General features: G+C 40.3%; 1 protein-coding gene and 1 long non-coding RNA gene across 7 annotated transcripts; one reads left to right on the top strand and one right to left on the bottom strand.

The window, feature by feature from the left end:
• Positions 1 to 8,416: 8,416 nt before the first annotated feature.
• Positions 8,417 to 18,271, bottom strand: DPPA4 (developmental pluripotency associated 4). Of its 6 annotated transcripts, none has more exons than XM_058555758.1 (8): positions 18,184 to 18,265; positions 17,610 to 17,761; positions 16,176 to 16,335; positions 15,002 to 15,162; positions 14,865 to 14,915; positions 14,331 to 14,640; positions 12,819 to 13,014; positions 8,417 to 9,929 (listed from the first exon to the last, which is right to left on the bottom strand). In XM_058555758.1, the coding sequence occupies exons 3-8, from the start codon at positions 16,300 to 16,302 to the stop codon at positions 9,899 to 9,901; spliced, it is 876 nt and encodes a 291-aa protein (XP_058411741.1). In that variant the 5' UTR covers positions 16,303 to 16,335; positions 17,610 to 17,761; positions 18,184 to 18,265; the 3' UTR covers positions 8,417 to 9,898. The 6 variants fall into 6 exon arrangements, with proteins under 6 accessions (XP_058411741.1, XP_058411740.1, XP_058411742.1 ...); XM_058555757.1 differs by having other exon boundaries at positions 17,565 to 17,761; XM_058555759.1 differs by lacking the exons at positions 17,610 to 17,761; positions 18,184 to 18,265 and adding exons at positions 16,413 to 16,475; positions 16,652 to 17,558 and having other exon boundaries at positions 14,547 to 14,640.
• A 7,477-nt stretch (positions 18,272 to 25,748) lies between these two features.
• On the top strand, positions 25,749 to 41,665 carry LOC131414698 (uncharacterized). Its single transcript, XR_009222222.1, has 3 exons — positions 25,749 to 25,973; positions 28,426 to 28,477; positions 38,979 to 41,665. It is a non-coding gene; the product is annotated as an uncharacterized LOC131414698 (long non-coding RNA).
• Positions 41,666 to 72,089: the final 30,424 nt, after the last annotated feature.

Here is a 72,089-nt window from a genome sequence, read left to right on the forward strand (position 1 = left end):
TTTTCTATTTCAAAAATATTTTGTATACTATAAGTTAAATATTTATAAATGCTTTGTATTTCTTACCTAGATAAGTGCTTTTCAAAAATCTTTTTTTTTTCTTTTAAATCAGAAGAATGTGCTCTCTAAGAGTAAATGTTGATGGGGCACTGAAATATAATACATAAAAGCGGAGCAACTCTGGTTGAGAAATAAAAACCCATAGGCATGCCACAGAACCCTAAAGTTCTGAGAAAGTCTGGAAACTATGATTCAGTATCACCACCAGGTGAAAGGGACAACTACTGAGTTTTTCAGTTTTCTGAGGAGAAAAATGAAAATTGCCCTGAAACATGTTCCCAACTTTGCCACAGCTGTCGTTTCAAGAAATTCCCACTTAAAAGGACTATTAAATTCATTTCTACTTTAGAGCAATAGTTACAGATCTTCACCCTCTGATAATAAATAGGCGTTTTTGCTTTTTTTTTTTTTCTTTTGAAAAATAATCTCTTCTGCATCATGGAGCAACAGCCACTATTAGGATCTTAAATTCAGAATTCAGATGAGTAAGGTCTATGCTCCTCTGATCTGTATAACTCAGAGGAGATGGTCAGGACAGAGCACAGCAGTGATGCGGAGAGGAAGTGGGGAGGGCAACTTTTGATGACTAGACAGGAAATTGATTTGGCTGTAGATTCTCCAATAATGGTTGCAAATTTAGGCGTAGCCCCACCGGCAAGTGTTCTTGGCTGGTCAAACCAAGTCCTTTCTCAGCCTCCTCTTTGCATATTGAATGCATATTGCATTTTCATAAGATCCATTGCCTATGAGACAAATAGAATATGTGTTAAACATGTTGGAGTTGGAAAGCTCAGTTCATGTTGTCCACTTGAAAGGGCTGACGATTGGTGTTAAGAACTTTTGGAGCCCTGAGCAATTGCCCTGCTTTCTGAGGATTGTGGATGAGGAACGATGGGGACTCAGGCCGAGTAATGAAAACCCAGGCTACTCTCTCCTACATCCCCATCGGTCACTTGTTCTTTCCTGAGTTTTCTACCTCTCCTTCTTTACAAGTTCTTCCCACCAGCACACAAATATTTCTAAGCCTGTCCCACTTAAAAACAAAACACACACACACACACACGTCTGCTTCAACACCATCATTCTATTTAACTACTATCCTCTCCTCTCTTTCACAGTTCAACTTTCTAAACATATCTTCTTACTCTACCAAGTTTCCTTCCCTTTCTGGTCTAATGGTTTTTCCATCTCTTTTCCCCACCTAACTCCTAAAACATTCATGTTTCGTAAGGTTTATTTCTCTGCTCTCGATCATGCCTCATGCTTTCCTAAAGCGGCCTCATTCCTTTTTCCAATTTCAACTGCCACCTACATGCTGACAACTCCCATACATATGTTTCTAGCATAATCTTTTTGCCTGCATTACTAACCCAAGTTTGGGCATATCCTATTACGCACTTCAAGCATATTAAAAAATGAACTCATTGTCTTCCTCACCAACTTTCAACCTCTTTCTGTATTTCGTCCCTTTTGAGACATATTATCATCCACCCAGTCATCTAAACAACTTGATTGCTTATTCCATCACTTCCTTTCCACTTGAAGCTAATTGAAATTGAGCTTGTTCCCTCTTCTGAACCAGCACTAACTGTTATCAGTCTTACCAGAGACTGTTTGAGTCCAGGACTCAGAAGTGGTAGTAAAGATAGCTGAGGCTACTGCTACAAGGTTCTCTAATCTTGATCTTTTTCTTGAATATGGTCTGAGTTATTTATGACAAATATTTTAGCCATGTCAAGTGTAGCGGCCACTTCAGTTTTCTTCCCTCTTTTAGGTCTGTGCTGAGGCATTACTGAGCTGGTCAATATCACACCTCATTTTGAATATGACAATTTCTGGACCACTTCTGTAGAGGTGAGCATATTCTGCAAACAAGTCTCATAATCAGTGGCCAAAAGTGAGGTATCATTATGATTTAAAAAAAATAAATGTTACTTATTTCAATAGTTCAAAACAGGTGGAAGTGGGACAGAGTGTGGAGAAAGTAACGTATGGGAGTAGAGATCAAGAATAGTGTCCCCCCTTATCTGTCCCTCTGCTTTCTCTGGCCTTGCTTTATACCAAAATTAGGCAAAATGATTCAGTATAAGAATTATGACTTTAGGGGCCGGCCCCGTGCCGTAGCGGTTAAATGCACGCGCTCCGCTGCTGGCAACCCGGGTTCGGATCCTGGGCGCGCACTGACTCACCGCTTGTCAAGCCATGCTGTGGCAGTGTCCCACATAAAGTGGAGAAAGATGGGCACGGATGTTAGCTCAGGGCCAGTCTTCCTCAGCAAAAAGAGGAGGTTTGGCATGGATGTTAGCTCAGGGCTGATTTTCCTCACAAATAAATAAATAAGTAAATTAAAAAAAAAAGAAAAAAAAGAATTATGACTTTATACCATTACTACCTTCCCAAAAAGTGACTTTTTTTTAATACGTGTCTTTACAGTCTCTCACAAATTACTTTTTTCTGCAGAGAATAAAAGAGAAATAAAAGTTGATAAAAGGACTCTCAAAATCCCAATTTACTAACCCCACTCTCGGTACTCAAATTCCATTGTTGGCACCAACTACATAAAGCGTCTTAAGACAGCCCATCCATAGGAGGCAGACTGGTTGGCCAGGGAAGTATTCTGTTTGGGGCAACTTAACATTGACGAACAGAAACTAAGAAAAGATGGCTGAGTCATACGTTAAGTGTATGTTCAGCTTACAAGAAACTGCCAAACTGTTTTCCAAAATGGCTGTGCCATATTGTATTCTCACCAGAAATGTTTGATATTCAGTTGCTTTATATCCTCATCAACACTTAGTATGATCAGTCTTTTCAATTTTAACCATTCTAACAGCTGTATGAGGTATTAATTTGCCCTCCGTATATCTTTTTGGTAGAGTAGCTGTTAAAGTATTTTGCCCATTTTTTATTGGATTATTTGTTTTCTGTTACTGAGTTTGGGGAGTTCTTTAATATATAAATTTAGAAGCAGCATGTCACCTTTCACAACAAAAATCCTACAGGGATTTTGATGGGTTTTCTGAGCCAATGAGTAATGGGAAGTATAACATACTGCAGGCCCAAGAGGATGATACAACTCTAGGAAAATGATATTTGGTACTGCGTTTTAATATGTTAGGGATATTTATTTTTCTTGCAAGAGGAATGCATTGAAGTATGTTCCTCTGTAAGAAAATACCTAGAATTAAGCAGAGTGCAGAGGTGAGTTAGGAGTTCTGCAAAGTGGAAGAATGCAATGACAGAATGCAGTTGGGTTGTGTGCGGTGCAGAAGGTATTGTGAAATGAAGATAATGGTCAACTGAGTATTGTATCAAGTTCTAAGCCTTCATTGCCATAGATGGTTACTATAACACAGCTACAATTTGGCGCAATAACCTGACCTGTGAGTGGGAGCTACAAAAACAAAAAAGGATGGCACTCATGTATCTTGGGTGAAGTGTTGATGACCTGCTGCATCTCCCTCTTTGTGTATTTACCCCAAATGAGTGAAACTTGAATGTTTACACAAAAAACTATATACAAAGGTTTATAGCAGCCTTATTTGTAATCACTGAAACCTAGAAATAACCAAATATCCTTCAACTGGTGAGTGGGTCAACAAACTTGGTACATCCACACAATGGAATACTGCTATTCATCACTAAAAAGGAACAAACCAATGATACATGCAAAAAAGAGTCAATCTCAAATGCATTATACTAAATTAAAGAACCTAGACTCATTGCATTTATAAGACACTATGGAAAAGACAAAACTAGAGGAACAGAAAATAAGTCATTGTTTTCCACAAGATGGGGGAGGGAGTAAGAGTTGACTACAAAGAGGCAAGAAGAATTTTCTGGAGTGATGGAAGTTCTACCTCTTGTGATGGTAGTGACTGTATTTGTCAAAATTCATAGGACTGCACATCAAAATGGGTGAATTTCACTGTATGTGAATTATACTTCAATAAACCTGACGAGGGCTAGAGAGATTAAATAAATTCCCAAAGCCACATAGCTACTGAAATTGTTAAGTGGCCGGTAATCCCTCATCACCTCAGTGCAGGAAACAAAAACAGAGACAAAACAATAGGAATTACATCGATTACTCTTGGCTGAGTACCTGTCACTTGCCTAACGCCATAATTCTTTTACATACATGATTTTTTTGAATCCAGTAGCCCTGCAAGGGTGGGTTTTTATCTTCATTTTAAAAATCAAGTAAGCTGAGCTTCAAGGATGGAAATATGAAGGATGAAATTCAAGGTGGAATATATCTAGCTGCCCCAAAAGCTTGGGCTCTTGTGATTCTTAACAGAAAGACATAAGTGGTGACTTTTAACCAATCTGGATAAAAAAAGTAGTTTCAAGAGTTGGAATGTACCAAAGAAGGTTATTAAAGAAGTAAGATTTAAGCAGGGCTTTGAATGAAGAGCAGAATATAGAATGTTCTGACCTTTGTTTTCTAGTGTTATAGCTGCATGAGTTCTGGAATACCGAGGAAATCTCGTCAGTTTCCGTGAACCTCTTTTATAACTCTCCTTGTTGTTATAAATCTCCCGGATGAATTGGGGTCCTCCTCTTCGTTATCTACCACGAGAATAAACAGGACTTCCTCAATCTCTATCTCTGAGGTCTCTGTACAGAAATCCTAGGAGTAGAGTCATGTGACAGATACCATTTCCTCTTTGATCTCCAAATTAAACTTTTTTCTTTAATTGAGGTAAAATTTACAATGAAATGCACAGATCTTAAGTGCACAGTTTGATAAGTTTTGAAAAATGATAGCCAACTCCCCAATCAAGACAGAAAATGTTTCCATCACTACAGAAAAATTCCTTTGTGTCCCTTCCAGTCAATTCCTACCACTTCCACACTTTGGGAAAGATGGATAAAGAGAAATGTCATCTTATTTACTTTGGATATGTGGATAATCCTCTAGTTTCTCATCTTGCTTCCCAGATGGTTTTTAATATACAAGATGATGGAGAAAAAGAATTAAAAAAAAATGAACAAAGGAATTGGTAATTTGTGGATGGACATCAGTTTTAGAATCACTTTTTCTTTACTTTATGCATTATCCTACCCCCAACATCCAGTCCATTCCTGAGTCCTGTCAAGCTCACCTCCATCTCTAGATGTCCAGAGTCCAAGCTGCAAACATTTCTTGCTAGAAATAAATACCTCTAACTGGTCTCCTCTAATGCACATCCTCTGCCTTCTGGTCCTTTCTCCACACTAGAGGCAAATAATCTTTGTGAAATGCAAATCTGTCATTTCAGCCCAGCCCCTTGAACTCCTGATGACTTGTTAGGAGTTTTTTTAAGATAAAGACAAAACAAGGGCCTTGTCTTGTCTGGGCCTCCATTCCTCTCTGGACTCATTCGATATCTATGTTCCTTGGCTCTGAACTCCCAATACACTGGCCCTTTGGTTTTTTTGTTACCTACCTCAGGATCCTCACAGGCCCTTTCCACTGGCTGGAATGTCCTCTCTTCTCCTTGTTTTTAATTTAATTCTTACTTGCTCTTCAATCTGATGTCAGCTCAAAACTCTTTCTCAGGGAAATCTTCCCTTAGGTGATGGACTCAGAAATGAAAAATAACACTTTTTGGAGTGATTTGCCTCCTCCAGGCCATTCCTGTCTAGGTATTCCATGGCCAGGAACAAAAGATAATGACCTAAGCTAATCCTTCCAATGCAAAATGTCTTCTGGGCCCATTTACTTCATTTTTGTAAGCCAATGTCATCTCCTACTTCCTGTCACCCTCAGTCCTGGAAATTCTTTCTCCTTCCTTATTCTTCAAAAAATATCATAATTTCAGCAGTTTTCTTATCCTTCAAGTAATGGTCCTTGAAATATCGAGTGATTACTGCTCTTATCATCTTTGGACTTCACATTCTAAAACAGAAAGGTGGGGCTTTGGGAAAAAACCCCACAATTCCTGCTAAGCAGTTTAAAAAGAATTTGCTAAAGACCTTCTAAAATAGTATTTTAGAAGGGATTAAAGTATGGCATTCAAGGAGGACTAGAAAACAGAATTCTAGGTACTATACACAACAGTGAACTTTTTTCTTTCCAAGAGGTGTCTCACAGCAAGAAATTATTTTCCTAGAGAATATTGAGTAAAATTAGACAGTGAGTACGTAGTAATACATAAGAGGACAGATACTGATTTTATATTGATTCCTAAGTAACTTGCAATCCATTTCCTCTTATAATTCACTCCAAACTTTTCCATTCATCATTCATTGAACAAGTATTTATTGAGCACCAACTATGTGCCAGGGTCTGTTCTAGGAGGTTGTGATAGCTAAGTGCACAAAACTGACAGATATCCTTTATACTATTAGGTGAAGATAAACAGATAATGAATGACGTATTATGTTAGAGGAGTTAAGTTATGGAAAAATAGAAAGCTAGAACAAGGTGAGAGAGGTAAATGGTGCTGGTTGGGGTGGAAAAACCGCTTTTGATTTTAAATAGGGGCCAGAGTATGCTTTTTTGACAAAGCGACATTTAAAGAAAGAACTTGAAAGTAAGGAAGTTTACCATATTGATCTCTGGGGAAAGAGCATTCCAGCCAGTGATGAGGCCCTAAGATGGGAGCATGTTAGCCGTGGTCAAGGAACAGCCAAGGCAGGGTGCTGGAGATGAGGTCAGAGGTGAGGGGTCACAGGGTAGGAGACTTTAGGTAAAGCCTTGGAGGTCATTACAAGGACTTTGGCTTTTCCTCTGAATGAAACGGGATCTGTGGAAGGGTTTTAAGCAGAGGAGTGTCATGATCTGACTTGTATTTCAAAAGGATCTTTTCATATATGCAATTGAGTATTTTATTTTAAAATAAAAGTTTTTATTTAAAAATTTTCAAACATAAAAGTTGGAACAACACTTGTATATTCTGTATGTCATTAACCAATCGTTAATGGTTAATGCAATATTCTTTCCGTATATTCTGTATGTGTGTATATATACACACACAGGCTTATAATAACAATCATAACAAAACGTTGGAGATTATAAACACATATATATAATCCTATATAACTACGATAGTTATCACAACCAAGACATTTAACATTGCTGTAGTATCATCTAATATCCACTCCATATTCAAATTTCCCCAATTATTCCAAAAACATCCATTTAACTAGAGAAACTATAATTTATCATTCAAACTAGGACTTTTAAAAAATGATATGTAACTTACATATGGTAAAATACACACATCTCAAATGCATAGCTCTGAGGACTTGGACGTATGGATACGCCTAAGCAACTGCCACGCAAAATAAGGTGAGCTCTCTTAATATACTGAGACAAAAGGTGTAAGCAGAACTGATTGCTTCCTTGTGAGTAGATTCACTGTAAATCTTTTTTGGCAACAATATCAGTGACATATTGGATCACATCAGAAAACATATTTCCGTTTGTACCATTCCTGGTGATAACTTTGAATACTTCATTAAGGTGGATGTAACCAAATTTCAATTTTTGCCTATAAGGCCCATCTTGCAAAATGTGGAAATTTACTTGAGGCAGTTTCAGGTAACTTAATTTCAATTTAGTGAATTAGTATTTAAAAAATGTCCCCATCTCCTTTCTCCTCCCCATCTCTGCTCCTTAGGGCTGGGGCCCGTAGATGGGGATGTGGCCACTTCCAGTGTTGCTTCCTGTCAGGGAGTTCACAGGCTTCCTCTGGGCAGATCAGTTCGCCTCAGCCAGCAGTGTCTTGGCAGGACCTCTCACTCGAGCTGTTACTGCAGCACCGACTCTTGGAGTTTTCCATGTCCCTTTGGAACCAATGGAAATTTGGAGGGCTGGCTCCATATTTCTCACATCACCATCCCTGTTGCACCTCACGCCTACACACACACGCACACACACCACATGTGCTTGTGGGCACAGACATATCTGCACGGCAAACATCAAGATCATCATACCACAGGGTCCCTTTGCCATGGAATTCATCTGAGGCACATGGAGTATATAGCTCCAACTTGTTTGTGCCTCTTCCTTGTAATAGTATTCTAGGAGCATGGGAGGGAGACAGTGAGGGGGGATAGATTAGGGTGGTTAAAATTTTGTAGAATTTGGGGGATGATTTATGAGGATTAGAATTGAGGAATAAATGTTAACTTTAGAGATTTCATTTTGCCAGGGGCAGGAAGGAGGGGTAAACAAACCATCTATAGAGAACTTTATTTAAGTGTGTTAGAACCAGGAGCTATCTACAAGCAGAATTAGAAAGCAAAGTAAAATTCTCAAATTAATGAAGAGAGGAAGGAAATAGAACAGAAGCTTGAGCAAGCCGATAACAATAGGGATAAAGTTAAAAAGGGAAACAAAATTAATAATACACATACAATAAGATATAAGGAATAAAATGTGTGTATTATTTATTACACTGAAAAATTCTGACTACTAATGAGTAATCGATGAGGAGTCATTGCAGGGCCATGAAAATATCTTGATCAACAAACTTTCCCCTCCATTTTTTAACATTTATTGAGGATTCATGCCTCTAAATCAGTCTATATCATGATGGCTACAGAGTTTCCAACTCCACTGCTCCTTCCAGTCCATTTTGTAGGGGGAAAAAAATCCCCATAATCCAAAAGTCTATAATAATAAAACAATGTTCGAAACTGCCAGGAAAACATAAAACAAGTGAAAAACATCAGGTCTTTTCTAAGACTTGCAGGACCATAAATTTAGGAAGTACACAAAAAGTTAAAAATGAATCAAACTCATCAAGTTGCATACATTAAATATGTACAGCTTTTTGTATGTCAATCATACCTCAATAAAATGGCTTAAAAAAATCATGCAAAAGAAAATCATACTTCTTGGCTTAATCCTACTGAGCTAAGAACATTAATAATTTACATGCAATTAATATGGTCTCCTAAATACAAGAGATGAATTATTTTATATACACATTTAAAATTCAATATATTATATATTTATGATTTGGAAGTAACTTTATTTATTTATTTATTTATTTTTTTGTGAGGAAGATCAGGCCTGAGCTAACATCTATTGCCAATCCTCCTGCTTTTTCTTTTTTTCCCCAAAGCCCCAGTAGATAGTTGTATGTCATAATTGCACATCCTTCTAGTTGCTGTATGTGGGACGCGGCCTCAGCATGGCCAGAAGCGGTGCGTCGGTGTGCGCCTGGGATCCGAACCTGGGCCGCCAGCAGCGGAGCGTGCGCACTTAACCGCTAAGCCACGGGGCCGGCCCTGGAAGTAACTTTAAACATTTATAAGTGGCAGCAATATAGAAAACAGTTATAAGTGAAAATAATACGGGCAAAGTGTCCTATGTTTTTATCCCAGACACACCAAAAGTTTCAGGTTATTAAGAAACCTTGGATAAAGCTTGTTTTGTATAGTAAGAATGTGTTTTTGGGAGTAGGGACAGAATAAAAGCTTTCCCTTTGGCTTACAATATGCAGCAGTTTGAAGTCATTAAACTTAGAATTAGGAGGCAGCAGCCCCTCAAGGAGTCAGAATTCTGAGGGGGGAGATCCAGCACGAAGCACACTGCTCTTTCTTCATTCAACCCCTTCACAATGCTCTGCTCAGGCTCCCACTGTAACTGGAATGAATGGTCATCTGTGAAATGCTTTTCCTTTTTAAAAGGTCAAGAGCCTCTGTATCCCAACCCATGAAGCCACAGGCATTGCTGGGGGTCTGAGGGTAACATCTGCAGCTCACTGGCCTGTGCACCTGAAAGCAGGAGGCGTGGAGGGTGTGGAGCAGCCCAGAGTTCAGCTGTCGGTGGCACCATGTTGATTGTAGTCGCCCTTCTAACATTAATGGCTGTACCCTTTGTCCTGGTATTGTAATCTCATTGGAGGCTTTTCATTAACACCTTATTCCTACAAAGCAAAGGAAATGTTTGTTTTAAAACGATGAGAATGGAGAAGAAATATCGAGTTACATCCTTGAAAATAGCCAAGAAACCCGCTGCTGGAATGCCAATAAAATTGCCCTTAAACTTTAGAGTTATGAGTGACAAGCATGTGGCCATGTCATCAAGGAATGACAATCAGCCAGGTTATCACATCTCTGTAATATGTTCTCGTCCTGTGTAGCCTATGGGCAGGAGAGGCCCCAGAGTGGATCGTTTTATTATTTGCCCAGTGGCCCATGTATGCCATTAAAGGGCTAGCCAAAGTGGCCTCAGTTCTACTCAGCTTGCTTGGTGTAGTGAGAATTGCGGCCGGAAGGACAGCCAAAAGGGAGGAAAGACAATGCACATTTGCATACTTCTTCCTACAGGAGATGGTGACTGTGCCAGGGCCCAAGGGGCTGCCACTCCCGGCTGGGGGAGGGGGAGTCTAGCCTGAGGGACCCATTCACTTCAGCTCTGCCAGCTGTCCTAGACCTCTAGTGTTTGGTAATCATGACACCAAAGGTGGGCCCCCAGCAGGCCATCAGGGAGCTCAGGATGGTTCCTGAACAATTGAAGGGTGGGGAGATGGACCCCTGGGAGCCAACTCTGGCTGCACCAAGTCTCCCTCTTCAGAGATCATCTTTTTTCTATCCTCCCTTTCCATAGGCCCCTCTCCCAAGCTAAGCCCAGAAACATACGTATGTTCACCCTTTGTGATACAAAACCAAGGAAAATTCCTTGTAAGCATCCTACTGCTTCACCTCTCCATTTTACTTTCAAAAAATACTTCCCATCGCAGTCTACTTCTCTCCTCCCCTTATTCAACCAGCGCCAAATTATCTGCATTCCTTACTGCTTTGAGTCTCTGATATTATTCAAACAAGTATATTATTCGTACCTTCTTCAGCGTCATTTGATCTTGCTAAGATAAATTCCCCACGCAAATTCTCCCCATTGACTTCATATTCCAGCTTTTCTTTTTTGTTTCTTTTCTTTCTCCGTAACATGACCCTGAAATATTGCTGTCTCTTGAAAACTTTTCTTCAGCCCCAATGCAACTCCTATTATCCTTATCAATGTTTAAATCACCACCAAATAATTATCTAGAGGCTAGATTTCTCTTCTAACACCTACAAAATGTGCTAGGCACTTTAAACATAGGAAAAACTGAATTTTCCCAGAAGAATTTTCTAATAGATCTTATACTTCAAATATATTTTATATCCTAATAGATCTTACACGGTAATAGACCTTATCCCTCCATGGTAGTGTAAGCCTCAATCCATTTACTTGCTTAAAGCCCTTCAATGGCCCATCACCCGGGGATGAGCTGCCTGACTTCTGACTCCTTGTCCCTTCTCCAAGTCCTGGAAATTGTTTGGGTTCTCTATAAAACTAAACACAATAGTGTTTTGGAATAAAAGTTCCTTTACAGGCATATAAACTTCTTGTGGACTTCTTAACTTTAATATACTGTAGGCGACCTTCACATACCTTCTGGTCCAATTGGCTCCTCATATTAGAGATGTACAACTGAGGCCCAGAAAAGTTAAGTGGCATGTGTAAAGTTATTGAAATGGTTGCCAGTAGAAATAGGACTGTGGTCCAGGACTGCTCTTTCTTGTGCCAAACAGTGCTGCTGCATCTGCTTCTTCAAAACAACACTTCTCCCCCCTCCCAGTTTGTCAATTTTGGTAGCTTATTTTAATAAAAATATTTTCCATCCTTATTTAGATCTAGAAATCTTAATTAGATAGCATAGTTTATGCAGAGAACAACAAACTTATCAAGGCCCTTCCCCCAGATCTATGCCTCATCAATCATTTTCTTTAAGATGTTGGTTTCAGTTTGGCTTGGAACTTAAATTATAGAGGAAAGCCTTTCATAGCCTTCCTTCTGTTCTCCTCATAACCGTGCTTCCAAAACTGGTTGTTTGGGGATTACAAAGATATTTCATTGATCACATCACATAACTAATAAAATCTTTCAAAAGAACACCATTGGCTGCTAGGTAAACTCTAAACTTCCAACATTCAAAGCTTACTATAATTTGACCCCAAACTAATAATATTACTTAACATTTATAATGCTCAATTTGAGCCAAAATTTTCTTGCATACATTGTTTATATTTCCATCTTCACGACTTTGCTCAAACTAATCCCACTTGATGAAATAATTAATACCCACTATTTTTTTTGAGTGCTTGCTATGTGGCAGACACACTGCTAAGAACTTTACATACATTAACTCATTTAATTTTCACAATATCTTCAGATAGGCACTATTATACCCATTTTATGTCAGAAAACAGGCTTATTTTCCACTAAATACTGTCACCAAACCACATGCAATTTCTACCTTGTCTTATGTTCTTACACAGTCTTGGCAATGGTCCCTATCCTGAAAAAGGACCTTACTCCTCTCTTTCCATCTAGTTAATTCTTTCCTTAAGAAACCTCTCTGGTACCAGCCATCACATGGTATTACAGCTGTTTACATACCAGTCATCCCCATTGACTGTAGGCTACTTAAAGGAAGGGGTTTCTTGCTAGTCATTATTTCTGTGTAGTGCAGGAATATAGTACATGTATATGTACTATACATATATTATATGTATACCTGGAATATAGTAATTATACAATGTTTATTTCTCTAGAATTATGGGTCTCCAAGTAGAAGTATTAAGCCCTGACATACAAGTGCTCTTTCTTCCTAGGAAGACACTTACCTGAGTAATAATTTTTTTGAAACTCTTGACTCATAACTTGTGCTTGAAATACAGGGCTGACTAGATTAATCCGTATCTCCTCCCTCCCCCAACTGAAAACCAGGTGCCCACTTTTAGTTTGTAGAAAAGCCCCAGGTAATTACCTATGAACACATTTGGGGCACAACATATTGTCCTCCAGGTACGGGGGTGGAAAACTGCTGTCAGGTAGCAGGAAGAGGGCACACACTCTCCCCGGCTTTTCAGGAACCCAGGCTTGTCCAGCATGAAACTGCAGGCGCACCCAACCCTCCGCGTCTGCAGGGAGACTCTTCCCGTGGACCACGCACCACTTGACACCTGCGGAAGGAGACAGAGGTCAAGCGTGAGCTCAGCGTGACCAAACTCTCATGTTCGACACTGCATCACGGCCTTTGATTCTGCTCTTTCTCAAGTGCCAGCTCTAGGATATGAACCCTGGAATCCTAACTTAACCTACTCTGTCTTGTTCCCCTTTAGAAAATAATGCAAAATAGTTCCTGTTAAAACTTAAAAAAGAAACAAAAAATAGAGTTGGAAGTGGTGTAAGCTGCACATGCGGAGGATAGTGCAGGGGAGGCAGAACTTGACCTCTACCCGGCTTAGGTTTTCAGCTGGGACTCTTTAACAAGATTAACAGGAGAAAAACAGTTTATGAACACGTGCAGGGCACACTGCAGCCAACAAAAACTAAGTCAAAATGGTGGCTTAGAATTCCAGCTTATATGACATCTTCGACAAAGAGCAATAAATTCGTAGAGAAATGACAGGGCAGAGGAGAGCAGCTTTAGGCTCCCAAAGGTGGCAAACGTGGGAAGGTCAATACGTGAGAGCGAACTAATGGAGTAAGGTTTGTTTGTAGGTTCCTTTGGTGCCATCTCTCCATTGATAAAGAGTCTGTCTCCAGCAAAAGCAGAATTTATAAGCTGCCTTTAGGCAGAAAAGGGGGAGCTTTTTTTTTCTGGGTTTGCTGCTTTTTAATTGCCCTCAGTTCAAAATAATTTTTATGTCAGAGACCTATTTTGGGGTGATGTGTTCTGGTTTCCTTCACTGGAAAGGCTAAACTGAGTGATCTGGGAAGGCCTTCATGAAATGGTTCAGGGGTCTCAATTCTTAGCAGGCATTGTATTATGTTAAACAGTTTATGGTCTTCCTTAATTGTATCTCCCGCAATTCTTACAACAACATTATCAGGTAGGTAGATATTATTATCAGTCTATTTTACAATGAGGAAACAGAGAGCTAAACAACTTGTTAATGTCCCTCACTTAGATGCTAGAAGATCCATGGCTTAAGCTCAGGCAGTTGATTTTAGAGCCTGCCTTTACTTTTTAATTTCTTAAAGGGGAAAGAAATGATGCCAAACATATTGCTATCCCCTCCTGATGACATCAGTAGCTTAGAGCAGTGGTTCTCAAAGTGTGGTCCCTGGGCTGCCTCATGGGCGGTGCCTGGGAAATTGGTAGAAATGCAAATTCCCAGGTCCTACCTCAGACCTGAATCAGAAACTTTGTGGGTGGGGCCCAGGAATTACCAGCCCTTCAGGTGATTTTGAATATACTGGAAAATTGATCAGAAGTGAGTAGTAATTAAACTTCCTCATCTGAACCAGAACCAACTCTTAATCCTGGGCTTACCATAGGCCTCTTGTCTCGATTCCACTGCGTCCATCTTCCCTGCCCCGGCTGCAATTCTGCTCCAGGACGCAAACACAGCATCCGGGGAGGAAGTTGTCACCACAACAGTCTCAGCTCCCTCAAAGAGAGCAGTAGACCCTTGGAGGGTGTGTGCCCCCTCCTCATGGGGAGCAGCCCCTTCAGGAAGACCAGTCCCAGCAGAAGAAATCTTTTTACCACAACTTTCCAGAAACGATTCTCCCTTGTCCATCATCAATTTTCTCTGTGCTCCTGGCAGGATCTTGGCCTCCTTTGCTGTGACAGGAATGTTCTACAAACAGGATTTGAAAGATGAAGGCGCTATCAGAAGGACAGCCTTATTTGTATTACTCTTTGCTCAGAGTTGGTGAAAAGTGACGACAGGGGGATGTGGTTCCTCCTTAGAAGAAGTAGAGGGGCTGACACAATTCCTCTACTTACTGTTTGATGCTAAAATAGGTAATTAGGATGAGAACTAAATCTTCCACTCTGCCAAATTTTCTACAAATTACTCACCTGTTGATTGGGATAAGCATATTCACAGAGTCGCTTATATGCATCTAATTTCTGAGAAAAGAGAAAAAAGAATTAACAATGAAAGTAAGGTCCCTACCCTTTCTCCCAGCAGCATCGTCTCCCAACCCGGCCCTCACCTGGCCTTTGGTGCTCAGTTTCAGTTGTTGGCACCAGGCTCTCAAGGTGTCTCGGTGAAGCATGTTGGCTGGTGGCAGTTTAGAGGGTAATGGAGGAATTGGTGTCCTCTTCCGAAGTCTTACATCCTCTTTGTCTTGTTCCATCTTTTGAGGACAGCAAGCTGAAGGAGAATGGGATGAAACCAGTGCAGTCACTTTTAGCTCTCATAGTCCAATCCCTGTTGTACAGTTCAATGACTTGCCAAGACCACAAAACCGCCAAAGGTCAGAACCTCAAACCTAGGACTTAATATTTCTGAATTGCACACTTTTTGCTTCCTAAAACTCCCCACCACTGATACGCACTTGCTCCTTTGTGAGCTCTGTAACCCACAGGCTCCAAGGAGGGTGCACTAGAGATTGCACTTCCAATCCAGGGAAATGGTAGAAGTTGTAGACCTGAGATCATAAATATTCAGTGGTGCCTTGTCCTCTCACCATAAAACAAAATAAACCACCCAGCAATGCCACACACACCCCACTATTACCCATAATTCTGCCAGCCTACCTGAGTCAGGGCAGCACTCCAGTCTCATTGCACACAGGTCTCCTGCTGTGCCTCACGCACACTCAGCATTCAAGGAAGAATTACAGAACACACCTCCAGAGAGGACACAACTATGACGACTACACGGTAGTCGCTAGGGTTTACTGAGCCCACATTACTAGTCAGGTATAGTGAAGGTGTTTTATCTAATTATTCTATGTAAATTATAACCCACCTTCCACCGGACCTCTGACTCAACATGGTAGGTATTATCCTCACTTTTTAGAACAAGAAGTGAAGTTTCAAGGATGGGATTTCAAACTTACATTGGTCTGTCCCCAAATCACTGCACTTTGAGATCCTTAACTCCATGCAGTGAGTGAGGGCAAAATGATGATCAGAACCAAAAATGTTGTGGGATTTGGAGACAGGAAGAAATCAGTGTTAACAGGGGTGACCAAAAGAAGGCTTCAGGGAGGTGAGATTTAAGCTAGGCCTCGAAGAAATTTCTTTTATTTGAAGAAAATTCTGTAGGATTTGCACAAGAGAGGACGACGTTCCTTTCCTACTTTTCCTACTCCTTCAGAAAAATTCCTCAGGCCTCTTAGACCTGAGGAAATGAGATCTGAGGACTTGTAGACCTCTTACCTTTGTCATCCTTCACAGATCTTTTTCGTTTGGTCCCCCTCATGGAGGCTTGTTGTGCATTTGGTTCACCAGAAGCCTGCTGTTCCTCTTCGGGTTCTACCGACTGAGGTTTCGACTTGCCAGTCATATGTTCTTCCCCTGATTTCTTTTTGGAATTCCACTGGGGATTAGAGGCACCAGTCAGTCATTCCTCTGGTCCCACCCACCACACACACTACCTGCCTCAAGATAACTCACATCCAAGGCACCAAGACAGTCAGCGAACTCCGCTGGCGGTGTGGATTCCTCTCTGGGTGTCGTCTTAATGCCCAGGTTCATTTATAAGATAGGGAAGCAATGATGGGGAAATGGGAGAAGACCAATTTAAAAGTACAAAAAAAGACAGAAAATATGGATACAAACAAAAGAAGTAGAAGAAAATAAGGTCTGCTTTGGGGGAAGTCGTTACATCACCCATGATATCCATCCTCTCTCACCTGGAAGATTTTCCCCCATTCCTTCACTCTTGACCTCTTCCACATAAGTTTCCTATACTATTGCTGGAGGGATGCTATCAGACCTTCACATCCATTCGAAGATTTATTGTTCTTAGCGTAAAGATATGAAGATAAGCAAATGTCTTTCATATAACCCACCAGCCTCTTCTCACAATACTCTCCTCTGCCCCAAGCTCCAGTCAAAGAATTTCTGTCCTTCCCAACCTAGTTACTTTGGCCTGAAGTGGTATCACTCAGCTCCACCCCACCCCACCCTACTTCTATTTACATTCTTAAATGTTACTCCTCCTCCAGAATTCACTTCGAGCGTTCATCTCTAAACCCTTTCCCGTTTTTACAGACCAAGTCAAATCTACTACCTTTTGCCTCATTCCCACCACTGATCAGTTGCAATTTCACATTTGCTTGTGTCATTTGGTCAATGCCTATTATTCCATTTGATTGTAAGCTTCACAAGGGCAGAATTTCTTTCCCTTTCATCATAGGCACTCAATAAATGTTGGTTAATTGCATCAAAAGAAACAAGAGAACAGTGGGGATAAAGTTGTTTGTACAGAGAATCTGACAGTTGTTGAGCCTCTCTCTTCTATTAGGTATTGTTTGACACATTCCTTATTTTCTTTCCTTTAATCTGCACAGCAATCTGGTGACAGTTTATTTGTTTTTCAGATGCAGAAGCTGATGCCTTACATAACTAAGGGTGCGCAGATAGGCACGTTAGATAGGAATTAAATCCCAGATCAACTTGCTCCCAAACCTAATTCCTTTCCATCATCCCCAAGGTGGGAGTACTGGACAAATTAACATTTGTATGGCATTTTTACATTTCTATTGCAGTTTTACATTCGTATTCAAATTTTACATCTACATAGCCCTTACACAAACTACTCACTTTTGGGTCTCACAAAAGTCTTAAAATTGAGAGTGCAAAAATGACCTGGTTCTAGGAAAGAGACCCTGAGAGTGTTCAGGTTTCCCAGGCACGGGAGTTCAGTTCTTCTGGAACAAGCCTCAAAGCCTCTCCACCTCTTGTTTCTGTCTGCAGTGCTTGTCAAGATGTCTGGCTTATATTTCTTGGCCCTAACGACCCTGGGAAAAGAAGATGAGTTCAGACTCAACACATTTGCTTTAGGATCTGTGTCTGTTGAAGGGAAATTAAAGGATCTCGTTCTTTCCCCGACTCAGCTCATATCTCTTCCTGAAGTCTTTCCCTCACCTCCTCCTTGCCCCTGTTACCATTTCCTTACACCCCTGATACTGGATTCTTCTTTCTGATGGGATAAAGCATCTCTTCAAAACCAAAACAGGAAACCCCATTTCTTATTATTTCCTAGCTCCAATATAACAGGTTGCAGTCATATCCAGGACTTTACTTTTTTTTTTTTTAAAGAGGAGGAAATTGAAGGCACATTCTTTTCTCCTCAAAAGAAGGATCAAGTGTGCTCAGGGGAAGAGAGGAATATGAGGAGACTCACAAGGACAGAAAACAAACCCACTAAGATTGTACTTACCTGCTTGCCTTTTGCATTCTCCATACTCAGAAAAGAAGTCAAGGTTGATAAAAAGAAAGTTCTGCTTACTTCTAAAATGGCCCCTGGCCCAAGATTGCTCTTTTAAAAGTCTCCTCCCACTTCCTGCCACCCAGAAGGAACTCTTCTTTTTCTCCTCCCCTCTGTTCCCTCCCCCACAATTTGTGAATGCTAAATTTGTGTACTGTCTTATTCACAAGGCGACTATTGTATGAATGAATTAATACCATTCCTGGCCCTTTTCTATGAGCTTTTAAACATAATCACGTACAGTGTGGTTCAGGTGACATTGGAAAGTTTAAAACTCCTTCAGAGAAATTCCAAGAAGAAAAATAAAAATTTCCAGAGACTTGTGAATAGGATGGGTGAAAGGATTTAATGATAGAACTTGTGGAAACAATAGGATTCCGGACCAGACTGATGGCTTTAAGAAAGCAAAGCTGTTTTCATGTACCATATACATTCCATTTCTTAAGCAAGTTACTCTACCAATTAAAACTCCAGCGTTCCATCTGTGCTAATAGTAACTAGCACCTTCCCATCTGCCAACAAAGAATTATAGTAGTTTTTAAAGTCTATTGAGTATTTATGTACCAAATTCTAGGCTTAAAAGCTCACAGCCATTATTTTATTGTTCTCCATTTTATAGATGACCAAAGTATGTATAACATCGTATTGATCACTTGCTCAATAGCACAGTGAGAGAACCAGAAATCAAGTGTAGGTGGACGCGATTCTATCCCTTGAGCCCTAACCTACTGACTCCCAAACAAGGTCCAGATTCTCTCAAAAATAGTTTCAAAAATCCCTCCTTCTCAGATCATCCTCCCTGTCAAACTGTCAGGATTAGAGATGGGAGGGGAAGGAATTTCCTGGGTTAAGAACCAGTGATTGTGAGATTCAAACCTTTGTCAGATTACAAAGTCTGTGTTGTTTTTCCTACATCTCATTGCTTGCCCTAAAATGATGAAGAAGAAATGATCCTTACCCAGAATGGAGGGGATAATCTGCTCGCAGGATAGAAATACATGGACATAGGGAGTAAGTAAATGGGACCTAGGAGTAGAGAAGGAAGTGTACCTGTGGACTGGGCATCCCGCAGAGCACCAAGGACGAAAGTGAGTATTTAGAATGTAGATCATCTGGGAGGTCGCACCGGGGCTTTGACTGATCAGTTCTTTACTCTGGCTCAGAGACAACAACTGGTAACCAGTTGTCATCTTCCTTTTCCCAGTGTAACTGGAAGTAACGTTGCTGAGACTGAGACATCTAATCCCAGGCAAGGTACAATCTCTAAAGCGTGTATAAACAGAGCCAGTGTGTGCTGGAATTTGATTTAAGAATTCTTAGTCTCATCACCATTTGGGGGAACACAGTTCTAACAAGTTGCACCAACCATTCAAAAAACATGGGTTAGTTGATGTCCTATGTATAAAGAGGATTAGTACAATTTAAAATATTTGAGCATAATTGGAAACGGTACTACTGGGCTCTTGAATGAAGCAAAAAGAAGCCAAATATCTTTCTAACAGGCTTGTGGGAGTTGTGATAATTTATAAGCAATCTTGGGCAAAGTACGATACCTTTCTGCTTTGGTTTCTCAAATGTAAAATAGGGATAACTGTAAATTTATTGTGTCTTTTAGAGAAATAACTAACACAAATTTATGTGTAGTTTCTTATTAATGTTTAGTAGTCAAAAGAAAAACTTTTTATTGCTTTTTAAAAATGTTATGTCAATGCCTAAAGTTCTATCTACCCTGAGTTCAAAAAATATTCATAACTGAATCTCTTATTCATTTATTGAACAACAGTGTGTTGGGTGTCTGCTGTGTGCTCTGCCTGGGAGACACAGAGGTGGACAATGGCAGACAGGGACCCGGCCCACATGGGCTCACAGCTGGGGGAGAGGACAGATGTTAAGCAAATCATATCAGTAACTAATAATATAAGGAAATGCTCTTTTACTTGATTTTTAAATGCATTATATTCATTTATATGTATTATCAAAACCAATGTAAACTATTCAATTATGACACTTGAAAAATAGGAAAGCTCTGCATGTATGACAGCCTGCAGTAGGGGTTTTGACCTCATCAAGGAAGTCAGGAGAGCAGCGGGTCTAAGGACCAGGTGAACTGAACTAACTGAACAGAGGAAGGATCCGCCCAGAGAGACTGCACTCCTGAGGCAGCCCACCTCGGTTCAGGAACTGAAAGGGGCTGCGTGGGGCTAGGAGAGGGAGGAAGAAAATGTAAGCTGAGTCTGGATAGGTTGGCCTTTTGATCTTTAGGCTAAGAACAATGGAAAAATTCAGGGTGGGGTGGGGATGAAGGTGGGAGTGGGGGTGGGCAGATTCTGAAGAGCATTTTGTAAAGATCTTTCAACGGCAAGGAGGAGAAAGATGAGGTGACGGATCAGAGTAAACATGGGAAGGTAGGTTAGGAGGCTACCGAGGCAATGTTAGGTCTGAGATACTGGCAGCTGGAGCGGAAATGGAGAGTTGTGGCTAACAGCACGGACTGTCTTTAAACCTCAGCCTCCCCGTTACCAGCGTGTGACCTCAGGCAAGTTGTCTCACACCTGCAGGTCTCCCTTTCCTCATCTGTAAGACGGGAGTGGTGAAAACACTAACCCTCACTCAGAGGGTTGTGGGGGAGCGAAGAGGGCTCTCCCATGTCCTGAATAAACAGTGTCTAGGGCAGCACGTGTTGGGTCAATGTTAGATGTTTCTATTATTACAGCATTGGAGAGTGTTAAAAAACAAAATTCAACTGAGTAAATGTTAAAGATCTTATTGGCTTTATTCCATGATTCATGAATCAGGCAGCATCCAATCTAGCAGATAGAAAGGAGCTCTGAGGAGCTGTACAAAATGAAAGATTTTTATAGGCAGAGGGGGACAGCAGGAAGGAAGTTGTACTAGACAAAAAAAGCTGGTTGGTTATGCAAGGTGACTTTCCTTTAGGGAGTGGCAGGGGTCTATCAGGCAGATGACCTGACTAGTGCTGATCAGGCGATTCCTGATGGCTGGTGTAAGATTCCATTTCTGGGAGAGCCAAAAGTGTAAGTTAAGTCTCTGTTTGGTGACATGGGGCTTAGCATAAGTGACTCCATTTTGGCCTGTCTTGTTTTTAGCAAGAAGAATACATATTTGAGAGATGGGGAGTACTCCTCCTACGGTTTCTTTTTTCTTCATTTTTTTGTGTATTTTCTTTTCCAAAAAAAATTTTAATTGAATAAAATGAGCTGAGTTAATGAGGCTTTCAGTTGCTTACCTGGAGGCAATGAATCTTCCAAAGTCATTAATCTGCATTTACAGAAGACAAAACAGGATAGTGTCATACATAACCACCATTTCATATTTGATGGAAGGGAGAGATTTGGCGGGAAGTGGAACTGTGGAGGCTGGTTGGAGGACCTGTCTGGATCTCTCCGCGCTGTGTATTCTGAGAAGTCCTGGCTCAAAAGCTGGGCTTTTAAAAAAACTTATATATAGTTCAATTCATATCCAGAATGATTTTACAAGTTTATAACAGTGCATGCGAACACCTCTTTCTCCATATCCGAGAGACTGGTATTTTAAAAAATACACTAGAACTGGACACACCTAATGTATAACAATTTACCTTTTACGTCTCTCCTATAGTGAGAAATCATTGCTTTTTATGGGGTTATTTTATTTTAGAAACAGGTGAGTCATTTAGAAGTAAATCTAGAGAGTAAGGTAGGCCATCAGGTTAGTTAACAACTGGTTAAAAAAGGGAAAAGTTGGAGGTAGATGGTAAAGCTGGTATCTATCATGAAGTTAAACAAACCTAACCTGTTCCTTTGTTTATAAACTCTCTCTTCCAACTCCCCCCCCCATTCCTTCCTTCCTTCCATCGTGTGTTAGGCACTAGTCATAAAAATGTGGGTCTGGTCCTTAATTATCTCACAGTAGGAGGAGTTCCAAACATGTGAGCAAACGTAGTGTTATTGGATTACATACCGAGTTTCCTTAAGCGTCTACCTGACAGAACAGAACATGCTAATCAGGGGCAGGTTCACCTTGAATCTACTGAGGCTTAAGCGTCAGGCACTTTGTTTGCACTGGCCCAAGCCAAGCTCCTGTGAGGACTCTAGAAATTTTGCATGCATAATTTTATATCTTTTTCAAAGTTGCATAAGCTTCAGGCCCCACAGATCTGCCCCAATGATGATTCATAAATACTGAAATGTTTGTGTAACAAAACAACGTTCCTTGAAAATCTCACCTAATATGCTCTGCTTTTGCTTCCCCCTACCAGCTCCCCCTCCCGCCTCCCAGTTAACTGTGCTCCAGGAGAATCGTTCCTTGGTTATTAGGTTTCCAGCTCCTGATCCTCCTGTATGTGCTAAGTGCCAATGCAATTGTACGTCCTCGGCCATCACCAGCACATATATAATTTAGTATACATTCAAAAAAGAACACTTTGGGGCTGACAAATTACAAAAAGCATCCACACAAGTGGACCAATTAGAAAAAAGTTGTCACTTCCTCCAGGCTGATGCCACTCTGAGTGAGGCCACAGGGCTTGGCAGGTGGCCTCTGAGCTTTATTTCAGCCTCAATTCATGTTCCTTCCCTGAAGCATCTACGTGGAGACCACAGTCTATACAATTATCATGGCAGCTCTGGGTCCCTAGTTTGTTTCAAATATGTTACTGAGGACATATACAAATGCTTTTTGAAGCCAAGATAAATTATATCTATCAATACTCCAGAAGATTCATCATTGCTGTAGAGCATATTGATTTAAGTTTCCCAAAGTTCTCCAAGCCCACTGACAGTGCCTGTAGATTGATTAGTGTTGAGTTCCCAAGTCGTTTGGTGATATTTTGCTGGGGAAGAGGCAGCTGTGAGCCTGCAGGCCTTAATGAACCACTTTCATTTAACAACGTGGAAATAGCTGGCTCTGTACTAGTCTTTGTGACCATAAGAACTTGCCTATGTATGATGACCTACTTTGTAATTTTATTTTTATTTATTTTTCCCCCAAAGCCCCAGTAGATAGTTGTATGTCACAGTTGCACATCCTTCTAGTTGCTGTATGTGGGACGTGGCCTCAGCATGGCCAGAGAAGCGGTGTGTCGGTGCGCGCCCGGGATGCGAACCCGGGCCGCCAGCAGTGGAGCGCGCGCACTTAACCGCTAAGCCACGGGGCCGGCCCCTGATGACCTACTTTGAAGTGAAGGAAGGAGAAAACAAAGATTTAGACAAAATGTGGTGACTGAGAGCATCCCTTCAGTTCCCCGTGTAAGGGCAGAATCCTTACTTCCTCCTCCTCATTACCTACCAAGTCCTGTTGAGGCTAGTCCCAAAGGTTTCACAGCACTAATTCCTCATCTTCATCCTCACAGCTACTGTCTGCGTTCAGGATTTTATTTCTTCTCACCTGCACCACTGTAATATCCCCCTTCTTGATATTTTTGTCTTCATTCAGTGTCCCCCACATGAGGCCTGCTATGTAAGGCTGTGCTGTCCACGGCCAGGGACACAGGTGTGACTGAATGGCACCCCCTGGAGTCCTTTCAGCTCTAGCATCCCAATGACACGGGCCATAGAAAACAGGAGAACATGAGGCTTTTTTACATAGATAACCATCCCAAGGTATTTAGGAGCGAGAGTTTATAAAAGCAGGCTTAATTTAATTCTGCAGCATGCATGCATTTTTGCACAGAAACCTTAACTCTTGTTAAATATAATTCACTTTCTTGTGGCTTTAAATTTTACCCTGCTCTGAAATAGAGTGGCTTTTATGATAAGAATTGCCTTCCTCCTGAGCTAGAAGCATAACCATGCATAGAACAGTATGAGTAACTGAAATGACAATGATTACTAAATAAATGCAGCCTCAAAGAGAAGATAGGTAATACTTTGCATTCATACAAGCCTACCTTTCATCTGAGTATCTCAAAAGAAGGCAAAATGTAGCTGATGCTGTGTTATGGTTGAAAATTACAACTGTGCAATTGCCTTATTCCTGAGTGTTTCCCTTCTCAAATATTATACTGAGTTAAAGCGTCTCTAGAATTCAATGTGTATTGATTTTGAACACAGGTTTCTCTCTCTTTTTTTCTACCCCTCTGACAACAACACCGAGTTGCAAAGGCATTGATGGACCACCTGCCTATGTGGCTTTGAAGCATTTGCTACCATTGGAGAAAAACATAATCATAAGGGATGGATGGACATCTTTCTGAGCTCTTCTAAAGTCATGGTGGAAAAGTACAGAGATGCAGATAGAACATTTTCTGCTCCCCCAGAATCAATTCAATCACCGCGCTGACAAACACTTGAAGCACTCTTCAGGGAACTGGCCTGTCCACTCTGCTGAAGCGAAAGTTTTACAGGATGTGCTCAGTGGTATAAATGGAAATTAGTCCAATTAGAGTCTTGCATTACACTACCATAGATGTTCAATGTTCTGTATATTGATGGTGGGTCTAGAAATCCCCAGATATACATTGCTACTAAACCTCTTTACACGTTTTCTATTCTGAGGTTGTGACATTGTATTTTTTTGGTGGTTTTATTTTTTTTTTTAATTTTATTTATTTTTTTCCCCCAAAGCCCCAGTAGATAGTTGTATGTCATAGCTGCACATCCTTCTAGTTGCTGTATGTGGGACGCGGCCTCAGCATGGCCGGAGAAGCGGTGCGTCGGTGCGCACCCAGGATCCAAACCTGGACCGCCAGCAGCGGAGCGCGCGCACTTAACTGCTAAGCCACGGGGCTGACCCTTTTTGGTGGTTTTAAAATGTTCATGTAATACCTGTCTATAGGCACATACATTTTTGACTCCTGACATAAGTTAAACAGTGACTCTCTAAATCTCTAGATAGGAAAAGAAGAACATTTTTGAAGGTTAATCACTCACAGAAAAAATAATATAAGCAAAAGGTAAACAAATTTTTTCCCAAGGTAATTAAAATTTTTCATGATGAATAAGACCAGGTCTTACCATAAAGTGAACCAAGAGGTCCAGGCTTCAGATTCTCAAATAGCCTCACATTTAGATACTTCAAATGATCTCCAAATGAGGTTATCTAAATAGCCAGCAATATACCATAAGGATTAAAAGAAAAATATGTCAGTTGTGCAACCTTGTTAGAAGTAAACATTTTCTACAATTATATATTTTCTGTAAATTTATGTTGTCATGTCTTCATTTTTTAATATACATGGAATCTCAAAAAATGGAAGCATCTTGGTCCTTTCTCATTGTGATATTGTGATTTATAATAAGAAATGTATACTTAGTCTTGTTCCCATTTCTGGCACAGTACTCCTAAAACTCTTGGAATTTCCTAAGTGATAACAGCAGTAAAGGAGTCCTTTGTTACGTTAATATGACTTTTGGAAAGTACCTAAGGACAGGGGTTGGTTGCCAGTGGAGCCAACCACGTGATTAGAGGGTTGAAATTTTCAATCCTCCACCTAACTTCCCCCATCCCTCCTCCCACACCTCTTTCCCCCACCCCCATCTGGTGGGGAGGGAATCTGGAGGCTGAATCAATTGCCAATGGCCAATGACTTAATCAATCAAGCTTATGTAATGAAGCCTCCATAAAACCCCCAGAGGATGGGATTCAGAGAACTTCCCGGTTGGTGAACATGTGGAGATGCTGGGAGAATGGTGCGCATGGACAGGGCATGGAAGCTCTGCACCATTTCCTCACACCTTGCTCTGCGCATCTCTTCCATCTGCCTGTTGCTGACTTATATCCTTTTACAATAAACCAATGATCTAGTAAGTACAGTTTCTCTGAGTTCTGTGAGCAGCTCTAGCACATTATTCAAATACAAGGGAGAGGTCTTTGGAACCTCCAATCTATAGCTGGTGGGTCAGAAGCAGAGGCGACAACCTGGACTTTCAACTGTCATTTAAAGTGTGGGGGTGAGGCAGTCTTGTGGGACTGAGCCCTTAACCTGTGGGATCTGATGCTATCTCTGAGAAGACAGTGTCAGAATTGAGTTAAATTGTAGGACTCCCAGCTGGTGTTGAAGAATTGCTTGTTGGTGCGGAGACCCCCGCTTCCATGATGGAAATGGGGGCAGAACTCTTACTTATTACAAAATAAGTCAATAATATATTATTATTACTGAAAGAGAGAGGATAGGAAGGGAAAGAGAGAAAGGGGAGAGCAAGAAAAACACAGAGACAAAATAGGAAAAGAAAAGAAGTGCAAAGTGAAAGAATTTCAGGGAGGAATATAAACAGGGAAGCAAAGAATAGAAACACATGGGAAAAGAGAAGGGTGGGGACTAAGTGTTCAATAATAATTATGTATTTCTGTATTGTTTGACTTCTTATAATGAACACATTTGAAAATTACAGTTGAATACTACAGCTGTGCATTTTCCTGATTGAGTGTTTCCTGTCCAGCATGGTGCAGTCTGTGTAGCAAGGGAAAGACAAGTGCTGTCTACTATTAGGGCCTGATGACAGGAGCCTTGGAGAACCTCCAACAACTCTTCACTGTGTTTTCTCACTCACCAACTTGCACTCCATATAAATTTTCTCCCTATGAACATTTAGTTGGAAAGAGAGAATGACCACCCCAAAGGAGCTCTCTGATTCTCTTGAGAATTACATTTGTCCTTGTAAATTGGCATCATTCTGGTTTATACCTTGTCTCCTGTGAGGTTTCTTACTAAGATTATTTACCTAGAGCCAAAGAACTTAGATTTCCATGCATTTAAGCTGGAGTATAAGGCCCTAGAATTCTGTGACAGCAGAGCTCTGACTGTGGCAGAGGGCTGCACTCATTCCACCTCCCTCTTATCTGTGTTCTTTTTTTTTTTTAATTTAATTAATTTATTTATTTTCCTCCGAAGCCCGAGTAGATAGTTGTATGTCATCGTTGCACATCCTTCTAGTTGCTGTATGTGGGACGTGGCCTCAGCATGGCCGGAGAAGCGGTGCGTCGGTGCGCGCCCGGGATCCAAACCCAGGCCGCCAGCAGCGGAGCGCGCGCACTTAACCGCTAAGCCACGGACCGGCCCTTATCTATGTTCTTCACATGCATTCATTCAGAATTATTGATAAGATAAGTTCACTTGAATGAAGAGTCTTAAGTACAGAATATTTCAAAGAAAATTAGTGTATTTTTCAATACATCACAAAGACAAAACATAATACATTTGAAAAGTGAAAGTTTTACTGAAAGAAAATGCTGCAATATATAAAAATGTTGCAAAATATGAAATTTATTTAGAAATTATTAAATAGTGAAAAACTTAAAATAGCCCAAATATCCAGCCTATCCAGATAACTGGATAGGTAAGTTTGTGATGCATTCATACAATGCAATGCTTTCCAGCCACTAAAAATAATGAAGCAGATCAATGTATTCTCACATAGTAAAGAAAACTTAGGTGTATTTTTAATTAAAATAAGCAAATTTCAGAGCAATGTGCATCCTATGACATCATTTTTGTACAGTAATAATATGGAGCATGGGGGAAGGGATTATTGGGCATTGTCATTTTCTATGTCCGACATTTCTGTAATACTTGAATACTTGTAATTAGCATGCATCATTTTTCTAATTGAAAAAAACATTAAAAAGAGGTAGCCCCTGTCTCCTGTGTTAAGAGCCTACTTTAAAATAAAGTATTTCTTTATGTAAGAATATTTTAACCACCTGACATTCGAACTACACAACATGAATGATTGTGCAGTAGGGTGAAAGATCTTTTGTTTGGAGAATGGATTCAGGCTAACCAGAAGAAAGAAAACATAACCTTCCAGTTCCTCAGGCAAGGTCCCTGAATGGAACAGCCACCCTAAATTTTGTTAAGTGTGAGAGGTCAGGACATCTTTAGAAAGTGGTGAGGCTGGTACACTTTGTGTTTGGTGTCGCCATCCTCTTCTGATGTTTCTGGGATCCTCTCACCTTCTTTACACAGTGACACAGGCAGCACCCCAGGAGCCCAGAATCTTACACACTAGGACACTCTTCTTAGGGACCAATCAGAGAACACTAATAGTGGTTACTAGTACTTGCTTCCCACTGATCCATCAAAATCTACCTGTTTTTTGAATGATTTCCTCTAGCTGCGCTCTTTGTGTGGGAATCCATTAATAATAGGGAAACTCTAGGCAGATATAGATACTTGTAACAGTTAACATTTATTGAGCATGTATGTGCTAAGCGTTATATTTACATTATCTCATTGTTATTATTCCTGTTTTATAGATGAGAGAACCAATGATCAGAAGGTTACTCAGCATCATACGGTTAATGAGAGGTGAGCTTAAGATTCAAACCCAGATGTTTCTGTCTTGGTAACCTGAGATGCTGACCCCTAAGCCAGTGGTTGTCAAAATGTGGACCCTGATCAGCATCACCAGCATCACCTGGGAGCTTATTAGAAATGCAAATTCTCCGTCTCTACCTCAGATCTCCTGGGTAAGAAATTTTGGAGCCTAGAAAGCTATTTTTTAAAAGGCCCTGTGGTGATTTTAAAGTACACTAATGCCCTAAATTATGGTGCAGAGTTGTCCACTTGTACTTTCTGGGATGAAGGACATGTTTTATACAATCTGGTGTCCAATAAGGTAGCTACTAGCCACCTGTGGCTGTTGAGCATTTGAAATGCAGCTAGTGTGACTGAGAAGCTACATTTTTAATTTTATTTAATTATAATTAAAATTTAAATAGCCACATATGGTTAGTGGCCACTATGATGGATGGCAGACCACTGTCTCCTTATATCCTTGACTATGGTTCTTTTTTAGATCATCCTTCAACTCTAAGGAGCACGACTAATGCAGTCAATTAGCACCAAGTGTAGCAGAATGGTGTTAGAAATATATTGGAATAAGTTCAGTCTTGTGTAGGACACATTATTCAGGAAACTTCCCACGTTGTCTATATGTGGAGTTAGTTATAAAAAGAATAGATGAGAGCATTCAACCCACATGACCCTTATATTAGTCCACACAACACCAAATGTAGTGATTAGGTTGTTTACACAGATTGATGATCCTATATAGACAGTGATCAACGGTTCTCACGCACAAGTAAGATGAACCCCCCCAAATATTGACTTAGATATGACTTTGGTAAAAGGTCATAAAAAAATCCTTATGGAATACCTTCTTCTTTTTTAAAGTATGTAAGAACATACAGGTATGATAACTCATTTGATGTGATTCAAAGGCAATTTTCTGACAAGATGTTGGTTCTTTGTACCACTAGGAAGTAGCCACCTGAAATGCAGTAAATGTAAAAGAGTCTGTAAACTTCAAAATTGTAACCTGGTGTGAAAACGGTGGAAAAGAAGAGAGGCAGTGTGTCCTGTCCTGTTATAAACCAAACAGTAGGGTGGAGAAAAGGAATATGTCAGTGCTTGAATTTATTTACAGCTGTCCAAAAGAGAGAGAAATCCAGCTAGTGGACATCAGTATTCTTGATACCACAGAGAAGCAGAGACTAAAAGTATTAAATTCCCTCTGCTCACTTTGGGAAGTTCGTTGGCAGGAGCCAGGGGTCAATTTCAACAAATATTTATCAACTCCTTATGGGTCAGTACTGATGCGAATTCAATGATGAGCAGAGTTGTGTTCCTGAGAGAGGCATGATGGGAGTTTTGCTTTAGGAAAATTACTCTGACAAGAAGCTATCGTGGGACTCCCTCCTGGGGACCATGAAGACCAGAATGAAGTGGTTGTCGGTGGAACTGGAAAGGCAAGGAAGGTTATATGAAGCATTGCCAAGATAGAATTCCATGGGAACTTATTAGATATGAGGGGTTGAACTTTGTTATAAGAGTGAGGTTTAAATTTGGGTACCAGGAAGGTGGTGGTGTTATTAACACCACATTTGAACCAAAAAGAAGATGTGGAGGAGAGGAGATGTGTCATGGATTTAAGGGATTTCAATACTTAGTAACTGTTGATAGGTGGTATTTCCTGCCATGACCCAGCCTGGCAGAAAATGAATCCAAGGGTATATAAACAAGTATCTATCAGGCTTTGGGCAAGATTCTGGAGACAGCATAGAGGAGAGAACCATAACATATCTTTTTTGTTAAAGAGCTGGAATTGCAAATTCTGGAGTCAGTTTAGTGGTCCAAAGTATAGCCAGCCTGATAAAATGTCCTAGTTAATTATCTTGCAAATTGTTTCACCCCAGTCAATTCCTCCCTCCTTGATTTTTGCAGATCTTGCACAACTCTTATTCTATAGTGTAACAATTTGCTAGATTGGAGTTCCTTGATTAAGAGGATTGTGTCTTATTTAACTTTGTATTGCCAGCCCTAGTCTAAGGACCTAGCATACAAATGTTGGCTAAGTAATAAATAAACGACCAATGGATGAACAAACAAAATGCTCTAGGGACTTGGTTTGGTCCTCCTCGTTGACGCCAAGGCTAAGTTTGGGGGTCTGGCCGCATGAATACTGACATTGGCTCAAATCGCTTCTCCAAATGGGCTATATTGATGTTGGGTATATGTGACAAGTCAGGACTTTGGTTGGCAAGTGGTGGTGATGATGGTGATGAAGGTATGTGGTGTGAGGTTGTGGGAGGGTATGGTGGTGAGGGGCATAGGAAAAATAGAAGATATCTAAGTAGGTACATTTAATTTTACTTCTACTTCCCTTTCTATCACTTTGATCAAATTTTGATTTTCCTTTTCCAAATTCTCAGATACCTATACCTAGGAGGTAATATGTGCCAGGCACTGTGCTAAGTGTTGGGATACAAAATACAAAGAGCAAATCCTGGAGGGTGAGGTACTCCATCCCTGGGGCCTGCACTGTTCTCTGGTAGCTCATGTCAGCCTGCCCAGGGGGTCTTTGGTAGCTTGCCTGATTTTTGTTGCAATATGATATTCCAAGTTCATCTTATATCGCATCATTTCTTTTTGAAAGATTTCCCCTTACTTCAAAAAATTGCATAACCCATAATAAAATCTCTTACCTAAAAAGCCTTCCTTTTTAATTCTTCTCAATAATCTTCCGTGTCATGGGGAGAATGTTTCAACCTTAATAAAAATTAACATTGGGGCTTTACTGGTTATAAGATATATATTAACTTTCCTTTTCAATTTAATGACATCTTGATAATTGTCCATAAGACTCAGTGAAGTTCAAACACTGATATTTAATATTTTAAAGCAAGTCTCTTTCTCAGTGATTCTAAGATAGATCCAGTATCTGCTTTGGATTTGATGATGATCTCAAGTAATACGTTGGTTAAAAATCAGATTTAAATATATATATTTTTTAAAGCACTGATGTTGCTTTGGGAAGCAATAATTTTTTTTAGCCCACTGCTAAACAAATAAGTAGTTACAAATGAACTCTCTCTGCCTTCCTTGTCCCTTATCATTGTCTTCCTGTTTGAGAAATAAATGCATCACATTTTCTTACATGAAAATTGGATCCTTATTTTTATGTTTCTTATAATATTTTACTGATTCTCATTAACTTAGAAATTATGCTAGAAAAATAAAAGAGCTAAAAGTGACTTTGCCAAATCCTGAGATGAGGTCTTTGAATTGGAAGCAGGAACAAAACAAACAAAGGCAAAAAAAAAAAAAAAAAAGCCAGTATGCAATTATGGCCTTGCTGGAAAAGGATTTAAAACAAGCTTGTTATTCTAAAGTGAAGCAGATGAGATTGAGCGGTGTGAGGCAAAGTTATAATAGCAACAATAAATGAATGGTTAATTCAAATATGGTTTAGTCCACTGGTTCTTGAATTTTGGTGGCTATCAGAACCACCCTGAGGGCCTGTTAAAACATATCTTTCTGGGCTTCACTCCTAGTTTCTGATTCAGTAGGTCTGGAGGGGAGGTGGAGTATTTGCATTTCTAATAAGTTCCCAGGTGATGTTGATGCTGCTGGTCCAGGGATTATGTTTTGAGAACCATTAATCTGGCCAAGCAATAAAACACTAGACACCATTTTGAAATTGATGATATAGGTGTGTATTTATTAATAGACAATGATAAATTCATAATGGAACTAATGGGAAGGGAGAGAGAAAGAGAGAGCCCCCCTCTCAGTCCTCACCAATCTCATCCCCTCCAGCTCATTGGACAGCATTGGTAGTTGCTAAGACATCAACTTTTTATTTTGTTTTACAATTAAATGTAAAGAATTAAGCTTTCCTTGTACAATGTATCAAGTTAAGCAATAGCCCCTGTAAGTATTAGAAAGTTCTCTACAGAAGAGTTATAGATAGTGAATATGGAAGGAATGATAGAGTTAGTAAGTCACTATTTTGCAACTCCAGCATAATCATGCAGACCACAACCATCAATGGATAAAACCAATAGGTGAAAAGCTGATGAGCATTTTTATGATGGAGGGATTCAGCAGTTACTATGCAAATCCACTGATGGGTCTTAACATAAATATAGAGAAATGATCAGACATCATGGTGCTTGATGTGATGCAACATGAAAAACACCACACACTAAGTATCTTACCAACAATGGTGAACCTGAATTTAATCACGAGTCTGGAACTCACTTTCATTTACATAAACTATGAGAGAAGGAAACAAATTAAGTGATGGCACAGGAAAGTAAACAGACACATCCAGACGGAATATTTTACAGGACAAATCAATGACACGGGGGAAAAGTTAGAGAGACTTAAGAAGCGTAACCAGCAGATGTGATATGTGGATCTTATTTAGATCTTGGGTTGAACAAGCTAAATGCAAGAAGAAAATTTTAAGACAGGGAAATGCATTGCCTGAGTATTAGCCAACACCAGAGGTTTAGTCTTAATTTTGCTAGGTTGATATTGACATTTCAGTTAGTGTGAAAATGGCCACATTTTTAAGAGATGCATGCTGAACTATGTTGATATGAAGTAATATGGTATCCACAATCTCCTTTAAAATAGTCTTGCCAAGGGAACAAAGGACAGATGAAGGAAAGTGACCAAAGTTTGATAAGTATAGTGTCTGGATAATGGGTATACAGAAATGCGTTACAATGTGCTCTCTACTTTGTGTGCATTTAAAAGTAACCATAATAGGGGCGGCCCCGCCCGGTGGCGCAAGCGGTTAAGCACTTGCGCTCCGCTTCGGCAGCCCGGGGTTTGCAGGTTCGGATCCTGGAACCCCGGGCACGCACCAATGCACTGCCTGTCAAGCCATGCTGTGGCGGCGTCCCATATAAAGTAGAGGAAGATGGGCACAGATGTTAGCCCGGGGCCAATCTTTCTCAGCAAAAAGAGGAGGATTGGCATAGATGTTAGCTCAGGGCTGATCTTCCTCACAAAAAAAAAGAAAAAAAAAGTTAGTTGTTATATAAATAATTGTTTTTTTTTCCCTATCCTTCCAGTGAATCAGGAGTTATTTAATTTCTTTTCCTCTCAGTTTGAGCATTTGTAAGGGACATATTAACTAATAGTAAGGGTGTCGTCTAAACAATCAATTTTAAAGTGATGATCTCCACTGGTATAGTTGATTTATAAGCTTAAAAGATTATTTAAATATATAACATTTGTTAAAGACATTAAAATATTTTCAGTGGGTTTTGGGGCTTGGGAAAATGATTTTAAAACAAACATGCTTTCAGCATTCATTGATACCCGTGCAGCATGACTTGCTCTTATTTTGCATAAATAATCTATGTGCATTCTTCGGAAAAGGTAAACATCTTTGCTAAAGCTCTTCATGGTGCCTAGCTGAATTTAGAAGTGAGCTATAATCGCAGCTGACTTTGTCAGCTTCAGCTCTATCTCACCCTTACAGATGGGATGTCAGCACTGCAACTGCGATGCTTTTAGCACCACGTGAGGAGATCCTGAGGGTCCTGGGAGGCAAGAGCAGATGACTCCAAGTTCCTTGTGGACAAGGAAGTAAAAGCTAAGAAGTGGCGTGTTTCTTGGGAAACATTTCAACATTGTTATTTAGAGAGGCAGGAGGCAGAGAGCAATACAGCTGGAGAATTAAATGTGGAGATGAGCACACAGATGAGTAAGAAAGCATTGCTTTGCCAACTGGGTAACATCTGGCACATCAGAGTCAAGTTAAATACCTAACAAGTTAAACAAAGGTCCACGCAGCAGATGATCTCTTCATCTTTCTGCAGGAACATAACGGCCAAAAATAAGTCATGTTATACACGAAAACCGGAGATACAGTTTAAAAAATAAAATCCTCCTTTAAACAGATGTGGAATACGCAGCTGGAATGAAAGCAGTCCCGAATGTGAGAAGGCAGTTCATAGAAAATGCAAATGTTATATTAACTCTGGCAATGGATTACAGTATAAAATACAGCAAATTTGTCTTCCTCCTAAATTGCTATGGTTTATCAGATTATCAGCGGTGCTTACAACACAAAGCATATACAAATATTTTTTTCAGAAACAAAACAGGAATATATTGGTAACCAATGACTGATTCATGACTATAGTAAAACTTTTCTTTGAGATCACTTGTAATATGTTCTATGAGATATTAATATCATTAAGATGACTTTCATGCCAAAATTTCTCTTCTTGATCCTCTCTCTCTATTCTATATCACCATAGCCTGGGATATCTTTCTGAGACAGTAAATCCAATCTGAGTTTTAGTCACAGTGACAGAAATTAAAATGGCATCAAAGATCCAATCTCTTTTTCGTTGTTCTCTGACTTTGGGGGAAAGAAACTCCTCAGGTTTGCAATTTTACCTCCATCGTTTGATGTTTCATTATTGAAGAACTGTAATTTTCAAGTCTTTTGAAAAGCCATAACATATTAAAAATTTCTATTGTCTTTCTGATGCATTACAGATAAAGATTCATAATGTTTTATTCCAATTACCACAACTGGATGAGATGGTAGCAGCAAATCCACAACATTTCTCTGAAAGGTAATCAGCAGTGTTTACTGAGGACCCACCATGTCCCAGATAAAATTCTAGATGCTAGAGATACAGCTGTAAGTAGACAGACAAGGATCCCAAACATAGGAAGCTTCGTTTTAGTGGAAGGAGAGACAAAGAGAGAAACCAAATCATTTCTATAATTTTTATTTATTTATTTATTTATTTTTTCCCCCCAAAGTCCCAGTAGATAGTTGTATGTCATAGCTGCACATCCTTCTAGTTGCTGTATGTGGGATGCGGCCTCAGCATGGCCGGAGAAGCGGTGCGTCGGTGCGCGCCCGGGATCCGAACCCGGGCCACCAGCAGCGGAGCACACGTACTTAACCACTAAGCCACGGGGCCGGCCCAGTTAAATCATTTCTTTTTCTTTTTTTTTTTTTGTTGGTGAGGAAGATCAGCCCTGAGCTAACATCCATGCCAATCCTCCTCTTTTTGCTGAGGAAGACTGGCTCCAGGCTAACATCTGAGCCCATCTTCCTCTACTCTATGTGGGACGCCGCCACAGCATGGCCTGACAAGCGGTGCATCGGTGCGCGCCCGGGATCTGAACCCAGGCCGCCAACAGCGGAGCGTGCTCACTTAACTGCTAGGCCATGGGGCCGGCCCCAGAAACCAAATCATTTCTGACAGTTACCAGGTCTGGGAGTGATGTGCTAGAGAGCGTATGGGGGACTACTTTAGATTGGGTGGTCAGGCAAAGGCTCTCTGAGGAGGGAACATACAAGCTGAGAATTAAATAACAAGAAGGAGCCAGTTGTATCAAGAGCTGAGGTAAGAACATTCTAGGCAGGGGATAGCTAGTGCTAAGGCCCCAGGGCAGGAATAAACTTGATCAGGGACAAAGCCTGGAAAATATAACGCATGTGTGATGAAGTTACTGATTGCATTACATATGCTTAAGATGACAGTCCTCATACTAGAAAAACTAGGTTTTAGGAGGGGAATTAAATTCAAAGTATCCAAGAGTGGTGCTGGCGATTGCAATGTGACTCGAAGAACAAGCTAGGCTGGTTGACAAAGGCCCAGATGTTACAGAATGAGTGAGCTTAATTCCTGAGTTAATTCCAGTTATTCTTGGCCTAGGCTCAAAACAAACATAAACACCATCCAAATGGACTCAAAGAGGAGAAGATTTTTTCACAGTTTGAACATTAGGAAGAAGGCAGACTGTAACGTCACCATTGTGAAAGGCAATGGCTTGTAACAACTCCCTCTCCCCTTTTCAAAGCCTCCTGAGAAAGCAAAAATATTTCATAAAATATCCTTTAGTTCTCTTGCAGTGTTGGTGAGTAAATATTCATATTTATCATTAGTAAGGGAAGTAAGTCTTAAATTTCCATTCCCCTCCCAATCTCATTATTTTTAGATTAGTTTTGAATGAAGTTTGCATTTTCATGAAGTTGTTTATCCTTCTACTCTGATTTTTTCACAGGTAGTTTCAATGCTTTTGCTAACAACTTGTCAAGCGGTAGATTTAAAATAACTACCTATTGAGGCTCACGGTTTACAAACCCTAAAGAGGATGAGATGCTCTCTTTGTAGTTTTCCTCTTAAATAAGGAACGATACTTTAGAAAGGCGATTTAAACTAAACCTTTTGCGGTACTACATTGAAGACACGAGGTGAAAATTTGAAGTGTCTCTTTCTCCTTTCTCTTGTACTCATCTTGCCCCAATATGAGAAGTTTAATGTGAAAAGAAATCACTTTATTAAGGGAGGAGAGCTGTTGTGGACCTTTTGCTGCAATTTAGAGATCAGGGGACCCTTATCATCTGCTCCAGAAGTCCGCCAAGGAAGTGACTTAAAGGACTGGCCCAGGGTGCTCGTTCCTGCGCTGGGTGGGAATTGGGAGGAACCAGCTCCTCAGAGATGCAAATGAACCGCAGAAGCCTACCTATTTTTCTACAACTATTCAGTTTCAAGAAATGTCCTGGGGCCAGCCGTGTGGCGCAAGCTGCTCGGGGGGTTTGCCGGTTCGGATCCTGGGGGCGCACTGACGCACCGTTTGTCAGGGCACGCTGTGGCGGCGTCCCATATAAAGTGAAGGAAGATGGGCATGGATGTTAGCCCTTTGTCTTCCTCAGCAAAAAGAGGAGGATTGGCAGATGTTAGCTCAGGGGCGATCTTCCTCACCAAAAAAAAAAAAAAAAAAAAAAAAAAAAAAAGCAAAGTCCTTTCCTGGACGTACAACGGCTTGGACTTGTGAAAAGCTGGGGACTGACAGAGAGTTGAGTTCTCCATTCTAGTTCTCCAATTTGAAGGGAATTAGGAACGTTAGACTCAGGATCACTTTTGTAAGAACATTGTGGGTTTTGTGACTTGTTCAGGGTTGTTTTATTTGACAGCCTGTGGCCTGGTAGAGCAGTTAACTCCTTAACATAAAAGCCGGTGTCAGTCTTCAGGGCCAGCCAGCCTGCTTTTCTCAGTGCGGTCAGTTTGAAAATCCCCGGGGAGAGAAGCACTTTCTCTAGGGACCAGAGAAAGGAAAACAAGGTGAGTCCCTGGGAACTGCTCCAAGGGAAAATAAAGAAAAAAGGAGCAGGGGACATGAAGAACAGCTGCTGATCACTCACTGCGACCTTAGGGCAGTGGTTTCAAACTTTGGAGGATGAGTGGCTCCCAAAGTCCCCGACACTCTGGTTGTGCCCCAGACCAACTACACCAGCCTCTCAGGGATGACACAGGCATCAGTAGTTCTCATAGCTCCGCAGGCAATTCCAAAATGCAGTCAAGGTTGAGGTCCCCGCCCTAGGAAGCGCTTCACAAAATTTCACTTGCTCATGAGTCACCTGGGGAGCTTGTTAAAATGCAGCTTCTGATCCAGTATGTCTGGGGCGGGCCTGAGGTTCTGTGTTTTCATCCCAGCTCCCAGGAGTTACCAATGCTGGGAGGGACACCCTGAGCGGCACAAGCCCTTGAGTGTTAACTCCGGACACCAGCTGATTCTGCATAATGATTTCACTGCCTACCATTAAGCCAGTGCTCAATATTTGAGTGCCAGACATTTTAAAATATAAATCTTGAAAATCCCATTAAATTTGGAGTAAAATCTAAACGGGTGACTGGCTGACAAATCCTTTAATGTGACACGGAGTTTAGCCCCCTTCTCTGAGCTCTCCCCCCACTCTCCTCCAGCTCACCCTGCTCCAGGGGGACAGTTACTCTTGCTGGTCCTGGAAAGTGCCAGATCTAACCTCCGTTCAAGGCCTTCGTACCTGCTTTGCCATCTGCTTGTAGTACTTTCCCCCTCCGTAGCCTCATGGCTTGCTTCCTCTTCCTTCAGCTCGAACATCACCTCCTTAGCCCTTCCCCTATCACGCATTCTAAGTAAGCCACCTTCCCTCCACCTGTCTATCTCATAACTTTTCCTCCACACAGCATTGATTGCCATTGGAAATTGGTCTGCCTATGTGTTTGCTTTTGGCTTTTCTGTCCACCTCCACAAGAATATCAGCCGTGAGGGAAAAGCTGTTGTCTGTCTAGGCCACTGCTACACCCCCAGCTCCTAGAAAAGAGCCTGACACATAGAGGGACACACACACACAATGAAAATGAGTGGTAGGAATATCAGTCAGGTATATACATAATATATAGAGAGACACAATGGGAGACAGAGAGTAAATTCTCAGCAAACAGGCTCTTAAGACATCTTAACAATCTGGGTTTCTCTGATCGTGGTGATTAGTACAGAATTATGTTTGAAACAATGCGGTCATCTACTCAGCCATAGTGAGCCTGACCTTGGCTCACGCAGGACTTGTAATCCATGTTTTTAGGAAAATCTTAATGAACTCATATACATTGCAGAAGCTGAATTCACATTTGCATTAAGGAAGAACATTACCCAGTTTATTAAAAAAGACTGCAGGCAGAAGCTGCAGCAAGATGCTTTTGCTCTTTTCCAGCCTCTTGTCTTGGTGAAGACTGATCCGTGGAAGCGATTGCTGAGCCTGGCTCCTCGGCATGAGAGCTCTGTTACGTAGACCAACCGAATACTCGAGAAACACAGTCACGGCAGCAGAGGACAGGCAATGAGCCAGGAAGACGTGTCTGTGACTAGACTGGAAGCTGCAAATTCTTCCGTGGTTTTTATGTTCTGACTTCTAGCCAGTCTTCTGTCGGTTACTCTGAATTGAGTACTCAATTGTACTTGAATTTATGCTCTTAACACTGGTTTTGTGGATTGTCCCTATATATTTGTATATTTAAATTGAAGTAGTAGCTAATGAGATATTCACATTGCAACACAATTCAGTCTGTACAAAAAGACAAACATTGGAAATCAATCTCCCTTTTCTCCCTGACCTTTAGGTGATTAAAGAAGACAGTTTGGTCATAGAAGCAAACTTTATTTAACACTTCATGAAACGGGCGGTCTCTGTCCCCAGGGTCCAGAGAAATGGCATGGAAGACAGGAAGCTTTCACAGGAAAGAATAAAGAACATGGAAGCGAGCACAGGGCCTGGGGTTGGCTTGGTGTTTGAGGACTGACGACTGGACATACTGCATTTCTGGTCAAGCAGATCATTTACAGGGACATGAATATTATCAAAGTTCCGTTTTGCTGACGTGGTCCCCCGGATGAGAGTGGCTCCATCTTGGGCCTAGAAATTTATCTCAACACCTTAATCCCCACTGTTTAGAGACCACCACTGTTGTCAGTTTCTTGTGTACTCTTCCAGAAACATTCTATGCAGCATCCGTGCTTCAGTTTATTAATACTCAAAATGGAGTGAGAAAAGTGCGTCTCAGCAGGCTCACGTGAGGATTATGTGCATTAACACATGGAACATCGCTTACAGTGGTGCCAGGTACATACCATGAATTTCATGATTTTTTAAAATTATTATGCATATATTAGAATGAAGATTGTATATCAAGGCTGTCCAAATAGAAATATAATGTAAGCCACACATGTACTATTAAATTTATTAGTAGCCACTTTAAAAAAATAAAAAGACACAGGTGAAAAAGTTTTAGTAATATATTTTATTTACCTCACTACATCCCAAATAATATCATTTCAATGTGTAATCAATGTAAATATATTTTAATGTGATATTTTATAGTCTTTTTTAGTATTAATTCTTTGAAATTCTGTGTGCATTTCATGCTTACAGAAACCTCAACTGGCACTAGCCCCAGTTCAACTGCCCACTGGCTACATGTGGCTAGCAGCTACAGTAGTGGACAGAGCAGGTCTACATATCAATCTGTAAACTTGTCATTGTTTTTTACTCTATTCAAATAATACCATTCCTTGTTCACCTGGGTATCATAAAATATTAATATTTTGGATGAATTTGGAGAGAAACAAATTATACCTAAAATTACGTCATTTTAGAATTTCAAATGCCTACTACAAAAATTGGATTCTAAAATGCTTAATATGATGTAAAGAACAAGGGCTTCTCATTGTTCTTAGGGAAAAGACTCAATTCCTCACTGTGGCCCACTGCAGGGACTGCCTGCCTTGCCTGCCCCCTGCTGGTTCTGCTCCAGCCGTGCTCAGGGGTGCTGTGGGGTTCTTCCCATGGGTTCTTTCCAGTGAGCCTTCTCTCTCTGCCGGGGCACTTCCTTCCTCTGACCTTCAACGTGCACGCATACTCCCCCCTTGCCTAGTATGTAATGTATGAATCACTCTAAAGGAAAATATATGTATCTTGATTTAAATTATTTTATTTTAATATAAAATAGTACAAACATAAAATTGTAACTCCTTATGTTGACAGTTCATATGCAACGTCACATCCAAAATAAAAACTGTAACTAAAAAGAATGAAATTATGTAATTACTAAAAACGTATAGAAGTGTTTATTGTAAAAAAAAAAAAAATTCTCCTTCCCACCCATTGTCTCAGCCTTGAAGTTTCCTTTCCCAAAGAATGATATATCTAGATATCTACACCTATACCTATACCTATCTATACCTATATCATCTCCAGATATATATAGGTTATTTAGACTTTGTTTATTTTTACACAGATTTGCTGCATTCTTTTCCAAATAACAATTCACATTATTGATTTAGTGGGATAGACGATGTTTTGTTGAATTCACAATTGCCCAGGTTCTTTTGAGTTCAGCATGACCGGTCCACAGGTGCTCTGTGATGACACTTCACCCATCACTCCCCTCTATGTGAACTACCGGGAAAACCTTCATTCTTGCAGCGTCATGGTGGACATTTGATCTCCGCTTGGCAGGAATGCAGATAGACACATTAAGTCAGTCTCTGTTCTTTTCACATTAGCCCGAGACAATTAGAGTCACACTACTTGTGGCCAACTCAATCAAAAACACACATGTTCAACTCGGGCTTTTAAAGCTTTGGGCAGACATCAGCTGTTAAAAAAGAACGATCAAAAAAACGTTTCTGGGGCCGCCCCGTGGCTTAGCGGTTAAGTGCGCGCGCTCTGCTGCTGGGGGCCCCGGTTCGGATCCCGGGTGCGCACCGACGCACCGCTCCTCCGGCCATGCTGAGGCCGCGTCCCACATACGGCAACTAGAAGGATGTGCAGCTATGACAGACAATTATCTACTGGGGCTTTGGGGGAAAAATAAATAAATAAAATCTTTAAAAAAAAAAAAGAAAAAAGTTTCTGTTAATTTTTAAGATTGTCATCAAAATGAAAATACAAAATTAAAAGAAGTCTCATAGAGGACCTATGGGCCCAAGAATATCTTAGGTTGAGAAACACCAGCCTGGTTATTTCTGTATATTTACTCCTCGAGGCTCAGCTCAAGTAAGATTTATGTGACAACCCTCAACCCTAAAACTAAGTCAGGTCCCCCTGTTATGTGTGTATAGACCACCAGGCACTCCTTTAATGCAATCAGTTAAGCAATTAATTATGTGGGCATGTGTTTAAAGCTGTCTTTCCCATGACAACACAAGCTCTGGCACAGGTACCAAGTCTAGTTTATCTGCCACTGTATCTCCAGTGCCCAGCACAATGCTTTTCACATAAAAGGCATTTAACAAATACGTAGTTTTTGAGTGATTAGGTAAAGAGACTAGGGTTCAAGCCCTATCTTTACCTCTGTCTGTGTAATCTTTTTTTTTTGGTGAGGAAGATTGGCTCTGAGCTAACATCTGTGCCAATCTTTCCCTATTTTTTTTGTATATGGGATACCGACACAGCATGACTTGATGAGTGGTGTGTAGGTCCACTCCCAGGATCCGAACCCGCAAACCCCTGGCCGCCAAAGTGGAGCATGCAAACTTAACCACTATGCCACCAGGCTGGCCCCTGTCTGTGTAATCTTGACTAGTTATTTAACCTCTTGAGGTCTTAATCTCCATATTTCATAAAATGAAACAATAGAACAGATCAGAGATTTCCAAACTGTGCATCACCTGGAAAGCCTTTTAAATAATGCAGATTGTGGAGTTCCACCTGTAGACACTCTGATTTATTAGCTCTAGGGCAAGGCTAGATAATCTGTTTTAAAAGCTCCTGAGATTACAGTGTGCAGCCTGGGTTGGAAACTGAATTATTTCTCACATCCTATGGTTCTCTGTGTATATTAGGCCTTGACTTGAATTCAGCATATAGTGATTGAGGGCCTAATATATGCTAAATATTACTAGCACTGGGACTAGTAATATGAGGACTATTTAGATTTCCTGACCCCAAGGATGTGTCAGCTGAGAGACAAAGGATGATCTAACAGCTTTTTGAACACATTGGTAGCACAGGATACTGTAAAAGGCAGACCAACAGCATTTATCTCGCTCTGAGGTTTAGGGAAAGATTACAAGAGGAGATGACACTTGAGTTGATCATTGAAGGTTGGGTAGGAATTAACAAAGAGGGAAAGGTACGTACACAGAAAGGACAGAATGTGCAAAAGTCCAGGGGCATGAGAAAACCTGGTTCACTAGAATCCTATAACTGATTCCCAAAGTCACAGGGCAGCCAGAGGCAGTAGAGTTTACGAGACGTCTCTGGAGAAGAAGCTGTTGTTACAGCAGAGTGGCTGAGAGCAAGGGTTTTTGAGCCAGAAAGATCTGGTTTAAATCCTGATTTCATCTTTCTCTCTCTCTCTGTGACTTAAGAAAATTAATTAACTTGTTCACAATCTGTTTCCTTATCTGTGAAGTGGGGACAATAATACCTGTCTAGTAAGATTACTATAAAGATTAAATAAGGCAAAATGAGGGTCCCGCCCTGTGGCTTAGCGGTTAAGTGCACGCGCTCTGCTACTGGCGGCCTGGGTTCATAGTGTGGTGGTGTCCCACACACAGCAACTAGAAGGATGTGCAACTATGCCATACAACTATCTACTGGGGCTTTGGGGAGAAAAAGAGAGAAAAAGGAGGAGGCTTGGAAATAGATGTTAGCTGAGGGCCTGTCTTCCTCAGCAAAAAGAAGAGGATTGGCACAGTTGTTAGCTCAGGGCTGATCTTCCTCACAGAAAAAAAAAAAAGGCAAAATGAGGCAATATATGCACAGCTCTTAACACACTGCCTGGTAGATTGTAACCAAAAAATACGCCCAAGAAGGCAAGTTCATTGCAGCTTTGCCTTTTATTTTTCAATTTTAATGACTACACAGTACTGATATTGTATTTAAAGCTTTTTTTAATAAAAATAGTAATTGTTATTATTTTCACGTGGAAAAAAATTCAAATATCACAAAAAGATGTTCAGGGAAAGTCAGTGTCCTTCTCAAACCCAGATGTCTATTCTATGATTTGCTCTTCCTAGAGGCAACCAGGATATACTAATTTTTTTTTTTTTTTTTTTGTGAGGAGATCAGCCCTGTGCTAACATCCGCCAATCCTCCTCTTTTTTTGCTGAGGAAGACGGCCCTGGGCTAACATCTGTGCCCATCTTCCTCCACTCCATATGGGACGCTGCCACAGCATGGCTTGCCAAGCAGTGCGTCGGTGCGCGCCCGGGATCCGAACCAGCGAACCCCGGGCCGCCGCAGCGGAGCGCGCGCACTTAACCGCTTGCGCCACCGGGCCGGCCCCAGGATATACTAATTTTTAACATGCCTTTAGAGATATTCTGAAGCTCATTTGAAATAGCAAAAAATTAGAAGCAATCAATATATCTGTCAGTGTGGGAAATGGCTGTGGAACAGGCGCCCTTGGATAAAAAATCATGTTGCAAAATGACATGTTCATTGTGATGTCTTCCTTTTAAACAAACATACAATAATATTACATAGAAATATATATGTTTATATATAAATATATATGTGTATATATATAATTTCATGTATAAAATCAATATCTAATGATTAAGAATTAAGTGCTCTTCATTGTGGTCTTTTCACACTCTAACTTAACCTTTTAAATATTATATCTCAATGATATAACAGTGTGCTTAATGAGTAAATATATTTTCTTGTCTGCTAACTTGAGGGAGTTGCTCCTAAAAGTAATTTAAGCATTGTGAAAGGATTGCTGAATAGGCCTATATGGGTCAAATCTCATAACCTTAGACACTAACGTGTCCTTTGGTTTTCAATGGCTGTCTTTGACAGAGCGCCTATGGACACTCTGTCATTTTATTGGATTATGGTCCACTAGTAGAAACAGGTGAATGCTCTAAATACGATGAGACTGGGCCGGCCCCGTGGCTTGGCGGTTAAGTGCGCGCGCTCTGATGCTGGTGGCCCGGGGTTCGGATCCCGGGCGCGCCCCAGGGCACCGCTTCTCCGTCCAACGCGGGGCCGGGTCCCACGTGCAGCAACTAGAAGCATGTGAACCTGTGACATACAGCTATCTACTGGGGCTTTGGGGGGAAAAAAATGAATAAATAAAATCTTTAAAAAAAAAAATAAATAAATATGATGAGACGTAACTTATTTCTTTTGATATCTGTGACTGTAAAGTTCACCCCTGATTTATTCATAGCTATTTTGCTTATACACTAAACATACACATTAATTGTAAGATACATTTAGATTTCAGAAATAAGCAAATGTGAAAAAAGTCTTACAATCAAGTATATATGATATTTAAATGACATTTCTTTTTACTTTGTTAGGGAGAGATGATGAAAGAGGGCAGCTTGTTATACTGTGGAATCTTACAGATTTTCCACTTAGTATGGTTATTGTTTCCAATGCCACATTTTTATTTTTTAGTCATCTCCGAACAGGTCCAGCTTCATGTCTGGGTGACCTGTGCAGTCACATAGGGCCCCATGCACCAAAGAGGCCTCGTGCTTGGTTTAGTGTTCTACTGTCACCCTCTTGGAAATCTTAATTTTTTTTAATTTAATTTAATTTAATTTTATTTTTCCCCCCAAAGCTCCAGTAGATAGTTGTATGTCATAGCTGCACATCCTTCTAGTTGCTGTATGCGGGACGCGGCCTCACCATGGCTGGAGAAGCGGTGCGTCGGTGCGCGCCCGGGATCCGAACCCGGGCCGCCAGCAGCGGAGCGCACGCACTTAACCGCTAAGCCATGGGGCCGGCTCGGAAATCTTAATTTTTAAACAAAGAGTCTTATATTTTCATTTTGCACTGGACCCTACAAATCATGTAGCTGGCACTGATGTGGTCATACAAACACCTTCCCAGCTAAGCCCATGTCAAGTAACTCTGAAAAGTCACTGTAGCTTCAGAGCTCCCCACGGAGTCAGCTGAGGCCTGTGTTAAAGCTTGACTTCACTTTTCCTCTCACTGAATCCTGCTTGATTCCTTTTTCTTCTATAGGTATTAGTCCCAAGGGCCCACTAACCTCCGTCTCAGAGACTGCTTTCCAAATCAACCTGCAACCGTGATATATTGGATGTGGGAGCTGAGGGCGAGAGAGGAGTCAAGGACAATTCTGAGATGGTTTGCCTGGACTTAGTGGACAATAGTGCCCTTCACAGATAAGGGTCCCAAAAGAGGAGGAGCAGTTTGGGGAGGGAAAAGATAGTGAGAGGTTTTCATATTAGAGTTTAAGATTTCAATTTTGTGCACTAAATTTTGATAGGACTCAAGGCCGTCTAGGAGGAGATAACCACTGTGGGATAATAATCTGGAGTTCTGCAGAGAGGTTTGAGTTGGCTTCATGAGCTGATTCCAAGGAGTGAATGTCATTGTCCAAGAATAGTATATAAAGAGAGGGCTAAGAGGAGACACCACTAGGTAAGAGCTGAGCAAAAAGATCCAGCAAAAGGATGGAGACAGAGCCACCTGCGAGAAAGAAGCAGCAGGAGAGAGTGGGTGTGGATGGAAGCCTGACGGAAGTGACCTGAAATGTATGGTATTTGGAGGTAAGAAAGGCGAGACGATGATTCCAGGCTATTTCATCCTGAGATGTGGCTATGAAAGGAAGGCAAGAGATTAGTGCAGCTGGAAGAGGTATGAGCTCAAGGAAAATTTTTTTGATTTTTGTTATTTTTTTTTAAGACAGAAGACAATTGAATGTTTATTTTGCTAAAAACAAAATGTACACCTTTCTCAGAAGAGGCATCCTTAGACTCTAGGATGACTGGCACAAAATTAAATGGCAGCTCTTCTGTTAGTCTTTGAAACAAGGCTTCACTTCTCTCTTCCCCATCCCCCACTTAAAATAGGGCTATTTAATTGTAACTTTTGCTATGTGGAAATTTCCTGAAAATCCTTCAAAATGGATGCTGCTTTTAAACAAGGGAAGATGATATGCCTGGTCACCCGGATTCATCCTGGTTTCACAGAATTTTGCAGAGTGGCATGTCACTAGAGGGCGTACTTGTCACATTGCCTTAGAAATGGGCTTGGTATTGGTGAATTCAGGCACAGCAAAGAGGGCCAAAAGGAGGAGGAAAAGGGGAGATTTTTATTATTTATTTATTTTGCTGAGTAAGATTCGTCCTGAGCTAACATTTGTTGTCAATCTTCCTCTTTTTTTGCTTGAAGAAGATTAGCCCTGAGCTAACATCTGTGTCAGTCTTCCTCTACTTTGTATGTGGGTCGCCACCTCAGCACAGCTGACAAGTGGTGTAGGTCCGTGCCCAGGATCTGAACCTGTGAACCTGGGCTGCTGAAGCAGAGCATGCAGAACTTAAACCACTAGCCAGGGGACCAGCCCCGGAAAAGGGAAGATTTTAACGCCATGTTTTGGTGCTCCGGTCTAGATCAAGGGCAATGAGTCCCCACTGATCATCTCTTGACTTTGGCTATCGTGGTAGAACATTATTGACAGGTCAGGTGATAACAAGCATACTCTTTTCCTTTATGCCTTAAAAAATTATTTTATTTGCCTTCATTTGTTTTATTTGGTCTGAGCCTTTTCCTTTACAGTTTCTTCAACAAATATTCGTTGAGCACTATGCTTAATCGGGCACACCTAGTGCTGGTGACAATGAGAGTGAACAAAACAGACAAAAATCCTTATCATCATGGAGCATATATTCTAGTGTGAAGAGACTGAAAATAAACAAAATAAGTTAATTTATGTCGTATATTATAAGCTGTTATATGTTGTGAAGAAAAATAAAGCAGCGAAGAAGGATAAGAGAAAGGGTGGAGGGAATTGTAGACAGGTTACCCGCTTATATAGTATGTTTTGCACAGGGATGTTGGTGAGGTATAAGTAGGGGCTGAAATCCAGCCATCTGCTGGGGAGAAAGGTGTCTTTTCCTCACTGTTCGTGGTGGGGCATCAGGAGGCTGCAGGTGGTCACCAAAATATCTGCCTTTAAATGGGGCATTCCTTGAAATGTCCTTCCGGCAACATTGAGTTCTTGAGCTTTTGAACCCTTTGGATACAAGCCTTTACCTAAGTTTTACAAACCCTATACTATAACTCCAAACCTTTTTTTTTGATGAAAAAATCAGGTTTTATAGAATTAAAATCTTATTCAAGTCCACAACATTGCATCAGTTGTATTCACCTTATCTACATATCCTGGCAGGCTGTCATAGAATGGTAAACGAATTTGATGAGATTTCCTCTGCACAGAGTCAGGCTAAGCTTTCTTCCATATTCGGCATTGTTGATATTTTTGCATTGATTATGTGAAGATTAAATCTACTGTCTTTCCGGGTCTCTAAGTGAAGCTGAATAGTCTATAATTTACAGAGCTATCACAATTTTTCACTAAAAATGAGCATAACTTTTGCTCTTTTCAAGCACAGCACATCTGTCCTATCTTCCAGTGTTTCTTAGTAAGAGCAAATGGCTTGGCAGTGTAGGCTAATTTCTTGAGTGTTTTAAGCTGGATGCCAATTAGCCTTCCCTATCTAAAGCATATTTCAATATTTTCTTCCCAAGACAAGTCAGTCTTGACTTGTCTGCCACTCTCTTGGTACAGATGGTACATATTACACGTATTAAATTGCAGTTACTTTTTAAAAAGTTAAGATTAGGTTTGAAAACTTTTCGTCTACTTGGAGATATCAGTTATGGAGTTCACCATGTAAAAAGAGGGCAACATTTCCACTGCATTTCTTTTTCCTGATATCATTAATAATATTTTCTTTCTACCTCTTATTTTCCTTGCAATTTATTATTTTGTTTGGGTTAACCGGTATTGTCCTAAAAGTCTCTATAGTCTCTCCTAATGAGGATGAGACCTTGTGGTTAGACTCAGAATTGTAGAAATACCCACTTTAGAGCTGGTGAAGGAAAAGATGGAGAAGGACACCGGCTTGTGCAGATGAAGATCGTTCTAACCACTTTGGGTAGTAAGAAAGTTAAATGCTAATTAGAATTATTGATCCTCATTGTTTTTCCCGTTGGTGCCATTTCTCTCTGCCTCTTGTCTCTCTCCACTACCTTGCCCAACATCCCCCATGACTCTGTTTCTTGGGTTAAAGCCAGGCAACCAGTCACCTCAAGAGTTCTTCCCAATGAAAGCACCTCTCCCTACTCTTGTATGAGTCTATTTTCATTTGCTTTTAGATTTTTCTCCCCTATATCCATCTCCATTACATTCTCCTTGTGTCTGTTGGCTAAGGGATGGAGTTTTTCCTCAAATACAGAGTCTAATTGCAGCACAATTAAACTGGACACAAAAAGGAGAAGCTAACTATGCTGAAAGTATTCCAAATTCATTCTGAATTCCTTTAAACCTCAGGCACATATGTTTACATTCATGACAATGTGAATTTATAAGAAAAGGAGGAGAAAAAAGATCTGTCCTTCCTTCCTTGCAAAATGGCATCCCACACGACCGTGAGAGATGAATATACAAATGGCTGGACCAAACATACAAAGAGAACCCTGTCTCACAACCTGTCCAGGAAACCAACCCCCTTATCTACAAGAAACAGCCCAGGAAGCAAGCCTGCTATAAGTTATGGGACTGGTTTGACTGGGGACTTCAGATTATGGGGCTCTTGGTGGAAAAAATTGTTACTTATTTTGGGAATCATTATCTTGATCTGTGGTTTCTCTTGCTTGTACCTCTATTGTTGCCGAGGTATCTGCCTCCAGTTCAGCCAGATATCCGCCAAAGGAGCCTCCTCCATGTTAGTGAACCCCTTGCTGACCATTCAGGGCACATTGTGGAAGAGGGTGGTGTGTAAGTTTGTAAGAGCCAGTCGTGAGGCGTGGAGTGTTGGAGGAGGTCATAGACAGGATGTGACCCTCTGTTGACCTGCAAGCTGGCCCCGGGGGTCAGTAGCCCCTCCCCTCCCTCCCCATCCTTGAAATGTACATTATGCCCACCGTTCCCACAGCGGGAGCCGTTTTCAAGGACGCAGCCTTGAGAGAGCAAAGTGTTGATGAGACCGCCTGCATGCTGTACATGACTGAACCCAGAGAAGGCTTCTAGATAAACTTTAAGATACTGGCCAGTGGGTGCCGTGGTGTACCCGCCTTGCGGCGCCCAAGACAAGCCTGTCAAGTAAGTTTGCTTGCTTATTAGAACTGCCACCTACCCATCCGCGGTGTTCTGACTCTTTCTTTGGTCTCTCTTTGTCCTCTGTGTACAGGGGCCAGTTTCAGGTTTCACCCAGGAAGCTCTCGAGTTTGCAAACCAACACACCCTTGCTGTAGCAAGCTCTGAATAGCTTTTGCTTTTCTCCTTTGGTTGATTTTGGTTTATTTCCACAACCACGTGTTTCATACTATTTAGAAGCCTCTTTGGAATAACTTGCAAAGTAAAATAAAGAAAGGTAAATATTTATTTGCTCTGATACTTTCGATATGTTTTCTATTTCTTTAAGTTCTCTACTGAGGTTTTGAAATTCTCTGACGCAGGTAGTACAGAAATCTTATTTGAAGCAAATCAATTACTCCTGAAGATGACAGAAAAATGAATATGAGATAGCTGCAAATAAACCTACTATTCTCTAAGCCCTTGAAAAGCCTCAAACAGCACAAATCTTCTGCATTTTAATAAAAGTATTTACACACTGATTTTAGTTGTAAAGGAGAGGAGAAAATTCAAGTATAAAAAGCCCGGGACTATAAAAACAAAGTGTTTTGTCTAAAAGACCTTTTTTGTTCAAGAGAAAAGGTCTTCTGAAACTTTGTAAAGTTTTAAATTTGGAGCATCTTTTGTCAATAGCCCTCCTCCACACACTGCTACCACCACAGACCTCCACTAAAGAGGAAAAGAGAGTAAACGCCCCAGGCTAGCTAAGGCTGGAGCAATTAAAATGTCATTAGATTCTAGACAGATTAATGTTTACACTAGTACTCTACACAATGAGATTTGGGAACTCAGCTTTGACCTCAACTACTCAAAAGTGGGTTGGCGCAAATGGAGGTGGACTGTGGAGTGGGAGTGGTGGCTAGGGGTTGGAATATGTCCGAGATGTTATATTTGATTTTATAATTAAGTTCCCAGTTCAGTGGTGGGAACCCTAGGCATAATTTAGAAGTAACTGGTGGCATTTCTCTCAGGGAATGCTGTAAAGGAAGTTGGTAGTTTGATAAACTGATAATTTTTGTAGAGCACTACAAAATGATCTCTTTTTTTGTGTGTGAGGAAGATTGGCCCTGGGCTAACATCTATTGTCAGTCCTCCTGTTTTTGTGTTTTTTGCTTGAGGAAAATTGTCTCTGAGCTAACAACTGTGCCAATCTTACTCTAGTTTGTATGTGGGATGCCCCTACAGCATGGCTTGATGAGCGGTGCGTGGGTCCACGCCCGGGATCTTAACAGTTGAACCCCGGGCCTCTGAAGTGGAGCATGAGATCTTAACCGCTACTCCACCGGGCCAGCCCCAAAACGATCTCTTGAGTTTCTTCTAATTCCAATCCCGAAGTATTCTGATTTGCTTTCATTCCTGCATATCTAGTCATACCTTCTTTGCTTTGATACTTCTATAATTTTTAGAACTGAAACATATTTAAGTAAAACTAAACATATTCAATAACTTTATTAATACAGGCTAAATTTTTTTCCCTCCCAGAATAGTGCTTAAAAAAAGGGAAACTCAACATGTAGGGTGGAAAGAGCACGTGCTTTGAAGCCAGGCGGACTTGGGGCTGACTCTCCACCTGCATATAATGATTAGTATGTGGTCTTGGGGTTGCTTTGCCTTGTGTTTGTGTGTCACCAAATTTAGAGCCTTTGTACACCCCATTTTCATCATCTTTTAAATTGCTATAAAAATATTTATCTCCCAAACGGTTTGGTGAGAATTAACTGTAAAGCACATAGATTTACTCAAAGCAAACAGGAAAAGAGGAATCTATTTTCCTCATCTCTCTCTTCACCCCCATCTGTTGGTCTTACAAATGCTAGGCTAACTTTCAAACCAGGTCTGACAAGTTCAAGTTCTGAATATCAGTTGTCTCCATTGTAATTAGGCCCTCATGACCATTTATGCTTTGGGAAACAGTTACTTTTTGTGGTTTTGTTCTTTCTTTTTTCACTGCGACTTCCTTGTCTTTTCTACCAGCTGGCAGGATTGGGAGGAGGTGTTAGCACCTGGTTATATGTCTCATATCCCACTGGTCAAAACATAAGCTTGTTCATAATGGGTTATTTTGAGAAATGCAGAAAAATTGCTTTGTGTTCTCTGACCGCCACCCCTCCACACACCCACACACAGACACTTCTGTCACCGTTATGAAGCTTAGTAGGCTATGAGTTTCCAGCATTCTGCCATGATAAAGCTAATTAAGCAAGAGCAATAGAGAAAGCAGTCGTTTTAATTTTTTTTTCAGAAAATATCTCTTAATTAAAACCATTCCCATTTCTAGATAAATGAGTTGGACCTGTTGATGAATGCGTGTGCCTGCTTTTAAAGGCAGGGGAATTACCATCTTAAGCACTTGCTCCATTTCTTTGGTGTTAAAGCATAGCTACTTATCTGCTTTATCCCGATGTGAGGTTGAGTACATTCCAGCTACACAGGTACTTCTGGGTTTCAGCTTGAATCATGACTCCCTCAGGCTCAATTCTTTTCATATTAGTAGCTTAAATGTGCAAGTACAGAGACAGGCTTTGTTGGGGGCTTGGAAAAGTGTAAATCACTTGGCATCTAAAGTGTCCAGAATATGTGATAAATGCAACTGCTCTACACCTTACTAATGTAAAATATTAGATGCACCCCGAGTAACAACTATAGCTTGGAGAGACACTGACGGCCCCTCCTTTTGTTGCTGATACCTGGTGGCATTTGGAACTATAAATAGACTAACAGAGAGGGAGGAAGAATCTGAAGAGATTTCCTGTTGCTGTCTCAATACTTAGTCTGAGAAGGCCTTTAAAGAAAGAAGAAGAAAAAATCACATCTGGAAAAGAATTTGGGGCCTGTTCTGTTGAGGCCTGGGCTGCCACAGGGTCTAGTAGAGTATATTGCAGTTAAAACATCCTGAATTCTGGTTGGATTTGCAGGACTCCTCATAATTACGGGTGAAGCAGACGGGGTTCCAATTTTACCCCCACTTCCACCAGCCTCGTGATCTGAGGCATGTTACTTAGGTTTCCCAAGCCTTGGTTTCCGAAATCACCCACCTCACAAATATGCTGTGAGAATTTAATGAGATGATCCCTGTCAAGAGTCTGGAAGAATGATGACATTTAATCAGCTTTCCTTTCTTCCCTTCGTCTGGAATACCAAGAGGCACTTATTTATTTATTGGATAAATTGATTTGACTATAATTTCTTACTTTATTATTTTAACATTACTATTATGCTAGAAGGAAAAAACAATTACAACGCTCTTTTCCTCAGGGGAAGACTCTTGCAATCTCAAATTTAAAAGTTTAACCATGCCCAGGTCTGAAACATTCTCTATAGCCAGGTTTCTAATCCTTGTTTTGTACCAAAGGAGTCTAAGAGATTTGAGCATAATATCCAGTTATTTTAATGGGTTTTCTAAGAGTGTGAATTGACTTATAATACAAGCAACGCCTTCTTTTCATGCTAAGGCTGAAAAAGCCAACGTATTTTCCTGAGGATTATAGGATTACCTTTAATACTGTATTTCATAACCTGTTATAAGACCTAAAGGACTCAATAAATGCTAAATAATGATATCTAATGTGAATTTTTCTTTTTTAACACAGGCATATTAAACTGTGAATTCCTAAGTTTTTCTAATCTTAGCCATTTTCTCTTATAAATCAGTCCAGTAGAAAAAAATCTGGAATATTCACAAAGTCTTATATTTGCAGGGCTGGCCCGGTGGTGTAGCGGTTAAATTTGTGTGTTCCTCTTGGGCAGCCCAGGTTTCGCTGGTTCGGATCCTGGGCACAGACCTACGCACTGCTCATCAAGCTATGCTGAGGCGGTGTCCCACACAGAGCAACTGGAAGGATGTACAACTATGACATGCAACTACCTACTGGGGCTTTGGGGAGAAAAAAATGAAAAAAGAAGGAAGATTGGCATCAGATGATAGCTCAGGGCCAATCTTCCTAAAAAAAAAAACAAAAGAAAGAAAAGAAAAATCTTATATTTGCAAGTGGTCAAGCAAAACCAAACTGACCCATGACATCCTCCTTAACCGAACCAGTGACATTTTCTTTGCATGTGGTCCAGCCTGAACAGGGCTCCTGCTTCTATTGACTAAGGCTTTCTTCTGTTAACCTCTGATAGCAACCTCCACACTAGTTAAAGGCCCATTGCGTAAAATCAAATCTTTCCATGCTACTGAGGAGTAAAAGACAGATTCTGTGTGTCACAGCACTTAGCAGGGAGAGCTGCAGTGCACTCACACCAAAACCAAGCAGGGTGACTTTCCTACCGATACCTAACAAAAGCAGAGTGAAGTTTGTTACCATATGTTATAAGTCAAAAGTCACAATTTTGCATATTTTAACATTTCTGAAATTGGGATGTGTCTTACAATCTAGGGCATCTTACTATAACTGTCAACCAGGGCATAGACATGACTTCGTTACTATTGCTGGAACATGAGAGTCCTAGGTTGTTATTCCTAGTGGCGTGATCCCAAAACTGAAACTCAAAGTCTCAATCAACAGACCATTTCAGGGACATTTGAGAAAGACAGTAAAAGTCCTACCTGCGGTTTGGAAACCCTACATTGACATACACTTTGTAGTAAGATCGGAAAAGCTCCCAGAGATCACGGTGGAGTATTCTTTTGCTCTGATGGCGTAACGGGGGAAATTGATGGAAAACACGGGCATCCAGGAGACTGAGTGAGAAGTGATTCAGATGTGTCAGCCTCTGAATGTGAAGTATTAAGAATAGCTTGACCAATTTATTTTAATTATATCTTTTTTGTATAAGCACAAGAATACTATATGACAGAAATTTATGTCTAAATAAATAAATCTGAAAAAGCTCTTTCAATAGGCATGCAATAAAAATTCCAAATGATAGAAAAACATTTTGTCATAGTGTAATGAGTGGTATTTTTTCTTTGTTTTTTCTTAGTGGTAGAGAATATAATGGTGAGCTATACTATTGATGGCATCTTAAATTTGGTGTAACACAGTGTTGGGAGTATGTCAATTATTCTGTGGATTATTTTCTTGAAGAGCTTTAAAAATATTTTCAAATTTCACATCCAATTAGTTTAATATGCATATGTACTACATCACCAAAAGCCATTGAAATATAAATATTATAGTATCGTCATTGATATTTTTATGCATGACACAAAATTCCATCACTTTTGATAGGCAATAATGAGAATGTATTAATAAAAAGTTATCTCTAGGTTACTCCTTTTGCCTGCTAAATGCATTATAATTTGTTTTTATAGTTGAAGATGTGGCATGGAAAAAAGAATTTACCAAAACTCCTCAATAATTAGACTTATAGGCTACATAAAACAATTTCTTTCTAAATAGAAGTTCTATTTAATATGTGAAGCCTACAATATTTGACAACATTCTTTCATTCAAAAAATATTTATTGGTTACTGTTCAAGGTACTTGGTGACATACCAGTAAAGTCTTGTCATTGAGGAGCTTAGATTCTAATGGGTTAGATAATAAATAAGATACATAAGTAAATTTATTGCATGGTAACTAAGTGCAAAGGGGAAAAATAAAGAGGGAAGGAGGATATGAAGTTTTGGGAACAGTTCAAAATTTTAGGACTGGTGACCATGAAAGTCCTCTCTAACGAAGTGACATAAGAGCAGAGCCCTGAAGAAAGGGAGGAATCTACTCATGTGGATATTTGAGAGAAGCACGTCCTAAGTAGAGGGAACAAACAGCAAGCACAAAGGCCCATAAGCAGAACCACACCCGGTGTGTTGTAGGAATGGGAAGAGGCCAGAGGAGTTGGCACAGAAACTTCTTCAAGAACAAATCTGAGTGCCATTAGACTAGGGCAGAGAAGTGAGGCAGGCAGAGCAGATCATGTGCGTGTTGTAGGTCAGAGCACGGACCTTGGCCCTTCCGTGTGAGGGAGATGGGAGGGCACCAGAGGCCTTTGTGTGGAGATGCGCCCTGGTCTGACTGATGTTTTACGTGGATGTCTGGCTCTTGTGTTAAAAATAGACTGGAGGAGTGGAAATAGAGAGACCTATTAGCAAGTTTGTAATAATCCAGGTGAGAGATGATGGTGACTTAAACTCAGATAACAGTAGGGGAGGTATTGAAAATAAATCCAAATTCTGAATATATTTTGAGGGGGACGCTATCGTGATTTACTGAACTGGACATAGGGTAAGAAAAAGATGAGTTCAATGATTAAGATTTTTGGCCTGAACCACTGAAGAAGAGCTGCCATTTATCAAGAATAGCAATGAGAACATTGTAAAAGGAGTAGAATTGGGGAAGAGGGTGAGGAATATTAGAAATGAAATTTGAGGTATGTTAAGTTTGAATGCCTTTGAACATCTACAGAGGGGTATCAGATAGGCAGATGGATACCAAGTGTTGAATTAAGGTGGAGATATTAATGTGGGAGTTATTAGCATATAGATGGTGTTTAAATCCATGAGACTAAATGAAATCACCAAGGAAGTGGAGCTTGGTGTCCTGAAAGCCTGGTCAGAAAGTGTTTCCTGGAGAGAGGCATCAAGTGAGTCCAATAAATAAGATGAGGACTGGGAATGGACCACTGAGTTTAGCCATGTGAATGTCCCTGGAGGTCTGATAGGAGCAGTGTGGTGTGGGGTTGGCCTGATTGTCGTGGGATCTAGAGAGAATGTGAGGGAAGAATAAGAGACAGGGAGTATAGACAATGATTTCAAGGAATTTTCCCATAAAAAAAGAAAAAGAAAAAAGGAGAAAAATGGGCAATAGTTAGAGCAGAAGTAGTTTTGTTTTTGTGTTTTAGATGATAGAAAAACGAACTGAATGTTGTTGGAATTATCCAGTGGAAAAAGGAGAGAAAAAGTCGAGAGAGGAGAGATTTGCCAAAGCTGGCTCAGGTTCTGGTGGGGAAGTGGAGAAATTGGCTTTACCAAGGAGCCACTAAAAATGCATTTTTCAGACATTCCAATCATGTTTTATACCATTCTCTACTGCTCTTTTTGCCTGAGTCCTGTCTTTCATTGATAGGATTCTACCATTTCACCTCTTCAGTGAAGTGTTTCTATCTCAGCTCATGAATTCATAGAGATCTCTCCCTTCTCTGAATTCATTGTTCTTGTAATCTGTTCCGTTAAACTGATTATTAGTCATCTTTTTAGATGCAGCTATCTTCCTCATTAAACTGTAAGCCCCTTGACAGTAGTGCTCATGTCCTGCTTATGGAAAGTGCCCAATGAAATCTAGCTGATTCTGTCCCTACCGCTTTCAGTGGAAACGGTTTCCTTCCTTATAACTCCCTAAGGAGAAAAGCCTATTATTATTCTCCATGTAAAAGTCCTTCATGTACTAAAAAGCATTATCAAACTACCTCTGGTCTCATCTTTTTTACTCCCTAATACACTGTTTTCATCTTCAATTTTTTTTTTTTTTTTTGGTTTCTTTCCTTTCTCACGTCGGCAAATGCATCCTTTTCCTTTTCTTGCTTTTTCTTCTTTTTTATGTTCTTCTTTTATTTTTTCTTTCCCTCGCTGAGTTTAATTGCAGAATCTGAGATGTGCAGAAGGTAAGAATCCAAAATAGACTCAGCAGTAGCTGCCTTTTACCAGACTGAGGGGAAAAATGAGGATTGCCTAGCCTATGGTGTGTATGTGTGTGCACATTTCCAGCAAAAGGATCAGCATGTGAAAAGGTATAGAGATAAAGCCATAACGTTTTGGGGGCCGGTCTGTTGGCATAGTGGTTAAGTTCGGACACTCCGCTTCGGCAGCCCGGGGTTCGTAGGTTCAAATCCCGGGTGCAGTCTTACTATCCACTTATCAAGCGATGCTGTGGCAGGCATCCCACATATAAAATGGAGGAAGATGGGCACAGATGCTAACCCAGGGCCAATCTTCCTCAGCAAAAAGAGGAGGATTGGCAACAGATGTTAGCTCAGGGCTCATCTTCCTCACACACACAGAAAAAACCCCATAAACTTTTGTCTCATCCAGAGCTACATATTCATCCCCTAGAACAGTGTCTAGCCCTTATATATTTATTAAATGAATGTGTCAATGAATTAACTACTCCCATGATGATCAGTAGCTTCTACTACTTTTCTTTCTGTGTAAACATTAGGCCCATCTTTAGCTTGTCATTTCAGTTATAATCTGACCATCACCCCAAATTGCCAAGCAGTAAAAATAATAGCTAAGGTTAACGGATGAAGTGCATGAGGCAGCAGCGCAGAGAGACACAACATTTATACTCAGGTGCCACATATGTGTTCAAATCTCAGCTCTGCCATTTTGTAGCTGTGTGACTTTGGGCAGGTCACTCATCCTCTCGGTGCCTCTGTTTCCTCATCTGTAAAATAGGACTAGTAATACCGACTTCATAGAGTTGTTGTGAGAATTAAGTGAATTAATATAAAATCTTTTAGTAATTCTAAATCTAAACATAAATCTTAATCTTCTTCTTATCTTTTTAGATGAGTTAAGTGGAGTTGAAGGAGCTTTCCCACAGCTAACCAGCTAGTCAACAACTGGGGTTCATCTTTGCTACATGGTCTGTCTACTGTGGTGGCAGGCAAGGCCCAGACAAGAAATAAAATGTTCTATGTTAAGGCCTTCCCTTAACGTAAAAAAGCTAGGCTGGACATTGAGAATCCAGAGGCAGTAGAAGTAAAGTGTTGTTGTTGTTGTTGTTGAAATGATTGTAGAAAGCAAATCTGAGGCGAGGGGAAGTAATGGAGAAGTGACTGGAGTTGAGGGAGTGATTACTGAGAAAGAAGAGGGTAATAAATATTCCTACACTTGGGGCACAGCCCTCTCCTAGTTCTCAAGCGTGTTCATAGATGCTATTTTTGAAAGCCTGAAAGACCACATTCAAATTAGGATGTCAGAATTATTTCCTGACTCTCCTCGTGGAGTTATGACTCAATTGGATGTGATGTTAGTGAACAAAGCAGGATGGTTGGGTTAGTTTGTAATCCCCATTTCCAGGGATTTACTACTATCATTTCTTTTGCAAATGATTGCATTTTTTTTATTATGCTCTCTGAGAATAGCAGAGCCATAAACTTCAAATTAATCGGTAACAGTTTACTCCTTTAAAGCTGTTACTTGGACAAGATTTTGGTGATCTTCTGGAGCTATTCTAGCATCTCTATTATTCCCATACTCTGCTCCCTCCCTTCACCACAGTCCTGAAGGAGAAATTCTAGACAGAACCCAAAAGAAGAATACAACTGTGAAACAGAGAAAAGAATATGTCTTTTAAAGACTAGAAGAGCCTGGGAGGCTTCTGGGAGGAGGCAGGAAGAAGTACTGGGAAGATTGTGCCTGGTGTAGACCATTCTGTTCCGCTCATAAGGGCATGTGAACTTCAACAGATGGAATGTAGGGACCATAAAATGGAAGCATTGAAGGGGTGCGCCTTCCTTATTTCTTACCTGCACTCCTCACTTTTGGGTTGCATGTTCTCTGCAAGGTGCATTATCAGACCAGAGTAGAGAAAGTTGGGAGTTGGTTAAGATGATTATTGTATAACATAATATAAATAGTGACTCTAGGGGATTCTTCAAAGCCTTTTATTCCGGGTAAAAATTTGTGCGTGGGTTGGTGCTAGAAGTGGTTACAGCTTCCTGTTCTAGGCTGCCATCAAGATGATCTTCTCTTGATCACCAGGACGGAGGGTGTGACATTGCAGGAGAGGAAGGTTGATGTGGGCTCTGGCTTACCCGGAGGGTTTGAGCTGCAGCTGGTCCACTGATTACAGCTACAGGTGAAACTTGGATGTGGCCATGGATAGTCTTGCCACCGCCCTCTTGGCTGCAAGCTGGCAGGCTCCAGAGTTTATCAAGTAGCATAAAAGGGTCCCGGGTGTAATTTATACAATAAATACATAGCCATCTTTTTTTCTTTTTCTTTTTTTGTTTTTTCTTTTTTTTATTGAGTTATACATACAGTTAAGTGTACTAATCTTAAGTGTTTTGTGAATTTTTACATAGGCACCGTTTAACTATAACCCAGATAAAATTGTAGAATATTTCCAGCAGCCCAGAAGGTTACATGAGGTCTGTTCCCAGTAAATATCATAAACCTAAGGTAACCAGTATTTATTTTTCCATCCTAATGTAGATAGACCTTGTATTGTTTCTTTGTGTGGACTGTTATGAGTAAAGTTGCTTTACGTATGCTCGAGGATGTTTCAATGACCTTCTGTTTCTTCTTGCTTTAGTCTTCAACTACACCAAGCATCTTTCTTAAACTTTTTTTTTTTTAATTTTATTTATTTTTCCCCTAAAGCCCCAGGCGATAGCTGCAAGTCATAGTTGCACATTCTTCCAGTCGCTGTATGTGGGACGCGGCCCCAGCATGGCCGGAGAAGCAGTGCGTCTGTGCACGCCCGGGATCCGAACCCGGGCAGCCCGCATCGGAGCGCACGCACTTAACCGCTAAGCCACGGGGCCGGCCACCAAGCATCTTTCTAAAGTGGCTATCTTTACCACTCTGTTTTGCTTTGAAAAAAGGCATATGGCATAGGCATTATGACATTATTCCTCCCATAACCCTTCTTGCCACAACGCAATTCCATTTTTTTAAATTAGAAAAGTATCACATCAACTCATTAAAGAACAAAAAATAGCCTACCATATTGCAGTAATAGTCAAACTTTTCCCTTAATTTATCTTCACTCCATTCTCCAGATCTTACCAATGCTAATAGTGTTGAGGTCTTGTTTCAGGTTGCTTTCTAGGCACGTAAAAACATGTCATAGCATGTAAACGGTGTAATTTAGATATTATGTTATATTATATTTATATATTTTTTGTTTTAAAATTTAAAAAAATCACAACATATATATTTTTCTGGAGACCAGAGACTGGATTCATACGTTTTTTGGATAAATGATTCCTATGTAGCCTTGACTTTATTAAGTAAATATTAATGGTTCTGCTTTCTCTTCTATATTGATTTCTTGGACTGGATTTTGTGTTTGACCTCTTCTGAGAAAAGAAGAGGAAAAGCTTGGTCATTGATAACTTCATTGGCACATGATAAATACAAAATAACTCAGGAATCAATTGAGAGCCCCTAGAAAATGGGTTTAAACCTTTTTTCTCTCCTGCTTTGTTTACCAGACCATTTAGTTACTAGGTGATTGAAACTGGATTTACCAAAACAGAGAGGTGTTTGTTAGATTCATTTTTCCCTGTGAATGCTAAGTATGTGTTGGGATCAGGGGCTACTTACAAAAATCTTTTATCAGGAAGCTTGAAAAGCACTTAGCAAAGAGAATTTCAGTGGTCCAGAGGAGTTTGGGAAGAAGAAATAAAGGCATAGGCACAGATTTACTTTGCATTTATTAAATATGGGATTGTCGGTGTAACTTTTTATACCATAGCTGTAGTGATAGCCTTGTGGCCTATAACTCTGTGAGTTTTTTGTGCTGGAAAATCATTGCTTTCTTTCTTAAGTGTGCCACTGACCTCCCTTCCCCCAGGATTTAATAGATGAGAGATGTGACACCCCTACCGCCATGATTTATGCTGATGGTGGAATGAGTAGCAAGCATCAGCAGAAACCCTTGCCCCTTCCACAGTAGCATTCCCTCCAGACAATGTCCAAACCAGCATTCAGAGGACTCTGCAAGACTCCTATTCAACTATCATTCTATCTTTTCTCCCAGCACAGATACTTTTATGAAAATCACATCCAAGGGATATCCCAGAGTGTCTGGGAGTTCCCCTGAGGTACATATGCAAACTACTTTTTCTCTGCTCTATCTATAGACTCAGGTGAGCTTGGGTTTGAATCTTCTAAGGAAAAATTATTATAGAATCTTTACATTTTATGATCTTTCCAGAGTACCCTTCTCCTTGGCCCGAGACGGAAGTACATCTGGTTTTTTATATTAAAAAAAGTTAAAAACAAAATTTATTTATATCCTCTCCCATTTATTACCTATATTGGTTTCCAAGGACTGCCGTTACAAATTATCACAGACTCAGTGGCTTAAAACAACAAAACTTATACTCTCGCATTTCTGGAGGCTAGAAGTCTGAAATCAAGGTGGTGGCAGTGTTGGATTCTTCTGGAAGCTCTGATGGAGAGTCTGTTCCTTGCCTCTCTTTTAGCTTCTGGTGGTTAAGGGCAATCCTTTGGCCTCCCTTGGCTTGTAGCTGCATCACTCCAGTCTCTGTCATCGTCTTAATATGGCGTTCTCCCTGTGTGTCTCTCCATGTCTTTACGTAGCCTTGTTATGAGGACACCAGTCTGTGGATTTAGGGCCCATCCTCCAGTATGACCTCATTTTAACTAATTACATCTGAAAAAAATCCTACTTCCAAATAAGGTCACATTCTGAGGGTTCTGGGTGGACAAGAATTTTGCGGGGATGCAATTCAACCCAACATATCACCTGCTTCAGCAGACAATCCTACTGTAGTGTGAACTAGACTACCTTGAGGTAATGTTTCTATACATTTTTAGCAGAAGTAGAACTTTCAAAAGAGAGAGAAACTGTTGTTAGTGGCTTTGCTTTTTTTCCTCCAGAAATGAAGCATTTGGGCTCTGGTTTTTCCTTGTCTTGGTGGTCTTGCTAAGGGAAGAACAGAAGCAGGTGCCTGAGAGATAGTAACAGCATCATCACTGTCTCACGTGCCTTCACGGGCTCTGTGCTCAGAGCTTCCAGTGGTCCTGCTTGGCTTCCAAAACTCTAAGCCCAATAAAAGTCTGTGGGGCCCCTTTAGTTCTGAGTGTGGAGCTGGTAGGGGTGGAAGAGACTGTGGGTTTCTCCTCTCCCTTAAAGACTCATAATTGGTCTCTGTTTCAGCATTTAATTTTTGGGGGGAGGATTATAATTCATCTGTCTTCTTTTTTCCTTTCCACCAATCCTCAAGGCAAATGTCAGGACAAGGGTAGCTTCCATTGCCAAGGACAGCTTCCAGAAGTTGCTCTGGTTGGCTCCTATACAAAAGCCAATTACAAGGGTATTTTTTAACTTTGTTTTTGTTTTTCTCAACAACATTTCTAGACGGTAACTTGATATGCTCCTATTGGGCTGTTGCTAATGGTGTCAGTACTATTTCACAGCTTTTCCAAGGACGAACTTTGCCATCCTGTAAAACTTCATAGAAGATCAGACTCTCAACTACACTAGCTAAATAATTCTTAGATAATTTGGCATCTGTGTGTATGAATGTGTGTGTGTGTGTGTGTGTGTGTGTGTGTGTGTGAGAGAGAGAGACAGAGAGAGAGAGAAAAGGAGAAGTGGACTTGTCTTAGTAAGTTCAGGCTGCTATAACAAAATACTATAGACTAGGTGGCGTAAACAACAGACATTTATTTCTCACATTTCTGGAGTCTGGCAAGTCCAAGAGCAAGGTGTCTGCAGATTCGGTTCTTGGTGAGAGTTCTCTTCCTGGCTTACAGACAGAAGTTTTCTCACTGTATGCTCACGTGGCAGAGGGAGAGAAAGAAGGAGGGGAGGGGTGGGTAGGAGAGGGAGAGATATATCTCTGCTCTCTTTTATAAGGGCACTAATCCCATCCTGAGGGCCCCACCCTCACCACCTCATCTAAACCTAATTACCTCCAAAAGGCTCCATCTCCAAATACCTTCATCATGGAGGTTAGGGCTTCAGCATATGAATTTTGGGGAGACATAATTCAGTCCATAGCAGGGCTATATAATATAATGTGGTTGTCATCTCCTGTACTTAGAATATTTGAAGGCAATGATGAATTCAATGTTGGTATGAAAATATTTTAGTCGCCTTTCTCAAGCTGACTTTCCTTGTTTCCTTAAAAAGCAAGAGCCTTTTAGGAGTTAATGTTCTATTCCACACATTTTTTACTTTTGAAGATTTTGTAATAAATGGTAAAGAGTCAAAGTGATCTTCTTTTTTTCCAATCTACTGAGTGAGGCTTTTTCAATTCCTGGGCCCAAGGCAAACATATTACCTATTTACCTCCTGCCTAAATAGTTAAAAATCATCACCTTTAAACCTTTCAAGCATTTTCAGTCAGGGCTTATCTTTCCAGGAGGTATAGCTATTTGTTTCTGGCTAAGCTTTTTGAATTGAAAGATCATTTTTTGCTTTTAACGGCAGTGGCTTTTCATAAATACATGTCTTTATTTAAACAAGAGGACAGGCCTGAGAATCCTAAGCTAAAATATAGATGAAAATAAAAGTATACGATTTCTAGTTCCTGACTCTTAGCTCCCTTGGGGTCACTTTTAGATAGTTTTGAATGCTTTCAGAGGTTAGGCATTTTGGGGATTAAAAAAGGATTTTTTTTTGTTATTTGTCATGTTTATAGTTTTAATAGCAACATGTTCATTACCACTCTTTTCTGCATATTAGGTTCTAGGTTCTAATTTCTAGGTTTTAAGCAACCTAGAAAATGATAATACTTAGGGTTCATCTGCTAGTCAGTTTTTGTGTATCTTATATAAGAGGGAGTGAAGATTTTGAGTCATCCATGACTTGGGGTCTAGGACTCTCAGTTTTATAATCATTTTCTGATCCTTCTCAGTTCTCTTAGTTTGGCTATGCCAGTGTAACTTTACTCTGTTGGTTCAGTATGATGGCCCCACATGGCCAAATGCCTACTAAAACACATAAGCAAAAAGTTTAGTTTAGTATGTAAAATGCTCATGTTTCCTACTCAAATCCTTTGATCAGCATCCACAATCAGATACTGAATGTATCTTCTGTTCAAAGAATAGAGATGGGGAAAATAGCAGCGCGCGCACGCACATATGTGTGTGTGTGTGTGTGTGTATGTGAAGGCAAATCACAAGGAAATAGACTGGTGTGCAGTATTGGGAAAATAGGCTGGGATTAATGACATCAGGTGAAGCCCTGGCATGAATTGTCGAGAGAAGGAGCTCATTGGCTCTCGCTCCTAAGGATCTGTAAGAGTAGGACAGCTTTCAGAATTGACTTAGGTGAGGTCTGTCTCAAAGGCAGAGGGATGGGATAGGTTAACAGAGGTAGTTTCTTTCTCTGTGAGAGAATCTGAAAGCCGTTCCCAGGCTTGTACATTCTCTCCCAAACTACCCTCCCTCATTCTTCTCTAATGTGTGCATGAAAATTAATGGCCTTTAGAAGTCATCTTCATTTTCTTTTCACTGGGGGGAGAGGAGGCATCTTTGTCAGATTTTGAATCAAGGTTTTGCTTCCTTCATAACACAATTTGACAAGTTTTCCTTCTTTTTGTATGCCCTGGGACAATTTAAGTAGTATAGTAATTTTTTGAAAGTTTGATAGAATTCACCAATAAAAACAACTGGGTTGTTTTCTTTTAACCAGTGAAAGTTGTGGAGAGATGAAGGTAGTTTTTAGATGCCTTTCTAATTTCTTTATGAAAATTAGTCTGTTTAGATTTTTTTTGAGTCAATTTTAGTAACATATTTGAACATTTTTTCTTGACTTTTAGTTAAAAAAACTTAGCATATAAATGTATTAGAACTCATCTCTTTTTCTAAATCTCCTCTGTAATTGGAGGGTCATCCCTTTTCCTACAAAAACTTTTGAACTAACCACTTATTTCAGTACGTTAGAGCCCAGGAATTTATACAGACCTGGCTTTGCTAGAGCACCCCAGCTGTCTGCACTTGTGAAAAGGGATATCTAGAATGAACTAAATCTATTTTCTTCTTTCTGGGCAAGTAGATGATGGTAGTGAAAAGTGCTGATGGCTGCTCTACACCTACATTAATCAGGGTCCAGTCAGGGGACAGAAACCACACCAGTTATTGGAACAGAGAGAATTTAACGTAAAGAATTGTTAGCTAGGTATAAAGTTGGTAACTAGATAAGTAGGTAAGTAAAAGGGTGAAAAAAAATAACTCCTCTAAGATAACACAAATGTAGCAACTGGAGAAGCAGCTATACCACCCTATCTTAGTTCCCTAGGGCTGCCATGACAGAGTACCACAGACTGGGTGGCTTACAACAATAAACATTTATTTCTTCACAGTTCTGGAGGCTAGAAGTCTGAGATCAAAGTGTTGGCAGGTTTGGTTTCTTCTGAGGCTTATCTCCTTGGTTTGTGGATGGCCGTCTTTTCCCTGTTTTCGTATGGTTTTCTCTCTGGACATGTCTATGTCCAGATTTCCTTTTCTTATAAGGACACTAGTTAGATTGGATTAGGGCTCACCCTAACAGCCTCATTTTAACTTAATCACCTCTTTAAAGACACTATCTCCAAATACAGTCCAATCTGAGGTTATGGGTATTAGGACTTCAACATATGAATGTTTGGGGAACACAACTCACCCCATAACACACTCTCAGAATGGGGAAACAAAGGGAAGAGTTTGGAATTAACCATTCAAAGCTTAGAGAAAGGACCCTGTAGAGCTAAAACTCAGACCTTCAAGGAAGGTGGGCAGTTGGTCTGGGGTTCATGTCTCTAAGCTCAGAAACCTAAATGACAGCACAAATTTAAGATATACATATAGATTCTGCTTCTGGTAAGAAGAAGTAAGAAAGGCTGTCTGAAAACAAACAAAACAGAAAAGCAGACAAAAACATACAAAATCAAATTTTAGGACACCCAACATCAAGCAATGAAGGGTAACAAATCTGGGAAAATGGGAAACAAATGAGGTGAGTCCTTCAACTGACCCAGCTCACTGGCCTGCTAGAAATTCCAGGCTATGGCACAGCGAGGGGAGCCCAAGCAGAGCCTGGCAAACTCTCTACATTAAGGAGATGGAGCCAAGAGTCTGGGGAGACCAAGGCAGCTAGAATTCCAGGAGAGAGTGCCAGAAGGGAAGGAGCTGCACCAAGAGAGAACTCTGGAGATTTGCAGATGGCTTCCCTCGAGTCTTCTGGAAAATACTGGTCAGCACATGCATGTGAGTAAGTGACCCAAGTCCAGAAACCACCTGAAAGGATTGGTGGGGATAGCACATAAGAGTCACTCTGGGCCAGAAAAAGTGCCTGTCCCATGAGTCAGATTGGAAAAGCTCATAACCCATGGGGCACTGGGGACAATACTCAGAAAGACCTTGCCTCAATAGTGTGGAGTAGTTAACCCTAGACTAAACACAGCTCTGATCTCTCCTAATAAATCTTAAGAGCAAGACCAAAAAGGATCCAACCATTTCCAAGTAACTTAAATGCATTCCTAAACAAAGCTCAAAGATATTTATAGAAATACAAAACTACCCAGGACCCAACAAGGCAGGATTCACAATTTCACCAGACATGCAAAAAAAGACATGGAAAAAATTATGCATAATAAGGAAAAAAAATCAGTCAATCAAACCAGATCAAGAGCTAATACGTGTGTTAGAATTGGACATTAAAAACAGTTATATTTTGTTATGCTCAAAAAGTAAAATAGAGATGTGGAAGATATTTTTTAAAAAGACTCAAAGAGAACTTCTAAAGATGAAAGTGACAATGTTGTCCTAACAGATTTATTTGTAAGAGCCAAAAGATGGAAACAATCCACATGCCAATAAACAGTTGAATAAATAAACAAAGCTTGGACTATTCATACAATGGGATACTATTCAGCAATAAAAATAGTAAACTATTGAGTCGTGCAACAACATGAACGAATCTCAAAATAATTATGCCAGCTGAAGGAAACCAGATGAAAAAGAACACATTCAAAACCCCAATTAGTCTACAGTGATAGAAAGCAGATTAGCGGTTGCCTCAGAATGGGAGTAGGCTAGTATTACAAAGGGTCATGAGTAAACTTTTCGTGGGTGAGTGATAAATTTGTTCATTATCTTGATTGTCATGATGGTTTCATGGGTGTATACTTTTGTCAAACTGATAAAATTGTATACTTTAAATATGTGATGTACAATTTATAGCATGTCAATTATACCTCAATGAAGCAGTTAAAACAAAAGGCTATAACTATTCACAGGAGTATTTGAAAGTCTCAAAACTGATCTCTTTCTGCAAGTTGTTACCCACTAACCTGCACTCACACTTCATTTATCCTCTGAAACACTAATGTGCAGTTGCCATATCAGTGACTTGCTTTGATGTGAAGGTTTTCTACCCCCACACCCTAAGTAGGAGTGCTAGCTAGCATTGGACTGCAACTTTGTTCCCAGTGAATCTTCTCTTCCTGGCAGGATTTTTGCAGCTCTCTATAGTCTCACATGACATTTAGAGGATGAGACATTTCGTTAACTCATAGCATTTTCACCAGCCAGGTCAATGAAAAGAAGGATGGGGAAGAGAATAGAGTCTTTGCTGAAATTATGCCACAACTAAGTAGACACACCTGTCGGTGAAGTGTTCCCTGCATGGTGATGGTCTGCCCCCAGCTTTCTAGTGTTGTGTTCTCTGTAACTGTGCAGAGTTAACGTTACACAGTTAACTCTGTGTTACTGTGTTAACACAGTAACGTTAACGTTAGTGCCCTAAATTCTTCCAGATCTCCCATGAAATATTTGATTTTACAGCATCCTTGTGAAGAAAAGTGATAACATCCAAGACTTGCTGATTATGAATGAGGTCAACAAAAGATTTTTAAAAGTCTCTTTATCTTTTCTCTCCCTTTGTTAAATAATTCAAGAACTATGTAATGAGCACTTATGTGCCAGGCACACTTAGCTGTTATGTACTTCTAGAGCCTTGTCATTCAGTGTGTTTAGTGGAACACAGCATCGGCATCACCTGGGAGCTTATTAGAAATGCAGAACCTTCGTCCTCCTCCAGACAGACAGAATCAGTATCTGCATTTTAACAAGATCCCTCAGTGACTTGTATGTACGTTTAAGAGGTACTGTTCTAGGGAATTCTCCTTAGCTCTACCACTTAAATACTGCTATGACTTTGAGGAAGTAACTTCACTTCTCTAAGCCATTGGCAAATGAGAGGAGTGAGAATAATAGTAGAACCAACTTGTATTATTGGGAGGATTTAATTAGATAGACCCTCTAAAGCTCTTAACACACTGGCTGGTACCGAGTACGTGTTTTTTAAAAAAAGTTAGCCAGGGCCAGCCCTGGTGGCCTAGTGGTTAAGTTTGGTGCACTCTGCTTTGTCGGCCTGGGCCCAGTTCCCAGGTGTGGACCTACACCACTTGTTTCTCAGTGGCCATGCTGTGGCGGTGGCTCACACACAAAAAGAGGAAGACTGGTGGCAGATGTTAGCTCAGGGCGAATATTCCTCAGCAAAAAGAAAAAAAGAAGTTAGCCATTATTATTACTATTATTATTTTCTAGTCAACAGATAAAAGCTTTTTTGTGCAACTTTTCTTCTAGGTCATTTGTTTGTTCATAATACTGACAGAGAAACATTATTCCAGGAGACATGACTACTAAATACAACACTTGAGCCTGGATTGGATCCTGAACTGGAAAGGGAAGGAGGGGAAAGGAATGTCTTAATTAGCTCAGGCTGCCATAACAAAATACCACAGACTGGGTGGCTAACACAACAGAAATTTATTTTCTCATAATTCTGGAAGTCAGAGATCAGGGTGCCAGCACGGTGGGTTCCGGTGAGGACTCTCTTCCTGGCTTGTAGATGACTGTCATCTTGCTGTGTGCTCAGATGGCCTTTCCTCTCTCTCTTCCTCATCTTGTAACGCCACTAACTCCATCATGAAGGGCCCCACCATCATGACCTAATCTAACCCTAATCACCTCCCAGATGCCCCACCTCCAAATATCATAACACTTAGAGTTTCAACATATGAATTTTGGGGGTACACAAGCATTTAGTCCATTCAGGGAATAAGTTTTGTTGACAATGTTGTTGTTATTTCTTTCTATAAGTGACTGTATTAGACTTTGAAATTTAAACGACATGGAGTTAGATGATGATGAATCTCTTCCAGATGAAATGCTGCACAAATAATTTTCAGAAAGGACTGGATGTATCTAAGGGCTTTAAACAATAACAATGTTGTTTTCCAGAGATTGAAGTGGAATGACTGCCAGTGCCAGTTCTCTCTTCTTTTTGTTCGGTTTCATGAAGGAACTTAGTGCAGTGGTGTCTGGCTACCTTGGACTCCCTTACTCTAATAAGCTCCGGGTCATTCCCATTGCGTTCAAGCCTAAGTCCCCAGAAACTAGTTGAATGTTTGACACAGGGGAGGCGTTTGATATATATATCTTGAATATATGAATAAATGGGTTAGGTCAGAGGTGAGAGAAGCATCTCTTCATTCTCCCAATGTTTCCGTTACCTACATTTTTCTAGGGGAAAGATAATTTCAAACCGACAGAAAAGAAATAAGAGTAATAAAAGGAACTCTCATATACTCTTTACCCAAAGTCACCAGTATTTTTCAGTTTTTAATATTCTTTTAACAAAATTTCAAACTTACAAAAGATTTTCAACAAAAACAAAAATAATAATACAAAGAAGTATCCTATGCCTTTCACCCACGTTTCCTAATTATTGACAGTTTACATTTGTCTTTTCATTTTTTTCTCATATATCATTTTATTTTCTTCCTGAAACATTTGAGATTAACTTGTAGACATGTTGCTAAATCACCCCTAAATACTTGAGCATGTATTTCCTGCAAACCAGAACACTCTACCACATGACCTCAATACCCTCAACAAATTCAGGATATTAACATTGCTACAACACTTTTTTCTAATCCACTCAATTTTCTCCCATTGTCCAATAATGTCACTTGTAAAAAGGAATAGTAATAACGTCATTAACAAACATTATCTTTCCCTTCTCTCCTTTCTAGGTCAAGATCCAATCCAGAATCATGCATTGTGTTTAGTTGTCACGTCTGTTTAGTTTTTTCAATCTGTAGTTCCTTAGTTTTTCTTTGTTTATTATGATCTTGACATTTTTTGAAGAGTATAGGTCAGTTATTTATAGTATTTCCTTCAATTTGGGTTTGTCTGATGTTTCTTCATGGCTAGCTTCAGGATATACCTTTTGGTGTGAATACCATAGAAATAATAGTTTTCTTCTCAGTGCTTCATGTTGGGAGGCATACAGTATCTATTTTTCTCATCACCAACAATGCTAACTTTTGTCACTTGGTCAAGATGGTGTCTATGATTTTTGTTCACTGTTAAATTCATTAATAGGTAATCAATAGATTTTTTTTGGATTTACTTTGAGACTATATACATAAATGTCCTTTTTCTCATCAAAATTTTACCCAGTAAGTTTAACATCTGTTGATATCTCTTGCCTGATTATTTATTACAATGATGATTGCTGAATGTTGTTTTTCTAAATCTATCATTCTTTCTAAACTTATTAGTTGGCATTCTACTGTAAGATAGAGCTTTCTCTTTGTATCTATCTATCTATCTATCTATCTATCTATCTATCTATCTATCTATCTATCTATCTATCTATTTAGTGAGGAAGATCAGCCCTGAGCTAACATCCATGCCAATCCTCCTCTATTTGCTGAAGAAGATTGGCCCTGGGCTAACATCTGTGCCTATCTTCCTCCACTTCATATGAGATGCCGTCACAGCATGGCCTGACGAGCAGTGCCTCGGTGCACTCCCGGGATGTGAACCCGGGCCGCCAGCGGCGGAGCGTGCGCACTTACCCGCTACACCCTGGGGCCGGCCCGTCTGTGTATTTATTTACTCTTATTAGTATGGACTCATGGATTCTTAGTTTATTGAATTGTTTATAATTTATTATTATCATTAATTGTTATTTTATCACAACTTTAGTGAAGTATACTTGACATATAATAAACTGCATATATTTAAAGTTTGTAGAGTTCTGGTGTATGTATAACAGTGAAAAAATCCACCACTCCGCTCAATAAAATGAACATTTTCATCAACTTCAAGTTTCCTTGTCCTTAATAATCCACTCTCCCTCACTTCCTCATCCACCTTCCTCAGGAAACCACTAATTTGATTTCTGACATTGTAGATTAGTTTTCATTTTTTTCTAGAATTTTGTATAAATGGAATCATACAGTGTGTACTTTTTTTTGGAGGGGTCTGGCTTCTTTCACTCCGTATAATTATTTTATGATTGATCCATGTTGTTAAGTATATCAATAGTTCATTCTTGTTATTGCTGAGTAGTATGCTATTATATTGATTAACCACAGTTTGTTTACTCATTCAGCTATTGATGGGCATTTGTTTTTTTCTAGTTTGGGATGGTTACAAATAAAGTTTTTATGAACAAGTACAAGTTTTTGTACAAGTTATGTACACGTCCTTGCATTGCATACTCTTTGATTCTCTTGGATAAATATCTAGGATTGGAATGGCTGGATCACAC

Source organism: Diceros bicornis, chromosome 15 (assembly GCF_020826845.1).
Source record: "Diceros bicornis minor isolate mBicDic1 chromosome 15, mDicBic1.mat.cur, whole genome shotgun sequence".
NCBI classification, from domain to species: Eukaryota; Metazoa; Chordata; class Mammalia; order Perissodactyla; family Rhinocerotidae; genus Diceros; species Diceros bicornis.

Bases quoted from the DNA above. Each gene is read 5' to 3' on its own strand.
- DPPA4 (XM_058555753.1), bottom strand. From the start codon at position 16,696: ATGTGGAAGAGGTCAAGAGTGAAGGAATGGGGGAAAATCTTCCAG. The intron at 16,336-16,412 runs GTGAGTTATCTT...TCTAATCCCCAG, and splicing joins ACTGTCTTGGTGCCTTGGAT to TGGAATTCCAAAAAGAAATC. The intron at 14,641-14,864 runs GTGAGTAATTTG...TCCTGTTTGTAG, and splicing joins ATGCTTATCCCAATCAACAG to AACATTCCTGTCACAGCAAA.